The following is a 69689-nucleotide window of genomic DNA, read 5'->3' as shown; positions in this document are numbered from 1 at the left end:
GGGTGGGGAGGGAGAGGCGGGGGGCGGATAACATGACCTGGTTTGCTTTTAGTAGCATCACTCCGGCCACAATGGGAACGAACAGGGGTTAGAAGAAGGGAGGAGCAGGCCAGAGCAGAAGCTGGGAGACCAAGTACAGGCAGAGGCAGTCACCCAGCTGAGAGGACGGCAGCCGGATTAGGAGGACGGAGGGAACGCAGGAGTTGAGGTATTCTGAGCCCCGGCCAACAGGCTGTGCTGATGGGTTGGATGTGGGGTGAAGAATCAGGAAGAATCGAAGACAACTTTCAGGTGTTTGGCTTGAACAATGGGAGGACAGTAAGGACAAAGACAGGGAAGGCAGGGAGGGGGTGAAGAAGGCTGGAGAGAGGGGAGACAGGAGTCCGGAATGAGGGATATACATCTGGAGGGTGGAGAGGGAGATACTTGGGGCATATGAGGTTTGAGATGACAGTGGGGCAGCAAGTAGAGACAGCAGGAAGGTTATGGGTAAAAATGCAAGACTAGCATGAGAGAAAGGTCCAGGAGGGGGTCTAACCAAGGGAAGGGGGGGTAGCATCCAAAGGGTATTAAAGTCCTGGGAATGGATGAGATCATTTAGGGAGAGAATATGATGACAGAAGGGAGGTAGCCAAATGACAAAAGAGAAGAAATAATAAGAAACCAGGCTGGTGTGTGCCTGGATGGCTCAGTCAGTTAAACGTCTGCCTTTGGCTCAGGTCATGATCTCAGGGTCCTGGAAAAGAGCCCTGGATCGGGGGCCCTGCTCAGTCGGGGACTTTTCTTCTCCCTTTTCTGCTCCCCCTGCTTGTGCTCTTGCTCGGTCTGTCAAATAAATAAAATAAAAATCTTTTTTAAAAAATGAAAGAAAAGAAAGCAGGTTGGTAATCTAAAACTGAGCATGACTGCCAGTCAAGCAGCCCGCGCACAAACACACAGAACTGCCCCAACTCTGTGCTCGATAAAGGCCTAAGAAACAAGTAAAAATAAATTCTTAATGCGTTCCTTTTAGGCCATTAAAAGAAAACTTTCATTTAGAATTTTTCCCCAAGTTCTTGTATATTTGAGGCATAAGAAAAAAACATTTTTGAAGGTCTCTGGATTGTATACAAAGGAATCCTTTTCCTTATGAGCAAAAAACAAGGATTTTTTTTTTTCAAAAACTAGCCTAATTGAAATTCAAGCTTTTAAAAAGGCTTACATTCATGCCATTTCCTTTCTATAAAAATTCTATCCCAAGATACAATTTTCCCCATCCTTATAATGAAAATGCAATTGTGTTTTACTACAGATATCATTTCATACTGAAAGATAAAACTGTTACTTTCAAACCGTTCAAGAGTCACATGAGAGATGTAAAATGCTCAGAGATCAAGGATTTATTTTAAAATGATGAGGGGGAAAAGAAAAACTTAAGTATACCTGTGAGGCCATCCAAAAACTGATAAGGAGTTGAAAAGGATAGAACTGCCAGGAAAGTAAGTAAATATAACAGCTACTCCTCAAATGAAAACACATTAAAGCTGTAATTATATCTCTGGGTATCTGTTGACACAAAAAAACTCACTATGCTCTTGAGGCTTGTACTATCACTAAGAACTACCGAATTGAAATCACAGCTGTAAACATAACTGGATACTTTATACTTTTCCGAAGATTTCCAGTGTGACACAAGGGATAACGCATACAAAAAAGAGCCAGTAACAACTGCCAAAAATGTTTCTTCCCTCGATTGTTCAAGTTAGATCAAGACTATAATTCTAAGATTATAAGCCTCACTTGTAAAATTCTTCTCAGATACGTAAAGGAAAGGACTATCTTGACTTCTAACGGATTGTTGCCCCACTCCAGGATAGACCTATCTAAAAGCCTAGGAGGCTACAGGAAGGTGATAAGAATGGTCAGATAACGAGCATTCATACACTCACTCATTCAACAAATATTAAGCAGCTATAATGTGTCAGGTGCTGTTTTGAGCCCTGAGGACACATCAGTGGAAAAGTCTCACATTTCTGGGTGAATGGGGGAAAAGAGACATAAACCAACAAATAAATATGTACGCACCAGTGGGAGTAAGTGCTATGAAGAAAAGTAAGGTTAAGGAGGGTTAAGGAGAATAGGGGAATGGGGTGTATTTTACACAGAAGGGTCAGGAAAGCCTAATAAAGTTACATCTGAACAGAGACCTGAGCCAAGAACCATGATATCCAAGGAACAGAGTTCTAGGCAGAAGGAATAGAAAATGCAAAAGCACTGAGGCTGGCATATGCTTAAAGTTTTAAAGGAATAGGGGCGCCTGGGTGGCTCAGTGGGTTAGGCCGCTGCCTTCGGCTCGGGTCGTGGTCTTGGGGTCCTGGGATCGAGTCCTGCATCGGGCTCTCTGCTCGGCGGGGAGCCTGCTTCCCTCTCTCTCTCTCTCTCTCTGCCTGCCCGTCTACTTGTGGTCTCTCTCTGTCAAATAAATAAATAAAATCTTTAAAAAAAAAAAAAGTTTTAAAGGAATAGCAAAGAGATGTGTTTGGCAAAACTGGAAGTGAGAACAGGAAGGTAACCTAGTTAGCCAGGGCAAGGACTTCATATTTTACTTTAAAATGAGAAGCTACTGGAGCGCTCTAAGCAGAGGATCCAATTTATTTTTTTAAAGTATCACAAAGGGAACACAAGTTCTTACTCATACACAAGTTTTACGAGTAATAAATAGGTCCAATACATACCTACAGAAGAGGAGACAACACCTCCAGCTTCAGAGTATTTTAAATTTGCAAATCAGATATAGCAAAGAATTATGTATAATCACCACTGAATCCCTACATCCATCCTCCTCCTCTCGTGCCTTTATGTATGAGGCATAAATAATCTGTAAGATTATATATAATCTAATTATAAGTAGGAAAAAAGCATATGATAAAACAATCACCTAGTATAGTAGCATTTTTGTAAGAAAAAAATACTTATGCAGAGGAACAACAGACTAAAAGGATAAATACCTAACTGTGGTTTCCTATCCTTTATGGGATTACGATTTTTTTCCCAAGCTTTTTTTTTTTTCTAGTTTAATGCTTTAAACGTGAATTACTTTTGTAATTTTTAATGTTGTCTTAAAAAAAAAAAAAAAAAAAAACCTCGTACCAGGAGACTGCTCTAGTCTGAAACCGTACTTAAATATGAAAACAAAACACAAGAGAACATTTTCTGCAAAAATTACCCCATTTCCACGCAATGTTTGCCCGTTTACAAAGCAGTGCACAAATCAAGCGCTGCTCCGCGTATCAAGGTCACAAAACCAACTTGGTTAATATGTTTATCATTACATAGTAGCTCTGTCCTCTACAGCTACTTTGATACCATCTTTCCAAGGCAGCAATAGAAGGGCCCTTTCATTAATTTCCTAAGACTCTTTGATACTACTTTGCTGCTTCTGGATTTTTCCACTGTATGTCTCTTAGAAACAAATTAAGCCCGAATAAGTTGTTCCAGCTAATGAAGTGCGCGTTTGGCTCTTTCCCGGTGGTTGAGGACAATCCGGCAAAATACCAATTGTTTCAGGACGCGTTTTCTCTTGGTTTCTAAATACCGCGATGCCAAGTTTACTACAAATAAAGAACGTCAACACAACAACGCACAAGAACACGGATACATGGAAACTACTGTCGCCCCTTTTTAAACCGAAGATGTGTGGAGTCTCCTGAATAAATACTTTGTGTTCACATGACACAGATAAAAACAGAAAGGAGTGTGCCCTCCCCTCCTCCTCTACCTAACCTCTCCTCCCCACCACAGAACAGTTTCTCCCAGGGCACAAGCCCAGGGCAATCACTGCTCAGAAATGCAAACCACGCAACTCAAAGTGACTCAAGCTCTCAAACACTTTCCACCTAAGCTCCACATCCCACCCGCTCCTCAATCACTTCCGACAGGCTGCTCTGAATGAAAACCCCAAACTGCGCTCACACGCCACTCTCGGCATCCGGGCTCCCCGGGCCCAGGGTGAGTGTTTTCGCGTGGACAAACGGGGGTCCCGGGGTTCAGGGCTCTACTGTACCCCCAAACGGCTGGAGTCCCCGGCTCAGCTGCCTCCTCGGCGGAGCTGGCGCTCTCCACGCCAGGGGCAGGGGCTGCCCCACGCCCGCAGCGGCCCGCGGGAGCCGCAGCGAGGGGCTCCGGGCGGCCCGGAATCCCCGCCCCGCCGCGCGCGCCCCCCCCTCGGGGCTCCCGGGCGCCCACGCGGTCCCGCACCGCGCTGGGACACGCACCCTCGCGGGGTCGGCCGGGCATCTGCCGGCGCCCCCCTCCCCTCCGTGCCCCCTGGCGCTCCCGTCGCGGCTGCGGCCCGCGGGGTCTACACCGAGCTCCAGGACGCCCGAGCCCGGGGGCTGAGTTGGGGGGGTGCTGACAGATGGGGCGAAGGCGGGGCTTTGGGGGGAAGGGGCGGAGCCTGCGCGCATGGGGGTGCTGGCGGCTGACAGAAAGACCCGGGGCAGCGGGCGGGAGGGGCTGGCGGCCGCCGCGGGCAGAGCCGGGGGGTCAGGCGTGGCGGGAGGCAGCTGGCGCAGACACGGGGGGCTGACAGGCAGAGAGAGAGACACACACGGAGACTGACAGTCGCGGGGGCGCGCGGGGCCGGCGGGCCGCGGCGGGCGCTCACCTGGCAGCGGCGGCGGCAGCGGCGCCCGTGGCCGGGCCGCTCTCCCCGCGCTCCGGGCCTCCCTCCCGGCGGGCGGGCGGGCGGCCGGCGCAGGGCCCGCGGAGGCGGCGGCGACGCCGGAGCCTCGGACTGCTGGGCGGCGGGGACGCAGCTGCACCAACCGACTCCGGGCCGCTCGGCTCGGCTCGGCTCGGCCGCACTCGGGGCTGCTCGGCTCCGCTCGGCCCCGCTCGGCTCGGCTGGGGGCGGGGCCCAAGGCCCCCCGCCCAGGTCGCCTCTTGCGCCCGGGGGGGCGGGGCTTTAGTGCGGGCGCGAGCCCCCTGACGTCGCGGGGAGCGGACCTTGCCCCGGACGCATGCGCAGGCGTCGTCCCGCTTTTCCCCGCTAGGAGACTGAAGGGGGCGGAGAAGGAGGGCACAGGGGGCGGATGCTGCGGCCCCAGAGGTTCCCGGCTTTTGTGCTCCATATCCTGGTCTTTATGGAGGACCACCTAAGGAAGGTCACACAAGGCTACTCTTTCGAAAGGATGTAGGCAGCGCAGGGATCCTGGTCCCTGCCCGGCCCCTCTCCCTACGGTCCGGTGTTGCCCAACAAGCATCGCCTGGGAGTTGGTGTTTCTTTCTTCCCACCAATGCTCCACTGCAGTTTTTAGTCTCTTCTGTTTCTAAAGGACAACAACCTCTAATGGCTTTTTAACATTAAATCTTCGGGTACTTGAGAACTTGCAAGCATCAGTCCCCGCAGGTACAATGATGCCGTCCTTTCTTAACAGCTTCCATTGTGTCACCTGTAACACCCAGGGTGGGGTTGGGCCTTTCTGTGTTTTTTTTCGTCACACGTCGCAGATACCTGTGTTGTCATGGAGCCCAAGTCTATGGCAGATATGCTCAGAAAGTGATCCCCACCTTTAGAATCCAGTGATTAATACACAGCAAGAGCTCTGCAGCCTGACACATCTAGGTTGGCATCCCGGATCTCCATCGTACTGACAGATTAATAATTGGCTGGGTGACTTTGGACATGCCACTTAATCTTTAATCCAAAAAGAGCAATGAAAATATTAGTAATTAAGCTAGTAGAAGTGATTGAAAGATTTAAATGACAGCACCCATTAAGCTTTCTGCACAGTACCTGGTGTTCAATAAATAAAGCTGACTTGAACATCAGGTTGCATTTTAACCCTCAGATTCTGAAAAACAGTGAACGTATAAAGTATTGAGCAATGTGTCAAACTTGACATGTCCAAAGCCAAACTCTGGAACTGGCCCCTCAATTTGCTCCTTCCAGTCTTCCCCACCTCATTTAAGATCAGTTACATCTGTCTGGTGGCTCTGGCCAAACCTTGAAGTCATAGTTAACTCCTCTTTTCCTATCAACATATCCCACATGTAATCCAATAGCAAATACCTGTAAAATACCCTCCTTTGAGCCTTTGTCACCTTCTCCCTGGAATATTGCAGTAACCTTCTACCTGCTTTCCCTGATTCACTCTGCTCTCAGAGAGCTTGTTCTCAAGAAGCTAGAGGGATTCTGTTAAAACATAAGTCAAAGCATATTTCTGCCCTTCTCTAAAGCCTCCAATGCCTTCCCATCTCAGAGCAAAAATCAAACTCTTTTTGTCAAGGGCCTCCAAGAGCCTATTGTGACCTCCCCCCACCCCACACTCCTCCCCTTCTCTAACTGCCTCTCCTTGCACCCTACCCCTTTACTCCATTCCAGCCACACTAGCCTCCTTCCTATTTCTGAAACATGCAGGCTCACTCCTACCTCAAGACGTTTGCATTTGCTGTTTCATACCCCCAAGGTTTCAGAAAGGCATGTGCCTTTACTCCAAATATCAAAATTTTCAAAAGTAACTGCCTCAGACTCACCTAGACCACTCTACTAAAACATCAAGTCCCACCCTCCCCCATCATTCTCTCTCCCCTCATCCCGCTTTGCTTTTCCTTATAGCCCTTATGACCTTAATATCATCTGTAATGTTCTGAGGGCAGGGCTTGGTGTTGCTCATCTGCAGTATCTGGAAAATGGCCTGGTATGGTGAGGTCCTTGCTATATATTCCTTGAATGAATAAGAGTATATATGGAGGGACGCCTGGGTGGCTCAGTTGGTTAGGCCGCTACCTTCGGCTCGGGTCGTGATCCCAGGGTCCTCGGATTGAGTCCTGCATCGGGCTCCTTGCTCGGCGGGGAGCCTGCTTCTCTCTCTGCCTCTGCCTGCCTCTCTGCCTGCTTGTGTGTACTCTCTCTCTGGCAAATAAATAAAATCTTAAAAAAAAAAAGAGTATATATGGAACATGTTGCTCAGAGTTAACTTCATTTACTCAACAAACTTTTTGAGCATCTATTCCAATCCAGGTACTGTGGGATGTGGAGGTAAACAAGGCATTCTCCCAAGCACTAAGGAAATCAGAGTTTCAAATGAGAAAGACATATAAAGAAGTACTTTTGGAAGAAATATGGGGCACCTGAGTCGCTCAGCCCATTGAGCGTTTGCTTCAGCTCAGGTCATGATCCCAGCATCCTGGGATCGGCGGGGAGCCTGCTTCTCAGTCTCCTGCTCCCCTTGCTTGTGCACTCTCTCTCTGTCAAGTAAATAAAATCCTTAAAATCAATAACAACAACAACAACAACAAAAAACCCTTAAAAAATGGAATGGAATCTGTAACACTACATGTATGTGCTACCTGCTTTGGGAAGCAGAGAGAAGGACATAATTAATACAATATAGGAGAGTGTAGAAAGTCCTTCCACAGGAGCTGAGTCTGAAGAATTGAGGGAGGAGGAGAGGACTCCAGGCAGAGAAAACAGCATGTACTCAATAACCAGTTACTGAGTTAGGAATATAACCATTTGGGATCCATGTCACAAATAGTATTTACCCAAGAAGACAAATTATTTTTCTTTAAAAAAATAAATAAGCAGATTCCAGATGATCGCTATAATAATGTCATCTGAACCGACTCACATTCTGATGAGCTTTCTGAAGCAGGAAAGAAACTGCCAGAAGTATAGTTGATGCAACAGAATTGCCACCTGACTTCTGTTTTACTGGAATAGGCTACACCTGTGACCCTTTTGTATGTGTGTCAAGGTCCAGAGCCAAAGAACTTGTACCAGTTAGGAGTTTGCTGGCTGCAAGTACCAGTATTCTCCCAGGTCACTTAAAAAAAAGGAGGAGGGATTTACCTTACAGCTTTTTAGGGGTCAAAGGGATGGGTCTCTCAGGCCAGCAAGAACCCAGATGGACTTCTGGATGGATTGGAAGCAGAGGGTTACCAGTAAGACTCTCACCACAAGCTTGTTTTCTCTCCTTCCAGGTAATACAATGGAAAAATACATCTACCAACTACTCCCAAGTACATGATATAATTCCAGCTACGCTAATTTTTTAGTCTCTGTGGGATCTTTCCAAACCCAAGATCTCAGAGAAGAGGCTCTAATTGACCCAACTTGTGTCAGGTGTCCCTTCCCTCCCCCAGAACAATCATGACCAGCTTACAGGTCACGTAGTCCACGAGAAACTCACTTCTGTGGATCAAGACTACAAAAAAAGAGAATTGCTTTGAGTTGAGGAAATATCTTTTTTTTAAAAAGATTTTATTTATTTATTTGACAGACAGTGATCACAAGTAGGCAGAGAGGCAGGCAGAGAGAGGAGGAAGCAGGCTCCCCACGGAGCAGAGAGCCCGATGTGGGGCTCGATCCCAGAACCCCGGGATCATGACCTGAGCTGAAGGCAGAGGCTTTAAACCACTGAGCCACCCAGGCACCCCAAGTTGAGGAAATATCTTAAAAGAAGTCCCTCAAACAACCATGAATTCCACTTAATGGCAAAACACCTGGGAGGCATTTGATAGTCACACAGAAAGTGAGTACTGAGTTTTCCTGATTTCTGCAGAGTAGGGAGGCTTCTTTTTACATAGCAATCAAAACCATAAGCTATTCCTTTCCCAACAAAAAGTGGGCAAAAACTGGGGTGGTTTCCATAAGCCCTCTGTGGTGCATATTCTGCTGGCCTCCTGTGGTAGTGGACATTAATGCTAGCCACCAGAAATTTCTGGTGTGTTTTCCAGGCACGTGATAGCATTGTACTTCCTTAGAGTTTTGAGTCAGGGATGGCCGCGCCACTTCCTTTGGTCAAATAATGTGTGAGTAGATGTACTCCCAGGTCCAAACTTTAAGAGCTAGTAGGCAATTCTGTATACTCTCTTTCCCTCAGCAACAACAGACAATGCGGAAGATGGTGATAACTCCATCATTCTGGGTCCTGAAGGGAGGAGACATTAAATAGTGGTCCCCCAGGGGACTCACAGTACACATGTAGTAGGAGCAAGAAATAAACTTTGCTGTTATAAAGACTGGGGCTTGTTTGCTACCACAGCAAAACCTAGTCTATCCCGACAGATACACCTTCTAACATCCAGTCTATCCCACTGGCCATTGTACAGCACGGAGGCAATTTGAATGGGATAGACCCCATTCCCCACATGTGAGTGTGGATTCTCTGCTAAGTCAGTTGACTTAATCCCATCTACCTTGTACTGATTGCTTCAGGGGTAGATCTGTTACCGAGGCCTACATCTATCAGTATCCAATATTTTCCCCATCACAATAATTGAATAAAATCCTCACTATTTCCTTGGATGTCAGTGAAGGACTATTTGCTGCTGGCAACTATTTTGTGACCATGAAGACAGCCAGCCTAAAGATGAAGCCAACACATGAATAGGAAAAGTCAGAACAAAGAGAAACAGAGTTGGAGGGCTGATTAAGGCTTACCTGAACCAACAAAGTCAGGTAAATCAATAAATTTCCCATATTATTTGTTCTCATTTGAGTTGGGTTTTCTAGTCCCCAGAAACATTCCCGCTGGGGCTCTCCTACCATATTCACTGCGTAGTTCTGAGCAGTGGGTAGCACTACAGAATCACAAGGGGGAAAATGTCTGTACTTTAAACAATCACAGGAAGAGAAGCTGAAAATTCTGTGATTTACATGCCAGCTCCTTTTCTAGAACAAGGTATCACAATGCAGGCAGAGCACAGACAAGGAACCAGCTGAGAACCAAGGATTCGAAGGAGAAGGATCCTATAGAACCAGGAGAGTGACAGGCCTCCGGCTTAATCAATAGTACATAGTTGGTTTCATACAGAGTGTTCTGTCCCTCTCTAAACATTTCTGTTGCATTTATCAAGTCTGGAGTGAAAGAATCCAGGAGGCAGTTTCATGCAGTAGGTAAGGAGGATTTGACTTTGAAACTACTGGGCTTGAATCCTGTCTCCCCCACTTACTTGCTGTGTGAACTTGATAACTTTCTTAAATCCCTAATGTAGTTATGACAATCGAGTGAGATACTTCCTGTTACTATTAACATAGTATGTGATGCATTATAAGGACCCAGTGGGTAAAAAGGATGTCCCATCAATTTTTTTAAGAAAGATTCTGGGACACCTGGGTGGCTTAATCAGTTAAGCATCTGCCTCCAGCTCAGGTCATGATCCTGGGGTCCTGGGATCAAGCCTTGCATCAGGCTCCTTGCTCAGTGGGGAGGCTTCTTCTCCCTGTGCTCCTCTCCTCTGCTCATGCTCTCCCTCTTTCACACACACACACACACACACACACACACACATAAATAAATAAAATCTTTAAAAATAAATTTTAAAAAGAAAGACCTGAATCTAGTTTGCCAACTTGTTGCCTCTTGGCTCTAAAGCCTCCCTTCTTTGGCTTGCCCTGTGATCCTGGAGTTGAATTCTGTAAACATTTCCCTTCTGCCAGTGGCACAATGTTAGGCTCTGTCAGTAGAGAGAAGGTTGGAGAAATTTACAAAAAATAAATAAATAAAATAAAATAAAATAAAAAATCATAAGGGGCTTCCTGGTTCAGAACCTTCCTGATTCTTGCTCCTATGGTTGCCCGTGGTCTAGGGAGACCCAGTCATGCTCACCCTCTAGTGAGCTGTTCGGCCTGCTTCTGGTCTATAGCCTGTGGCCATCCATCAAATGTCTCCACCGTCCACTGGGCTAAATTCCTGCTCTAACAAGGCCCCAATCTCACCTTGGGGTTGGGGGACAGGCACTTGCTAGTTTGTCCTCTCCTTGGTCACTCTGCCTCAGCCCTAGAGATGGTAGGTCTATAGTTACTATGCCTACATTCTTTGGAGCTCTCTTTTGACCCTTTTAGTTACTGACTATCTTTCATTAGCTAAGAATTCTTCATATTAAAGGTCCCTTATTCAAATTACTGGTGTGGTTTCTGCACCCTGAGTGAGCCCTGTCTGATACACCAGTGGCCCCAACTGCCCATTAGACAAATTTCTGGTTTTAAAAACGAACTAATTTGTGGGAACAGGTAGGGGGAGTACAATTGTGTGTATAATATAGAATAGTAGTTACAAAGTCATGACTTCATCCTCAAGAGAACACTGTAAGAGACATATAATGGTGTCCTGATGTCAGAGCCAGTCTTCTGCCTGTCCTTATAAATGGGGTTCTGCTGGACCAGCCCAGCCCAGCCCAGCCCAGCTCAGCCCAGGACCTGAGCCAGACATGACGGGCAGGATCCTGAGGCTTATCACAGGATCCTAGAGTCACATCTTGATTATAAATATATAGTTTCTGTTGGGTCAGAGAGGGGTTTGAATGTCCATAAAACCTTCCCAGCTCAAGGCACTGTTTGTCCCCACCCACCTCCCTTCCCCCCTCCTCCCAAAGTGTATTGTGCCTTGCCTGGTATTAGGTTCTGAGTATGCAGCCCTGAATAAAACCAGAGACCTTCATGTACCTTACGGTCTAGTAAGTAAGGCAGACATTGGTCAAATAATCAAAAACATAAATCTTACACAGTACATGGCACCATGAGATCCACTAATAGGAGGCTTTGGTTCAAAGATGTTTAAGGAAATAGTTGGTATGAAACCTAAAGGAAAAATAGGGGTTAAATTAGATGTATTAGTCTGCTCAGGCTGCCATAACAAAACACTATAGACCAGGTGGCTTAAACAAGGGAAATAAATTTTCTCACAGTTCTTGAGGCTGGAAATCCAACATCAAAGCCCCAGCCAATTTGTTTTTGGTGAGAACAATCTTCCTGGCTTGTAGATGGCTGCTTTCTTGCTATGTCCTCATATGACCTTTCCTCAGTATTTGTGTGCAGGAAGAGAGGGAAAATGAGCTCTCTGGTGTCTCTTCCTCCAAGGACACTAATTCTAGTGGATCAGGTCCTGATCTAATGGATCAGGACCCTACCCTTATGACCTCAATTAATGACCCCCTTACTCCAAATACAGCCACACTGGGAGGTTAAGGCTTCAACATATGAATTTTGGGGGCATACATATATTTATTCCATAACAATAGGCAAATAGGGGCAAGAAGAGTACTTCCTATAGAGGGAACAGCACATGCATAGGCCCTGTGGTCATCAAGGATACGTGGTGCTTTAAAAAAAAGAAGAAGGAAAATCTATAATGAGGCAGATAATTGGAGGAGATAAGGCTGGAGAGGTGGCCAGTAGCCAGATCATGTACAGCCTTGAAGTTCTTGGTAATAACTTAAGTCCTATCCTAAGAGCAATGAGGCTTTACTGAAGTGAACTGAGTAGGGACATTATAGTGAGTGGAGACCAAAAAGGAGGGATCAGAATAAGCCCAGAGAGAACCATAATGAAGTTGTCCAGGGTTATCTAGGCTCAGCCAAGATCACACAAGTTGTCACTGGCTAGCCCGGAAGAGTCACTGGCCAGAAAGGTTTCCCAGGACCAGAGAAGAGAACCTGTTTCTGGCCCAAGCGAACCATGACCTACAGGTTCTCTGCGGTCTTGGCTTCTCTCAGCTATAGTCCACCTGGTAGACCCCATGCCTTATACCACATCAGCGAGGACAGACTAGCTCTCTGCCTGGTTCTGTATCCCTAGCCCACACTGGCCCAGCTTGCCTTCCTCCTTTTCCCATACTGGACCACAGAACTAAGATTCAACATGTTAGCCCCTGATAAAGCAGAATGACCAGTAACTGCCCATCCCCTCTCTAGACTCTTCAGTGTGACATTCAAGCCCTGAGCCAACAAAACTCTTTACACTTTACTTTAATCTAGGATCCTGAAGAGCTTTAATTTAAGAGAAGATGTGAACTGGAAGTGATCCATTCCCTTCACAGATGGTTTCAAGTCATCTGAGTGGACTAGATAATGTCAAGCTCTGAATACAGAGCAAAAGGATCCTAAAATGTTAGCCCTCCTAGGACTTAGGGGAGAAAAGTGTCTTTGGGGTGCCTGAGTGTCACAGTCCGTTAAGTGACCCACTCCTGGTTTTGGCTGAGGTCAAGGTCTCAGGGTTGTAAGATTGAACCCCATGTCAGGCTCCCCATTTAGTGCAGAATCTGCTTCAGATCTTCTCTCTCCCTCTTCCCTCCTGTTCTTGCTCTCATTCTCAAACAAATAAATACATTTTTTTAAAAAAGAGCATCTCTTTTGAAGAGGTTTATACCACTCTAACCTTTAAATAGTTTCTATAAACAATTTTTAAAAAGCACTACAATGCCTAATCCACAAATGCAGCCAGACACATAAGAAGACAAGGCACCCCAAGAGGAAACAAGTAAAACAACAAAGAAGCAGCCTTATGATGACCCCAAATACAAGAAATTATCAGAGACCAAAAAACAGCCAAACACATTACATTCATGGAGATAAAAGCCAAGCTTAGACAAATAAAAATCATGAGATACCACTTCACAATCATCAGGATGGTTATTATCCAAAAAAGAAAAGAAAAAGAAAAAAACAGATGTTGGCGTAGATGCAGAGAAATTGGAACACTTGTGTGTTATTTGTGGGGATGTAAAACAGTGCAGCTGCTGTGGAAAACAGTATGATGGTTCCTCAAAAAATTAAACATAGAACTACCATATGTACCAAAAATTCTACTTCTAGGTTTATATCAAAAAGAACTGAAAGCAGGAACTCGGAACAGACATTTGTACACCCTTGTTCATAACAGCAGCATTCACAATAGCCAAAAGGTAGAAGGAACCCAAATGTCCATTGACAGATTAATGGAAAAACAAAATGTGGTATATATACACACAATAGACTGTTATTCAGCCTTGAGGCTTGGGTGGTTCAGTCAGTGAAGCAGCTGGCTCTTGATTTCAGCTCAGGTCATCATTTCAGGATCGTGAGATTGAGCCTCACATCCTGGCTCTGCACTCAGCAGAAAGTTTACTTCTCTCCTTCTCCCTCTCCCTCTGCTCCTCCCCGAGCTCACACATGCCGGCTCTCTCTCCTAAAAAAATAAATCTTTAAAAATAATAAAGAATATCATTCAGGCTTAAAAAGGGAGAACATTCTCGGGATGCCTGCATGGCTCAGTGGGTTAAACACCAATTCTTGTTTTTGGCTCAAGTCGTGATCTCAGTGTTGTGAAATAGGGCCCCAGGTTGGGTTCTGTGGTGGGCGTGGAGCCTGCTTAAGATTCTGTTTCCCTCTCCCTTTTCTCCTCTTCCCACCACATGGGTGCTCTCTCTAAAAAAAGGGGAGGGGATCCTGACGCATGCTACAGTATAGATAACCCTTGAGGATATAATGCTACATGAAATAAGCCAGTCACGAAAGAATACTGTATGACCCCATTTACATGAAGCACCTAGAATAGTTAAATTTACAGAGACAGAAAGCAGAATGGTAATTGCCAGAGACTGGGAGGAGGAATGAATAGGAAATTATTGTTTAATTACATTTTTTTTAAAGTTTTCAGTGTTGCAAGAAGGAAAAAAAAATTCAGTGTTGCAAGATGAAAAGAGTTCTGGAAACTGGTTGCACAAAAATGTGAATATACTTAAGACTAGGAAACTACACTTAAAAATAGTTATGATGTCAAATGTTGTGTTTCTTTTACCACAATGTGGAAAAATCTAATAGGCAAGATAAAATAGAATAATAAAAAAAATACTTGATCCAAAAGAAGAAAAAAAAAAGAGGAAAATGGGAACAAAAACAAGGTAGGACAAAAAGCAGGCAACAGGACTTTAGATGTGAATGGTTTGTGACCCTATCTGTAACTATGTTAAATGTAGGTAGACTAAATAGTCTAACAAAAAGAAAAAGATCAACAGGGAAAATTTAAACAAAATACAAGATTCAACTATATGATGTTTATGACACATTTTAATATGAGGACATATAGATTAAAAGATAAAATACTCTAGCTAAAATTTTAAATAAGAAGTATTACCTATCTTATACAAATTCTCTTGGAAAATAAAGAGAACACTTCCCAACTTATTTTATAAGGTCAGCATCATTGTATCACCAAAACCTGACAAGAACATGTAAGAAAAAATATAGTCCACTATCACTCATGACCATCAATACAACAATCCTAAACAAAATGTTAGCAAATCAAATACAGAACAGATTAAGAGGATAAGGGGCGCCTGGGTGGCTCAGTGGGTTAAAGCCTCTACCTTCGGCTCAGGTCATGATCCCAGAGTTCTGGGATCGAGCCCCGCATGGGGCTGTCTGCTCGGCAGGGAGCCTACTTCCCTTCCCCTCTCTCTGTCTGCTTGTGATCTCTGTCTGTCAAATAAATAAATAAAATCTTAAAAAAAAATTAAGAGGATAAGAAGTCATAACCAAGTAGAGATTATCTCAGGAATGCAAATTGGTTTAACAGTTAAAAATCAACCAACCACATTAATAGACTAAAAGGGAAAAATAATTTGATTATCTGAATAGATGGTAAACAAAAGCATTTGACAAAATTCAACACTTATTCACAACAAAAATTCTCAACAACCTAAAGACAGAAGACAATCGGGACGCCTGGGTGGCTCAGTGGATTAAGGCCTCTGCCTTTGGCTCAAGTCAAGACCCAGCCAGGGTCCTGGGATAGAGCCCCACATCGGGCTCTCTGCTCAGCGGGGAGCCTGCTTCCCCCCTCTCTCTCTGCCTGCCTTTCTGCCTACTTGTGATCTCTGTCTGTCAAATAAATAAATACAATCTTTAAAAAAAAAATAAAGATAGAAGACAACTTCCTCAATCTGGTATAGGAGATATGGGGGGAAAACTAGAACCAACAGCATTCTTAATGGTAAAATAGTGAGCATTTTCCTCTCTAAAATCAGCAACAGAGGAGAATATTAGTTACTACCACCTCTAATCAACATTTTACAAGCTGTCCTAGCCAGGGCAATAAGGCAAGAAAAAGAAAAGAAAAAGTCATAAAGATAGGAAAGGAAAAAGTAAAACTGTCTTTCTTCAAAAATGATACAATTGTATAGGTAGAAAACCCTAAGAAATATCAAATAAATTTTTAGAACCAATAAATTATTGCCTTAGTGTAGCTGCTATAACAAAGTATCACAAACTGGGTAGTTTATAAACAACAAAAATTTGTTTTCTCCCATTTTGGAGGCTGGCAGGCTGAGATCAGGGTGACACCATGTTCAGGCAGGTTCTGATGAAAGCTCTTTTCCAGGTTTCAAAATCAATATACCAAACTCAACCTCACTTCTATATTCCAGCAAATGTCAGAAAATTGTTTTTTTTATATATTTTATTTATTTATTGGACAGAGAGAGATCACAAGTAGACAGAGAGGCAGGCAGAGAGAGAGGGAAGCAGGCTCCCTGCTGAGCAGAGAGCCCGATGCAGGACTCGATCCCAGGACCCCGAGATCATGACCCGAGCCGAAGGCAGCGGCTTAACCCACTGAGCCACCCAGGCGCCCCAGAAAATTGTTTTTTAAGAATAGTCAGAAGAGTTTTGAAATAGCAAAAGAAGAAAAAAATATAAAGTTCCAAAAATGGATCTAACAAAAGACATGTACGACCTCTATGGAGAAAACCTTGAACATTTTAACAGACATTAAAGAATAAATGAATAGTAGAGAGTAAACATGTTAATAGATGAGAAGACTCAATACTGTAAGGCTATCATTCTCTTCAATTGGTCTATAGATTCAAAGCAATTCCAGTTGATTTTCACATGACACTTGACAAGATCATTCTAATAAAAATTTATATGTAACTGCAGAAGGCTGAGAACAGCTAACCTTACTCCTGAAGAAGTATAAGGTGGAGAGGATTTATTCTATCCACTCACAAAATTTGCAATAAAGCTCTAATAATTAAGACAGTGTGGTATTGGCATAAGAGTAGGCAAAAACCAATGGACAAAAGAAAGACCCCTCCCCCACCAAAAAGACAGATTAATTTTAGATCACAGAACAGTGTGGGTAAATGAACTTTTGAATAAATAGTGTTGAGTCAATGGAATATCCATATGGGGAAAATGGCATTGAAATCCCATCACACACCACACTCAAAAGCCAAATTTCTATTAGATTATGGACTAAAATACAAAAGGTAAACCAATAGTGCTTTAAAAGATAACATACAGTATCTTTATGACATCAAGGGAGGGTAAGTTTTCTTAAACAAGACCAAAACAACACTAACCTCAAGTGAGAGACTGATATATTGGACTTCTTTACACTTAAGAACTTAGGGATGCCTGGGTGGCTCAGTTGGTTAAGGGACTGCCTTCAGCTCAGGTCATGATCCTGGAGTCCCGGGGTCGAGAACAGCATCCGGCTCCCTGCTTGGCAGGGAGTCTGCTTCTCCTGCTGACTTCTCTCCTCTCATGCTCTCTCTCTCTCTCTCACGCATAAATAAATAAAATCTTTACAGTTAAGAACTTTTGTTCATCAAGAAACACCATTAGCCACAGAGGAGAAAGATTAACAACGCACATAACTGGCAAAGGGTTTATATCCAGAATATACAAAAAACTACTATAAAGAAATAATGAAAAATACAGAGCAGTGGAAAAATGGGCAAGAACAGAGGTCTTGGCTTCACATAAAGAAAATCCAAATGGGGGGTCCCTGGGTGGCTCAGTGGATTAAAGCCTCTGCCTTCAGCTCAGGTCATAATCCCAGGGTCCTGGGATCGAGCCTCGCATCGGGCTCTCTGCTCAGCAGGGAGCCTGCTTCCTCCTCTCTCTCTGCCTGCTTCTTTGCCTGCTTGTGATCTCTGTCTGTCAAATAAATAAATAAAATCTTAAAAAAAAAAAGAAAATCCAAATGGCTAATAAATGTATGAAAGGTGCTGAGCCTCATTAGTCATCAGGGAAATGAAGCAGAGAGAACACCTACTACAAACCCAACAGATGGCTAAAATACAAAGTCTGATAGTACCAGTTCCCAGTGAAAACTGTTGGTGAATGCACAAGGGGAGCTCTCATATATTGCTGGGGGGAGTGTACTTTGGGCAACAATTGGGCATTATTTTTTTTAATTAAGCATAGGAATACCTATAACCCAGCAATTCTGCTCCAAAGTATATACCCAAGAGAGATACATGCCCAGGGAGACACGTAGACGTGTACAAGAGTGTTCACAGCAGCATTATTTAAAATAGCCCCAAAATGGAAACAACCCATATGGCAATTGGTAGAAAGGATAAATTGTGGTATATTCACTCAACGGAATGCTTTATACTGCACAAAAAACGAACCACACCTGCACACAACAACATGGGAGACTCATAAACAATGTGGAGTGGAAGAAGCCAGGAACAAAAGAACATCCACATTTAATGACTGCTTTTATATAAAACCCATAACCAGACAAATTAAACATGCCCCCTACCCCCACAATCTTTGCCCCTCCTGTACTTATGAGATATGTGAAGAATGGTAATAAAAAAATGGATTTGCGGGGCACCTGGGTGGCTCAGTCGATTAAGCCTCTGCCTTCAGCTCAGGTCATGATCTCAGGGTCCAGGGATCAAGCCCCACATCAGGCTCTCTGCTCTGCGAGGAGCCTGCTTCTCCCTCTCCCACTCCCCCTACTAGTGTTCCCTCTCTCTCTCTCTCTCTCTCTCTGTCTCTCTCTGTCAAATAAATAAATAAAATCTTTTTTTAAAAAAATGGATTTGCGGGTGCCTGGGTGGCTCAGTTGGTTGGGCATCTGCCTTCAGCTCAGGTTATAATCCCAGGGTCCTGAGATCAAATCCCAAATTAGGCTCACTGGTCAGCAGGGAGTCTGCTCCTCCCTCTCCTTCTGCCCCTCCCCCCACTGTGCTCTCTCTCTCTCTCTCTCTCACTCACTCTCTCTCAAATAAATAAAATCTTTAAAAAAATAAAAGACGCATTTGCAGGGTACCTGGCTGGCTCAGTCAGTGGTGCATGCAACTCTTGATCTCAGGGTCGTGAGTTCGAGCCCCACAATGGGCATAAAGATTACTTAAAAAAAAAAAAAAAGATTTGCAAACAAGTTGGGGAATCACTCTTTTGTCCCCAGCCACAACCACTCCTCTGCTGGAATATCTCCAGTCTGGAGGTATGATGACAGAAAATTGTCCTAGATGTGAGCTGAAGGAAGTTAGTGGGGGGAAGGAAGTCTGATGTGGGGATGGAGAACAAGAGTCAGGCACGCCTTACATTGGGGTTCATTATGAGGACCTCAGTGACATTTTAATAAAGTTACTCAAAGTTAGGGGACCATAATGATGAATTTCTAGTGTACTAAACCTTCACAGGAGACCTGGAAACCATAAAGTAGGGCAAGAGTCCTACTGAAATGCAAGATGCACTAGCCAAAGAGGGCTAGGCTATTTTCGCAAGACCCCAACAATGAACATAATTTTATGTGTGTTCTTCCAGATTTTTTTCAGGATATCTAATTATTTTTCATTAATGTAACTATGGGATTTTTTTAAAAGATTTTATTTATGTATTTATTTGACAGAGAGATCACATATAGGCAGAGATGTAGGCAGAGAGAGCGGGGGGAGGCAGGCTCCCTGCTGAACAGAGAGCCCGATGCGAAGTTCGATCCCAGAACGCTGGGATCATAACCTGAGCCGAAGGCGGAGGCTTTAATCCACTGAGCCACCCAGGCGCCCCATAACTATGGGATTATATTACACACCATTGAACTTTTTAAAAACTTAACCACAGGTGTTAGACCTCTGTCCATTTGAATCCATACTGATGTACTTCTTACTTGGAGGTGATCGATATATTCATTATCTTGATCATGGTGGTGGTTTCATGGGTAATTACACATGTCGAAACTCAAATCGTACACCTTAAATAAGTGTGGTTTACTGTACATCGGTCACATCTCAATAAAATGAGAAGCGCTGTGCTTTCAAGCTCTTGGACTGCTTTCCCCACTTAGCTCTCTGCAAGTCCATGCTCTTGCATGCAGACCTATTTCATTACTTCTCAGAGCTGTGTGGAATTCCGAGGTAGGCCTCCACCATGGTTTACTAGCTCCTTCCTTGAGCACGTCCCTTGCCTCCCGTTCACCCATGCCATGAATAATGCAATTCTAAATAACCTCCTCGTCTTATGTGTATCTGAGCAAACTTTCCCAATATATTACAAAGAGTGAAATGGCTAACCTCTGTGTCCTATGCATACGTAATGTTACTGAGAATTACCTGCTATTTTATGGAAGGGCTAAGCCATTTTCTATTCCTGCCAGCTGGGCACCAAGAGTCCCCAGTCTTCCTCTGGGTTTCTGTCTCTTCATGCGACACGAACATCCGTGCCTCATCCTTCCCTCTCCCTCATTTGGTACTGACTTCATGGTCGTGGACAAATAATTCTTCAGGCTGTGGCACATGGATGTGGCCATTCCCTCCTTCATGCTTAGCAGATGGAATTTCTCTCCATCTTTAGTCGGTTTTTAACCACGTTTTTTGGAGGGAAGGGTGCGGGTTCAAAAGGGGAGCTCCACAGCCCGTCTTTCTGGGCACCCCCTGCCTGCCTTGAGAGGTTCCGTCTACATGAAGGAACTGGGCCTTGATGCTGGGGCCAGTGTTTTAAGCTGCGAGGAATGTGGTGACTCAGCTGGTCGCTCAGGGACACCTCCGTGAACAAGGCTGAGGGAAGGAAGTCATTACACAGACAGCTGGGCTGTAAAAAACAAAAATACTCCACACACCAAACTCTACAAAGTAGTGTGGCTATGTGTCCCATGACTCAACAGGACTGCTTTGGCCACGTGGCACTCGGCTCAGGATACGTGGCACGCAGCCCTCACCCGCGCTGGCTGGCTGCTCCTGCGAACTGCTTGGAGGGAGGGCTGGGTGGGGGCCCCAAGGAGACCTGTGACGGTCCTCTCTCCACCCTCTCCACTCTGCCCTTTGCTTCCCTCATCATCTCCTTCCTCCTTCCTCCCTAATCCTCTTGCCCTTAAACAAAACACAAACAGGAATTTAGTGTCTCACGCCTGCTGGAGACGTGGCAGGAACATAGCGAGGTCAATACATGGGCGCCCCAGGAAGGCCCTCTGGAGTCCTGCAGACGCTGGTGACAAGTCATATCACCTAGGCAGGGGCTGGAGTCCTGGGCAGAGAGGCCAGAAGGAGATGGGCCAGCGGCAGGGGATGGAGACTTTGAGTTAGAGGCAAGACCATCAAAGATGTGGGACCCTCACCCACTGACCTTTACTGGAGACCTCCTCTGTGTGAGACACCATTCTTGGGATGTATCAGCAAAGACAGGTCTTGTCCTAATGGGGCCTACATTCTTGTGGAGAGGAAGACAAACAGCAAATATCATAAATCAGTAAAGTATGTAGCATATAAAAAGGTCACTCCATGGTCCTGGAAATGATTAGAACAACAGAGGTGGATGGGAGTGGTCAGGGTAGAAAAGTGGCATCTTGGGACGCCTGGGTGGCTCAGTTGGTTAAGCAGCTGCCTTCGGCTCAGGTCATGATCCCAGTGTCCTGGGATCGAGTCCCACATCGGGCTCCTTGCTCATCAGGGAGCCTGCTTCTCCCTCTGCCTCTGCCTGCCATTCTGTCTGCCTGTGCTTGCTCTCTCTCCCTCACTCTCTCTCTGACAAATAAATAAATAAAATCTTTAAAAAAAAAAAAAAAAAAAGAAAAGTGGCATCTTGAGAGAGGTGAAGGAGTGAGCCATGAGGGCGTCTGGGGAAAGAGCACTGTGGGAACTGCCAGGGCAAAGTGGGGAGTGTGCCTGGTGTGCTTGTGGATCCATGAGGTGGTAGATGGGCGGCTGTGGAGTGGGGGAGGGGGGCGGAGTGGAAGAGGAAGGTGGCAGTTGGAGGTGTGAGACTGGGAGCTGCAGGAGGCTTCTGAGCAGAGATCCAAGCAGATTGGATTTGGAGTTTAACAGTATCTGCAGTCAACAATCTGAAGTCAGATGGCTTTGACCCCTGGGAGTATGGCACATGGGGTGTACCAAGAAAAACCTGCAAATCTTGCCAGAGACGTAGAATTTATGAAATCAACGAGCATGATGTTGGCAAACAGCTGGAATCACATGGAGCGCTGGCCAATGAGGGCCTGTTTGTGTCAGGTCAGAAAAGGACAGTGACAGGGTGGGAGTTTCCAAAGAATGATTTAAGTCAGAGTTAAGTCTTTGGGAAAATCAAAGGCGCCGCAAAGTATTTTTGGATGGTCGCGCTTTTTAGAACACACAAAATACCATGAAGGATGTCATGCCATGCAATCTACCCCCTGCTTCTAAAGCATTTCTTCTGTAGTTACACTAAAAATTAGGATACGGTGGCATAGCTAAACCAAAATTTGTAGGTATAAGATAATAAGATTTTGTTTAGTATACCTTCAAGTATCTGGTAATAACTGGTTTCCTTTTCTTCATATGTAACAACGGTTCCCACTTAGCCAGCTTGTTGTAAAGATTAAATAAGAGCCTTGACTCACTAACACATGCAGCTAATACTTGTCGATTTTCTTCCGTGCGTCAGGCACCAAGAGGGAGTCTGGGGGCAAAGTGATGCGCACAATTGCCCTCACAAAGACACAGCGTTCATCAAATGGTGTATATATAAATAAATGGCCACAGGGGCACCCGGGTGGCTCCGTCGTTGAGCGTCTGCCTTCCGCTCAGGTCATGATCCCAGTGTCCTGGGATCAAGCCCCACATGGATCTCCCTGCTCAGTGGGAAGCCTGCTTCTCCCTCTCTCATTCCCCCTGCTTGTGTTCCCTCTCTCGCTGTGTCTCTTCCTGTCAAATAAATAAATTCTTAGAAAAAATATAAATAAATAAATAAATAGCCACAAAAAAGAGGAGGATGAAAAAGCACATTACAAAAAGAAAGAGGGGCGCCTGGGTGGCTCAGTGGGTTAAGCCTCTGCCTTCGGCTCAGGTCATGATCTCAGGATCCTGGGATCGAGTCCCACATCGGGGTCCCTGCTCAGCAGGGAGCCTGCTTCCCCCTCTCCCTCTGCTGCTCCCCCGACTTGTGCTCTTTCTCCTTCTCTCACTCTCTGTCAAATAAATAAATTCTTAAAAAAAAAAAGAAAGAAAGAAAGAAAAGGCATATGATGCTACGAGAGCCTACATCAAGGAGTTAACCTAGCCAGAAAGTGTATTAGTTAGTTACTGCTCTGTATCAAGTCACTACTGACTTAGAGACTTGGAACAACATACATTTATTATCTCAGTTTCTGAGTCAGGAGTCGGGACATGGCTTAGCTGGGTCTTCTACTCTGGGACTCTTCTAAGGCTACAATCTAGGTGACGGTGGGACTATATTCTCACTCAGGGGGCTCCAGCTCCCTCTGGTTGAGGGAGGTCATTTCCTGGTGGCTGCGGGACTGAGAACCCGGACTTCTTGCTGGCCATCTGCAGGAGGCCTATGTCCTAGAAACTGCACATAGCTGCTTGCCATGTGGGCTTCCTCAACATGGTGGTTTACTTCACCAGGTTACCGAGGAGAGTCTCCAGAGCGCCTCTGCTAGCAAGACTCTTACATAACACAGTCACGGGAGTGACATCCTAACACCTTTGCCGTAGTCTATTGGTTAAAAGCAAGTCACAATTCCCACTCACACTCAGGAGGAAGGAATTCCACAAAGGCATGAACATGAGGAGGTGGGGGTACGGGGGGTCAACTTAGGGTCTGTCTGCCACTGAAGGGTTTCCCCGAGGAAGTAACAGTGTAGCTGGGAACTAAAAAATGAGTTGGCAGGACGCCTGGGTGTCTCAGTTGGTTAAGCATCTGCTTTTGGCTCAGGTCATAATCCCAGGGTCCTGGGATTGGGTTCTGTATCGAGCTCTCTCTCAGCAGAGAGCCTGTTTCTCCCTCTGCCTGCCACTCCTCCTGCTAGTGCTTTTTCTCTCTTTCTCTCTGACAAGTAAATAAATACGATCTTTTAAAAATAAATAAAAATAAAAAATGAAAAAAGAGTCGCATTAACTACATAGATAGAGGGCGGAGGGAGTACTGTCTAGGTATAGAGAACAATAGGGTCTGGACAGTACAATAATATTCACAAAGGATCTAGTCCAATGACTAGCAGTGTTGTGCCTCTCATGCTTAACAACCATCCATGGCTCCTCAGCGCCCATGGTTTTGCCCCATATTCAAGGCTAGATGGGTCTTCTCCTCCATTCACTTTCTCTCTCCAGCATCTGTGCCTTTACTCACGACCCCACCCACTTAGAGGGCCCTTGCCCTACGATATATACTCCCATCTATATAGAACTCACAGCCCAGCAGGAATTGATCTTCCTTAATATTTTTGAACACCTATTTAAGTGGAGGGCACCCTGCTGGGCCCTCGTTGAATTGCAAAGCATGGTGAAACATGGTCCTGGATGCCAGGTACTGGGTGGGGGCAGAAGGTATACCCAAATAAAAAGAGGAAGAACAGGAGGTTCTCCCGCTGAAGGTCAAGCCCATGGGGCAACTGGTAAGTCCTAAGAGCTTTTAGACCTCAGAAAACTCCACTTCACACAGTGGTGAATGATCTTACAGTATTCTTCCCTAGGCTAGAAATTGCAAACGGATTCTAAGGTTCAGCCAAACTGACGTTTTTCCGGGAAGGACAGTTGGAATCGGGAACTGCCCAGTCTCAGTCCACACTGCCAGGCAACCTGGCCAGGCCGGGTCAGTCCTCGGCTGGCAACAAAGGCTTCATTGGCAAGAAGAGGGGATAGCTACGCAAGTGTCCTGCGCTCCAGCCCAGGAATCCCTGGCCACATCTAGGGCCTGTCCTTGAAAAGCTGGGAGAAGAGGCTCCAGGAGCCCCACGGCCTTTGCCACATCAGCAGGGAAAAGGGAACACGGGAGGCAAAAGCAACCGAGGCCAGTAGCCCAGCGCCCGGCTTCCTCTAGCCAGCGGTGAAGGGTGGAGCCGGAGGCAGGGGGCGGGGCCGGAAGCAGGCGGGGCTGGAGGGTGGGTGGGGCCAGCAGAGGGTGGGGCAGTGACCGGTCCTGCTTCCCCAGTCCCGCCTCTCAGTCCCGGAATGAGCGGGCTTCGAGCTCGGCGATGCAGGTCTTGGCACTGAGCCCCTGCCCTCTCCTGCGATTGGGGGCTGAGTGTCTGCAGATGCCTTGGAGGGCAGAAACAGCCTGAATCTAGGGGTGGGAGAAGGCCTGGCACCCCTGCATTTCACCCTCCACCCTCATCTTCCCTAGTGCCTGCTGCACCAGGAAGCCAGAGGGCTTTTCTCAATACCCATTAAAGCTGTTTCCTTTTCTCTGAGGGCAAAGAACCCTCTTCCCACAATCTGATACCTCCTCCGCCTCCCCCCCACCCCCACTTCATCTTCGAGACTGAACCACCCTCCAGTAGCTCTGAAGGGCCTTTGTGTAGTTCCCACACCTGGAACATCATATCCACCCTTTTTCATCTAACTAATTACAACTTATTTTTCAAGCTTGGGGATCTACTTGGGAAAGCCGTTCTTGACCCCTCCCATCCTGCTATGGGCTCCTGGGCTTGGCCCACCTAAGCCTAGTTATCTTGGGTAGCAATTGCCAGACTACCCGTCTGTCCTTTCTCTTCTCCCCATCCATCACAAGACTGTGGGGTCTCTGCGGCATCTCCAGTGACTGGCCCAGGTAAGGTGCTCAGTGAGATCATGAACACCCTGCCTGGCAGTCTTCTGCCATCCTCTAGACCTCTGCCTGGTGACAAACTGCTGCAGTCACTTCACTTCTTAGAACAGCAGGTCTCGGGGTGCCTGGGTGGCTCAGTGGGTTAAAGCCTCTGCCTCCGGCTCAGGTCACGATCCCAGGGTCCGGGGATCGAGCCCCACATCGGGCTCTCTGCTCAGCAGGGAGCCTGCTTCCTCCTATCTCTCTCCTGCCTGCCTCTCTGCCTACTTGTGATCTCTGTCAAATAAATTAAAAAAAAAAACAAAAAAAAAACAGTAGGTCTCAAACTAGAGTGCATCAGAAACACTGGTGGGGGTGGGGGTGGGGTGGAGGGTGTCTTATTAAAATACAGATGGGTGGGCCCCCACCCTCAGAGTTTCTGATTCATAGGTGTGGAACAGGGTCTGAGAGTTTGCATTTCTAAAAAGGTCCCAGGTGTTGCTGCTGCTGCTGCTGACGCAGGAACTCATTTTAAGAATCACTGGGTTGGGTCATGTTTCTTCATCAATAAAATAGGGTCACTTCTGTTCCCTGCCGTGTGAGGTTTTGTGAGAATCAAATGAGATTATGCAGATGAGGAACTAAGCATGGTGCCTGCACCCAGGAGGGGCTCAATAAGTGTTTGCAATTGCGTGTGGGAGTGGGCGGGCCACATGCCATAAGAGAAAACATGGGCGGTAGATGTGGGTCAGGGCTCAAGCACGTCAGCTGGGCTGGAGGAAGAGCAAGGCCCAGCAAGCAGCTAGGGAGCTCAGGTTGTGCTATGGAGGTGGATGGGAGCCATGCACAGTTCTGGAGCAGGGCAGTGACAGGTGGAAGCTAAATGTGGCAACACTGAGCAGGAGACACAGCAGCAAATTCCCTGTGCTGGGTTTTCCTTGGCTATTTGACCAGGCATAGGGCAGCCAGATTTAGCAAATAAAAATGAAGGATATCCAGTTAAATTTGATGTTCAGATAAAGAATGACATCGTTTTAGTATAAATATGTCCCAAATTGCATGAGACATACTTACAGTAAAACAAACAAACCACTTTTGTTATTTATCCGAACTTCAGATTTAACCGGGTGTCCTTTATTTTTATTTGCTAAATCTGATCATCCTAGCCAGACATCAACTGCCTGCCCCAATCCCATGTCTCCATACTGGAGGGAGTGAGCCACAGGTCCCTCTGCCTCTCTTCTCCCCTTTCAATGAGGCCACGAGGAGTGACTGAGGAGCTGCTCTCCGGCCCAGTCTTGCTGCCAAGACAAATGGTCACAGCTGCAGGTCTGGGTGAGCAGGTCCTCCCACTTCGTGCCAGGTTCGCCCAGCAAAGAAATGGTGAGGCACCGTAAATAATCACTGGGCTGTAATTTAATGAAGCACATAAAGTTACCAAGGCCCACAGAGAAGGAGGTATCACCTGTGCGTGTGGGTTATTCAGGAAACAAACAGTTGCCAATGGTACAGGCCCACCTGCTGAGAATACCCACAGAGGAGAAAATAGCTTCCTCCATCCTTAACCCCAGAAATGATCAACACAAGTGCTCAGGCTGCTGCGCTCGCAGGATGCCTTAGAAATGGTTACATAAATGGCAAGCTAGAATGGGGAGGGGGGTGCGCCTGCCTCCTTCAGCTCAGTTGGGCATTGAGATAAGTCATATTATCAGAGGCTGCCTCGGTCTCCCCCACCCCCATAATCACCAAATCCCAGATGATTCACAGTTCCGGAAACAAGCCTGTCGGAAATCCAATTTCTGCAACAACCTTTATACCAACTTTTTTTTCTCTAACGAGTAACAATGAAAACAATATGTGCTCCTTTCCTTAAAAAAAATTTTTTTAATGTGATAAACATTGCTGAATGCCTCGTGTGTGCCCTGTGCTGTGTTCAGCTTTTTATTTAGCTCAGTAGTTCTCAGCCTTGGCCACACGTTGCAGTCACCCCCAGATTTTCCAGGTGATCCCGGTGCGCGGTGATTTCAACACACACACAAGGTTGAGAACCACTGGTGTAGTTCAACCTGCTTAATCGTCACAATACGGTGGTAAGGCAGGTGTTCTCTCCGTTTTGCAGATGAGAAAATGGTTTCGAAGAGTGACTGCGGCCTGTGTAGCCATAATCTTGGACCTCTCCTTTCTTCCCAGGCCCGCTTGAGGGATTCCTGTATCCACGGTTAAAAATCATGGGTATACGGGCGCCTGGGTGGCTCAGTGGCTTGAGCCTCTGCCTTCGGCTCTGGGTCATGATCTCAGGGTTCTTGGATCGGCCTGGCATCGGGCTCTCTGCTCCGCGGGGAGCCTGCTTCCTTCTCTCTCTCTCTCTCTGCCTGCCTCTCTGCCTACTGTGATCTCTATCTGTCAAATAAATAAATAAAGTCTAAAAAAAAAAAAAAAATCATGGGTATATATCATACGTCCATAGGTCTGTTCCCAGCGTTGCTGCCCTGGGGCCACCTCGATATAGCTTGGCTCCCAACAGGGCTCTTCGGAGACACCAGCCAGACTCCGCCTGGGTTTAGGACTGCCACCACATGACTTTTGCTAGAGTGGGGACCCCTGAGTGTGTGACCCCTGGGTCACAGAACAATGGCGACTACCTCCCACTCCCGACCACCCAGGACCCTCTAAGCCGGGGTCTTTACAGTTGCGCCCCACCCCACCCCCAGCTTTTCCTCGGTGCCCTCCCCCTTCACAGCAAACTCCCTCACCTCCTGATTCTTCTCAGTGCATCTTTGCAGGATCCGTACATCCATACAGATTGGCAAAGGGGTCTCTGATCCAGGTCAGGCCGCGAGCTACAGATCCGAAGGGCAAGGTCGTGCCCTAGCCCGACGCCTCGGCCGTGGCTCGCGGGCCCACGGATTCTTCAGAAGTCGGCGCACCTAGGTTCACCTGTCCCCTCCCGTGGGGCCTGCGGGCGGAGAGGACGGTCAGCTGGGCCAGAAAGCTGGTCACCGCCTGCCCTCTGCTGGCCAGTTGCAGTACTGAGCCCGCTGCCGCTCCGCCCGTCGGTCGGACAGATGGAATGAAGGAGCGGGCATGTATTGAGCTCCTGCTGTATGTCAAGCACTGAACTGGAAGTGGGGGTGTAAGGATGAATGCGACCTGCTTTCACAAAGTTCAACTTCAAATGAGGAGGCAGACAATAATCAAATAGTCATTTAAGCAAATATGAAATTACAACTGTGGGCTGTGTGAGCGTATAACGCGAGGCTCCTGCCCAGTCTAAGGGGTGTAATGCGGCGGCGGGGGGGGGGGGGGGGTCAGGGACGGTCAAGAAAAGCTGCCCCTGAGGAGGGGACGTGTGAGTGCCAGGTGCCGCACAGTCATTTCATGTAATCTTGAAAATCCTACAAGGTGGCTAACCCAATGCAGAAAACAGGCTCGGGTTGGGGAAAACTTACCCTAGGTCACACAGCGAGGTGGAAGCAAAGCCAGGAGGGCCTAAATCGGCCCGATTCAAAAATCCATGTAGCAGGGCACCCGGACATCCCATCTAGCTGCTTTAGGGCGCGGGGCGGGGCCGGGGTGCAGCCTGCGCGGGGCGGGGCCTGAACTCCGGCTCCGCCCAGCCTCTCTAGGCGAAAGGGAGCCCTTGGGCGGAGGCCTGGGCGGAGGCGGGGTCTTTTCGAGGGGTGGAGCCTGGGCGGATTGGGGCCTGCAGACACCCGCCTTGGCTCGTGGAAGGGGCGGAGCCGGGATCTCACCCGGTCTTAGAGGAGACGGAAGCTCCGACTGAGTGCGGGGCGGACGATACTTACTGCTGACCCCGTGCTACTTGGGCGGCGGCTCCGGATCCCGGAGGTCCAGTGGGCAGCTCCCCAGGTAGGGCCTAACCCGGGCCTGAGAAGAGGTACCCCTTCCCTAGCCCTGCCCTGCCCCGCCCCGCCCATCTGTCTTGCCATATGACCCACGTTTCTTCCTGTCCGCGGGCCTGAGACCATCTCTAGACATCAGAAGGTAGCCAAGGGTAGAGGGGCCCGTCTCACTTCGACCCCCTCCCTGGCCCAGCCGCTGCGGGACCCCAGGCGTTCAGAATATGGGATCAGGAGACAAGATGCCAAAACCTCTCAGGGAAGGTTGGCCCAGCTTCACCCCAGGCTGTGTGACCTTTGGGAGGTCACCCACCCTTTCTGGTACTCCGTGTCCTGTGTAGCAAAACTAGGTCTGACCTTTGCTCACCCTGCGGAGATGGGGTGAGTCTCAGTAGGTGGGGCAGCTGCTGGGGAGCCCGGGATGACGCTTTCTCCTTTCCAGGGCTATAGGAATGCTTATCCTCCTGCTTCTTCTGATCCTAGGAGAAGCGCTGTACCTTCACACTTCCCCAGATCTGGGAACCCAGAAAGGCTGAGAGCCCAGACCCTGTGGTGGAGCTGTGTGCTGTCCTGGGAGGCCCGTGTGTGTTCCCAAAGTGGGCTCTGAGGCTTGGGCACCCCGTGAGGCCTGCCTGGAGTCTGCCTGCTCACTTTGCAAACAGCAGGCCACCATCGTGCAGAGAGCCTCGAATGATATGGAAAGACGTCTCTCAACAGTGGGCAGGGGCAGTGCAATGCTGCGTGAATTATCTCATTAATTACTCACACATGCCCTATCCCCATTTCAATCGAAGCTCAGAGAGACGAAGTGTTTGAGTTTAGACATGTTAGTTTGGGGTGAAGGGTGATAGGAGGGAGCCAAGCAGAGGTTTTGGAGAAGACCAAGGAGGCAGAGCTGGGTCCTGGGGGAGAGCAGATGTCTTCAAAGATGGGTACAGATAGAGAGGGGAGCCCAGGGCTTTGCTCGCTGGAATCCCCCCCAAATGCTGAGCAGGCAGGTGTGGAGGACATCCACTCATAGTGTGGGGGAAACGGGGAGGAATGAATTCTAGGCTGAGGAGGGTTTGAAAAACTGGGGCCTTGTTTCTTAAAGGGGAAACTGAGGCTAGCATGTGACTTGACCCATGGCTGGATCAGAGTAGGACCCAGTGCCCCCAGAGACGGTGCCATCTCTGCCACTCAGTGGCTCTCTACCAAGAGCAATTTTATTCCCTGGGGGACACCTGACAATGTTTGGAGACAGTTTGGTTGTCACAAGGCAGGGAGGGGTGTAATAGTCATATCCGTGGGTAGACACCAGGAATGCTGCTGAGCGTCCTACAGTGCCCGCAAAGCAAAGGATTGTCCAGCCTCAAATGGCAACGGTTCTGAAGTTGAGAAATTCTGTACAAGGTCAGGCTGAGCCTGTCACTGCCCAACCCAGCTCTTTTGTCCTCAGAAGGGTAGAGAGCTCACGTCTGAGCCTCCACCTGGGCAGACCTTTGCCCCCACTCGTGGTCTGCCCCTCCCATGCTTGCTCCCCTATTCCTGGAAGCTTCTGGAGTCTTCTCTGCTTTTCCTGGGTACAGTGATCTAAAGACCTGCACATCACGTGTCTGGCCTGGTCTGTCTTCTGAGACCTTTATTCACAGAATTTGGTGTGGTAGGAAAGAACCAAAGTGGAAGTGTTCACCTAACATGCAGAAGGTGCTTTGCAGATAAACTATATATTAACTTTGAATGCCATTTTCAGGGTCCAGAAAGCTTCGTTTTATCCCAAGTTTTCATTTGAGCAATTCTAGTTGTACCTTATGTTTGCGAAAGTCTAGGTTTCTAATGAGCTCCCAGGTGATGCTGACGCTGCTGGGCCACAGCCCACATCTTGAGTGGCAAGGCGTTGTAGGGTTGTGCAGAGGTGGGCTGGGGCGGTGCCCTCCCTGTAGACAACTGTGGTGTGGTTTGGGAACTGTGGGGTGGCAGGAACCATGATATGGGGTCAGGAAACCAGGATCCGAGTCATCACTGTCCCCGCCCCTCCCCATCTATGGCTTATAAGTCACTCAACTTCTTTGGGGAGTGGTCTTGGAGGGGTTCTGAGGCAAGGTCTGCAAAGTGGGAGTGCCATGAGGAGGTATAATGGCCTGGATCCCGGCAGCCAGAGGGACAGAAGGCCTTTGGCCTGGCTGGCAGGGAAGGGACCATGAGCTGCTGCTTGTGGTGTGGGCACCGTGCCAGCATGGAAGCAGCTCTCATTATGGCCCTGGCTCTTCTCCACTGGTGCCACGGCCTTCTGCTTCTGGCTTACCCAGCTCTGCCTGCTGTGGGAGAGCTAGAGAGACCGGTCTGACTGGGGGAAGGAGGGGCAGCTTCAATGCGGTAGGGGCCAGCCCAAAGCCTGAATGTGGGTCTCAGGTCCTGGCCAGCTGAGCCAGCGTCTCAGAAGTGGAGGTCAGGCCTGAGATCTGTGGCCTAAAGACACTGGGGTCAGGCTGTAGACCTTGGATAGGATTCCCACCTGCTCCAGGGAAACTGGGGAGGAGTTTGGTATTTGGGGCGGTAAACTGGGAGGTCACTCTACCCCCAGCCATAGGAGATGCCCTCCCTCAAGTATCTGACCCCAGAACTAGAGCTGGGCAGAGCCTTAGGTACCTGGGGCACCCTACCCCCAGTTCTCCCCAAATCAGCCATGATGGCGCAACAAGTCCCCTTCCAACTCCTAAGACCAGGAAGCAGCAAGACAGATGAACCCACTTCCCAACCGGAAGAACTGAGACTCCTCCCTACTTCCTGGGACGAGACCCGGCTTTAGGGTTGTCACCCATTACCCAGCGGGGCCCTGGGCCTAACAGATCATGAGGCTGCCACCCATCGCATCAGGGAGGGGTGCTGGCCTGCCCCTGTCCCCGCAGTTGGGCCAACCCAGTGGTTCACACTGAGGGGTCTGCAGCCACACAGGCCTGGGTCTGAGTCCTGGCTCCCGTCCTTACTAGTTGTGGTCCTGGGCCAGTCGCTCGGAGCCTCCGCTGGCTTGTCTGTAAACAGCAATAATGACACCCGCCCAGCCCAGCCTCACAGCTTGTTGTGAAGATGGAACGAGCCCTGCCGCTGAAACCATGGTCATTATCATTACTCATGGCATTTAGAGACGCAGGGCACCCCAGATCACCTTACCCAGGGCTCTCATTTGACAGATGTGGAGATCGGTGCTTGGAGAAGGAAGGCAGCTGCCCAAGGGCCCCACAACAGGTCAGTGGGTGAGCCAGGGCTAGAACCCACACCTGCAGGCACAGCTGCCACCTGTCTGTGAAGGCACTCCGAGGGCAACACACTGTAAGCCTGGGGAGACCTTTGCCTCACACTCCTGGTCTGCCCCTTCCATGCTTGGGGTCCTGGGGATCGGGTCGCAGAACCTCCCCACTGAGGGAGGTGAACCTGGCCTTGGTACCAGCACCTCCTCCATTTGCCAGCACCAGCCATGAACTACGTGGGGCAGCTGGCAGGTACAGTGTTGGGGACGATGAAGGACATATACCGAGGTCTGAACCCGGCCACGCTGAGTGGTGGCATTGACATCCTGGTGGTGGAGCAGGCGGACGGCTCCTTCCGATGCTCGCCCTTCCACGTGCGCTTTGGCAAGCTGGGCGTCCTGCGGTCTCGGGAGAAGGTGGTGAGTGCTGGCCAGCCGGGGACCACAGCAGGGTGGGCTCTGAAAGCCAGGGCAGTCCCAGGAGAGACCTAGACCTCCCTCAGGTAGGGATCTGCTTTCTGGACAAGCATCTGCTCCTTTGCATTTTCTCCAACAGTTTTGGGTTGGTTTGGGGGTTTGGGTCCAGGAGGGTTCCCATTTTCCTGTGGGGGCAGCACAGTGGGGCAGTCCTGGTCCCGGGGCCATCTGGCCTGGCTCCAGCTTCCTAAGACCTCCCCTGTGTGTTCTGGGTAAGTCTCGTCACCTGGGGAAATGGGCGCACACTCTCATCTACCTGGTGCTGGAGGGGAGATGCAGAAGAATGAGGTAGGAGCTGATATCAATGTCCCACGGCCAGGTACGTGGGAGGCACCCGACAGGTTAGCTTCCCTCCCTTTGGAAAACTGCGCTGTCTTCTCTGGGTTCGGGCAAACACGACAGCTGTTTGTTAGCACTGAGGTTTGGAGTGTGACAAGAGGTTTGGTGGGTCCAGATCCCCTTCACATTGGGGCTCTTGGAAACATGCCAGAATCCTAACAGGAAAGCATCAGCTTCTGGGGGACCGTATAGCTAGGTGGTGAAGAGCTGGGACAGACTTCATGGCTCTCAGCTGCGCTTGGCCACCTCCCAGTACGTTTCTTAACACCCCTGGGGTCTCTCTTTCCATGTCTGTAAAGCGGGTATGATCGGAACCACTACACATTGTTGCTGGGAGGTTAAAGGGGAGAGTCCAGCTCAAACTCCATTCGGTGCCCAGAAAATGGCCATTTGGACCACTGTTCATGTAGTCAGCAAGGACTCTGGGGGCTGGGGACACAGTGGCGACAAGATGGGTCATGTCTTGTTCTGATGGGGTGTGGCAGAAAGAACAGAAACCAAGGCAGACACAAGGATACTGAGACATGCCAGAAAGCCCAGAGAATGGGGAAATGGGGGGGGGGGGTGAGAACTCAGTCCAGCCTCTCTGCAAAGGGGTGCCTGAGCAGAGACCCTTGGGGTGGGGGCAGCCGGGCACACCAGCGGCTGGGGGGGCAGGAGTTCCAGCAAGCGTAGTCCTCCACAGGGGCGGGGGGCTGGTAGACTAGAGTGTGGGGGTGAGGGACAATGGTAGGGACTGTGCACCACCATGCCCCTTTACAGGTAGACATCGAGATCAACAGGGAGCCTGTGGACTTGCACATGAAGCTGGGGGACAGCGGGGAGGCCTTCTTCGTTCAGGAGCTGGAGAGTGATGAGGTAAGTGCCTTGTGGCACCAGCCCCCTTCTGGGCGGGATGTTGGGGCCTGTCACCGACCTACCCCTGGGAGCATCCAGGATCATCTAGGGCTGGCACTCCCAGCATGCTCTTGAAGCCTGAGTAGAATCAGGAGGGGACCAGCAAGAATGGATTTCCTTCCCAGGGAAAGTTGGGGAAGGTTTCTCAGAAGAGGGCACTGGAGCCAGCTCCCAGAGGGTGAAAAGGACACCTTCCCTGGGCAGCCTGAAAAGGAGGAGAGTGCTACGGCATGATTGAGGGGGGCATCAGGAAAGCATGAGACGGATTGTTCTGGATCTGGTGCTGGCTTGGTGCAGTTAGAACATGGAAGGATGAGGGATGAGGAGAGAGGTGTATCAGAAGGGAGGCAGAGCCCAACACAAGCCAGCAGAGCTGTTTCAACAGTTTGAGCTGCACAGACTTTAATGAAGCCCCTATTCCTATTCCCGACACCTTGCAGTGGACTCGGATGAGGGGTCACCCCTGTCTGCAAAGAAGGCTCGCAGACCAGCCTGGGAGACACACATATAAACAACAGATGATGGAGCTATATGGTTATGGCAATGAAGGGCTGGAACTGGGGCTGGGATTAGTCAGAGCAGGCTTCCTGGAGGAGGTGATGTCTGGCTGACTCTTAAAAGAAAAGTAGGTGTGGGCAGAAGAAATGAGTAGCCAAGGTCCAGGGTTCTACCTGGACAGTGTGGTTTGTGTGGCACCCTGGCCTGCCACGAACTTCCAGGGGTACGTGCTGTCCCCAGGACCCAGCTGCTGCATCTCTGAAAGGGAGCCGGGACGCCAGTGGCCCTTGTGAGCCCACGTTGGTGCTGCCTCCAGCCAGCCTCCATACCTGTTTTCCTGACCCCAGATGAGCTCATACCCGGGCCCTGGGGCTCGGGCAGGGCCCAGAATGATTGGGTGGCGAGGGTGGCCCCCCAGGCTATAGCCCCTGGTCTGTCCCGCAGGAACACGTGCCTCCCTGTCTGTGCACATCACCCATCCCTGGCGGGGACCTGTCCGGGTTCCCCTCAGACTCCCAGCTGAGCACAGCCAGTGAGCCCGAGGCCATCGCTGAGGGGGTGTCCTCCACGGGGCGGAAGAAGAGGCTTCGCAGGAGGAAACCCAGGCGGAAAGAGGACGCGGTCGCAGCCAGTTCTAGTTCGGAGGAGCTGGAGACTGGCGCTGAGAGTGAGCTGTCCCTGCTGGAAAAGCCAAGGCCAGAGCCCTCAGGGTGTGTGCGGACCAGGTGGGGGGCTAAGGGCGTGGGAATACCACCCAGGATTCGAGCACTGTTTCCTCTGCTGATGCTCTGTGACCCTGGACAAGGGCCTTGTCTTCTCTGGGCTTCACCTCCCCGAGCCCCTGACACCCAGGGGTGCCCAGGCCTGTACATGACCATTGATTTCCCTGTAGCCCCCTCAGCAGCACCCAGTCAGAAGGGGAGTCCTCACCGCAAGCCAGAGACTTCTACCCCTACTCTGATGGCGAGTGGGGCCCCCAGGCCAGGTGAGAGTCTAGGTGGCCCGCAGGAAAGAGACCCAAGGCCAAGGTCTCAGAGTGGTTTCCATTTATATTTTCCTGATGAGTAATGACACAGAACACATTTAGTTTGTTTACCAGCCATTTCTACATCTCCTATGCCAAGTGTTTATTCAAGTCTTTGCCCATTTTTTTTTTTTTTTACTAGCTTGTCTCATTATTGTTGGTTTGTAGCAGTTTTCCGTGTATTTATACATTCTGGATCCAGCAAAAGCATAAATATGTGTTACAAATATATTCTCCCCCCCCAGGCTGGGGTGGGGACCGGGGGGCGGGGGCAACAGGCTGACTCGAGGGCCTCTAAATTCTTGCTTCTCGTAGCCTCCCGCCGGGTGGGTGCACGTCCCCCAAGAGTGACTCGGAGCTGGAGCTGCGGACCCCTGAGCCCGGCCCCACAGGAGCTGAGTCCCACATACAGTGGGCCTGGGGGAGGCTGCCGAAGGTGAGTGTCTCCACGTCAGCCTCCCATCTCTGCCTTTCAGGGGCTCGGGGGTCTCCTGCAGGTCAGAAGTACAGTGACTGAGACCTGGACCCCCAAGGCCTTGTGGGGAGCGGAAGGCAGGCTCTGCACTGTTCACATCCCCTCCCCTCCTCCATTTGTTTGACTGAAGGTGGCCAAAGCAGAGTGGCCTGAGTCCTTGAAGGTCGCTGATGGCAGGGCCGGGCCAGCCTCTCCTCTTCAGGGAGAGCCCAGCGCTCCCACCACGTCTGTGGCTGGTGCGGACCCTTCGGGAACCCTGATCCTGCAAGTAGGGGCTGGTGCCGACCTTCCTCCTACAGACATGGACCCTCCTGCTCTGGTGGGCTCCCCTCTCCCTACTCCCAAGAGAAAGCAGACCAAGCCTCAGAGCCGCAGGGAGGCAAGCCTGCCCCCTCCCTTGAAATCCCGGAGCTGGGCCACCCTGGAGGGCCCCGTTGCCGCCAGGCAGCCAGAGGGGGGCTCCGGGGGCAAAGGTGAGTGATGGTTGGCCCTCTCCCAGGGCTTTTTCCCTGGCCTCGCATCACCCCCTGGCTGGACTCTGGTACTTCAAGCACATTTTGAGCACCTACTGTGTGCTTGGCACTATGCTTGGCACCAGCCCTCACAGGCTCACGGTGAGGGAGCTAGATGAAGCATGCGTGAGCGGGGAAGAGCATGTCATGGGTGACACAGGACAGAGTCGGTGGGCACAGAGGCTATTTAAGTCACGCAGCCGAGGAAGGCCTCTCCGAGTGGGGGAGGCATGAGCTGAGACGCGAACATTAAAGACCCAGCCAAGTGAGGATCAAGGGGAGAGAATTTGGGGCCGAGGGAAGAGCACGTGCCAAGGCCCTGAAGTGAGAGTGAGGTTGCTTGTCTAGGAAGGGAGGCAGCTGGTGTGTCTTGAGCGAGGCAGGGTTGGGGGAGGAAGCCGACGAGATGAGCAGATGCTAGACCATTCCTGGCGCAGGAGCTGGGGTTTATCTGAGGAGTGTGGGAAGGCTCTAGGACTGAAATCAGTAGCTGCTGGCTATATATGGTCATGTAAAGTGTAGTTAAAATTAATGGAAATTAAATAACATATACCATTCCGTGTCTCTGTCACGCTGCATTTCCAGTGTGCTCATAGTGGTGCGTGGCTAGCGGTACTGGGCAGGCAGACGGGGACATTTCTACCATCCCCCAAAGTTCTACCAGACCGTGCTGCTTTAGGGTGTTGAAAAACAAGGGGACACCTCGGGCTCATGCTACAGAGCGCGTGATGGGACTAGAGGTGTCCCCTCTGCCCTCAGGCCCCCTGAAGAGAAGCCAGCACCTGGGCCCCAGTGACATCTATCTGGATGACTTGCCCTCTCTGGATTCTGAGAATGCAGCCCTTTACTTCCCCCGCAGGTGTCTGGGTGCTGGGTGCCTGGGTGTCTTGGGGTGGGGGTCCGTGGGGCCAGGGTTTATCTACCACAGGGCTGAGAGCGGTGGGCCCCTCCTCTCAGACTCCCAGTAGTCACATCACTGTTGGCCCCTCTGCCCCCAGTGACTGTGGACTGGGGCCCAGGAGGTGGAGTGAACCCAACAGCCAGAAGCCCTTGGGCGACCCCAGCCCCGAACGGGAGCCAGAACCCACTCCGGACGTGGTGGCTATGATCGCGGTCTCCCTCTGTGGCGGGCTGGCTGACGGCCGGGACATCTCCCTGGGTATGTCCGACCGAGGCCTGAGCCCTTCCAAGGATTTGCACTGAGCCCAGGGACTGGGGGAGGGCGGGGAGGCCCCCAGAGTGGCGGGGACAGCTGAGGTGTGAGGCTAGGCTGGGGCTCCACGGGCTTGCTCTTCTCTGCCCGTGGAGCCCCGTGGAGCCAGCGAGGGCAGGGCATTCCCGAGGCCCCCGCCAAGCAGACACTTAATGCTAAGCTGTGATTTAGCCTGTGAATGCTGGACTGTGAGTACCTGGAGTGGACACAGCAGGTGCAAACACCGCAGGAAGGGAGGAGGCCTGCTGGGTCCCAGACCCAGCCTGCAGGAGGCCTGAGTGCTGGAGTGTGGGGGAGCCAGGAGGGGCTGGGGAAGCGGGTCCCGTCGGATATGTCGGCCTCACGCCTTACTCTCTGCCTCTGTGCCCAGAGAAGTTCAACCAGCACATCGTCTCCTACCAGGACCTCGTCCAAAACCCTGGCCTCCTTGAGCACCCAAACCTGGTGGTGAAAATCAATGAGAAGTGAGTACCAAGCCTGGGCCCCTGGTGGCCCCAGGGTCGCCCTGCCCTCCACTGCCCCATGGCTGCTGCAGCTCCGACTCTCTGTTCTTTCTCTGCAGGCATTATAACTGGGCTGTGGCTGCCCCCATGATCCTTTCCCTGCAAGCCTTCCAGAGGAACCTGCCCAAGGTAATGGTTACGGCACCACCAGGCCTGCTGAGAAAAGCAGACCCAGCCACGGGGTCCCTGGCCAAAAAGTGGAGAGTGGGCAGAGATGGGCCTGGGGCTGAGAGGGCAACCGGGGGCCTCTGGAGCCTCACCCCATGCCGTGTGGACAAAGCCCCATCCTGGCCTGGCTGAATCCTATCAGGGTTGGCGTTGACTTCGAAGGAGCTCAGGGCACACCGGGGGAGGATGATAACCTTCCACAGGAGGCTTTTAGATCTGAGAGATGAGGCCTGGAAGACAGAGGGCACTGCTTGCTTGATTGGCCTGCATTCGTTGAGTACCTTCTGTGTGCCAGGCCCAGGCTGGGCACAATCACGTCCTCCTAGAAAGACGGTTAATCGTAAGACTCAGCCAGATGAATATGAAATTCAACCATGAGTATCTGGCAGGAGGGGCTGGGTTGCTTCGAGAGGCTACATGGGGGTTTTCTGAGTACATGGCCCCTGCAGAGAGCTGGAGGATGAGTAATCTGTAAGCAGATGAGGGGCAGGGAACAGCATGTGCTGATCCTCAGAGGTGGGAAGGAACCTAGTCTTTTCAGTCCTTCCCAGAACTTCTACCTTCACGGACCTGCATCTGTCCCCCCTACCCTGATCTGTGCCCCCCAATCCCAATCTGGTCCATTGTTCTTCAGTTAGTTAGACTTGCCCAAGAACATCACCAACCAGATTTTGACAGCTGGCATCCCCCTCGGGTGACACCCAGCTCTGTCCTCTAGCTGGCTATAGGTCCCAGCTAGGACCAGAGCCTGGGGGAGGGAGGACGGTTACTCTCCTGCTTGGCTCTCCTCGCCTCCCCCAGACAGATCCAACCCCTGAGGCCCCTGGGAGACTCCCCCAGGCTGTTTCCAGCTCAAGGGGGTACTGTGGCTGACCCATCTCCAGGTCATGTCCTCCTAACTTGGGTTCACCTTTCCGTCTGTAGGATGCTGATATATCTCCTGGGTGGGCCCAGGCCTGGGCTCTCCGGGACTCCCCCTGGGGCTACCTAGCCTGAATCTAGTCAGCATCTTCCCCAGGTCACGTTGGCCCCACCAGATAGCAGTGGTAACTCGGAGAGAGGGAGGCTGAGCCTGGGATAGAGTCACTGACCTTGGGGGTTGAAGAGAGCGCTGGCGATAGACCATTCTTCCTGTTGTCACTTGGTGGCATCACACAGTAACTAGATTCTGAGAAGCTCCCAAAGCATGGCCTTCAGCTACTCTAGGAGCCATGACCGGCCCAAGGATCTGGAGGCCAGGCCAAGGCTGGGCTGGAGCTGGGGGTCAGGCTGGGGTAGAGAGGAGATTGGCGGGAATGGCCCTTGGTCTCCTGTGCTTAGCTCCATGAGTCGCTGCTTGGAGCCCCAGGATGGAGCTGGTGTGCTTCCTCAGCTTCCAGACGTCAGACAGTGCCTCGCTCTAGGGTCAGCCCCAGACTCTGGGTTTGTGGGGGCAACGGAAGGTAGGTTTTTGTGGTGCAGGGGAAAATGCCATGGCCTTTATCTGCCCATAGAGCACCGTGGACAAACTGGAGAAGGAGAAGATGCCCCGGAAGGGTGGGCGGTGGTGGTTTTCCTGGCGACGCCGGGACTTCCCAGCCGAGGAGGTGAGTGGCCGTGGTCAAAGGGTGTGGGCAGCATGGGCAGGAGGCGGGGCTCACTGGATGTCTGGTCCTCCCACAGCGTGGTGCCCAGACGGAGAAAACCACGGCCAGGGAGCAGCAGGGGTGAGCTGGATCTCTTGCCCGGAGCCCTGCGGCTGGAGCCGGGCCTCGGGGAGATGCCCGTGGGGGCAGGGGCGGCGACGGCACCTCTCCCCAGCTATGGTTCCTTGTCACTCCCCAATCACTTCTACACCCTTTCTTTGTCTTGAGGAATGTCCCCGTTTAACAGATGGGAAAACTGAGACCTAGAGCTACACTACAAGTCCCAGAGCTGGGAACCGGGTACCCAGACTCCTGGCCCAGACAAGGGCCTACTGCCTTACGGAGGGGCGGGGCCTCCCCTCTTTGCCAGGGGCAGGCTGACCGTGCCTTCTTCACCTCTCAAGTGACCAGAACACCCAGGCTTGGGTGGGGGATGACCAAGGGCAGGTCAGCTGAAGCCAAAGCAGGTGGGATGGGTAATAAACCCTAAGACGCACCCTAAGGTTTTACAGAAAAACATCTCCGAGGCTATCCTGGCTGTGTGCTGAGGGCCGGGAGCCCTGGGTCTCCCTGCTCCAGCTCTGTGGCCCTTTCTGGGTGCATACTGCAGGCCCCCCGTCCCCCCTCTCTGAATGCGGAGGCACCTTGGGGGTTTTCTGATCCTCTGGAGGGGCAGAGACCGGCACCAGGTTCCTTGTGGCCTGGGCTGAGGGGTGACGGTCTACCGGGTGTGTAGGGCCTTGGCTGGGGAGAGTGGCCTGAGAGCCGGGCTGCCCGCAGGGAGAAGACTGATGTCCTGAGTAGTGAGGATGAAGCCCCGGAGAGCCCTGTGATCCTGGAGGCCCCCTCTCTGCCTCCCTCGCTTCCCGCCTACACTCCCACCTACAAGAAGTCCCTCCGGCTCTCCTCCAATCAGATCGTGAGTGTGTGCGAGGCTGTGTTCCGGGCGGGGGCCCGGGGCTGAAATTACTCAGCTCCGAGGGACTTGAGTTTCCCAAAGCCCAGAATCTGTCCCCTTGGCAGTCTCCCTGGCAGCTTCCGCTTCAAAGCCTTGGGCCAAGGTCTCGCTTTACGCACGAGTCCATTTCTTTGCTGGATGTCTTATGGGGAAGGTCTTCTCTATGCCGTCTTAAAGGATCTACCTGCGGTGGGTTGCCAGCTCTGGGTCGGCTCTTGGAGGCCACTCTGAAGGAATCAAAGGCTGATGCAGCCCCTCGGATTTAGGCCATCCCTACCCCCAAGTCCTGTCCTTGAGCTTAGTCCCTGGATCCCAAGTGGGGCTCCATCAGGGAGGTACAGCCTGGTACAGAGCAGCCAGTGTCTCCTTGGTACCCCGGTGTGACACCCACCTTGGGGCCAGCCAGGGCCCAGTAGCCTTGGTCAGCAGCTGGGCTGAGAGCTGCCCTGATTCTTCTCTAAGGACCAAGGACAGGGCTAGGTGTCCCTTTGGAGGGATGTCACAAGTGCCCTAGCCTCAGGCAGGAGGTTTCCTGTGAGGATCTCCAGAAGGTCCCTTCTGTGGAGTGGGGTGTCTCCGTGCCAGGAGCAGTGCCAGACATAGGGCTGACCTGAGCAGCCTGGGCGGGAGTCATGGCCTGTGAGTTTCATCCCAACAGGGCAGGAAGGGAGGTGACACTCTTGTGTCTAGGCCTGAGCAGGCCATGACCGGCATGCCACATCCCCTCACTCCCCGAGGCCGCCCTCTACTCGTCCAGATGTGTCGGCGTGTAGCTGTCTCTGGTGAATTCAGGCAGGTTCTCTGAGTTGGGAGGAAGAGGGCAACGAGAAGCCTGTGGGGATCAGAGACCACGGTTTATGGGGGTGGGGGGTGGACATGCCAGGCTGTGGCAGATCACAGCTTCCCCCCAACTCTTTGCCCGCACCCAGCGGCGCCTGAACTTGCAAGAAGGTGCCAATGACGTGGTCTTCAGTGTGACCACCCAGTACCAGGGCACCTGCCGGTGCAGGGCCACCATCTATCTGTGGAAGTGGGACGACAAGGTGGTCATCTCGGACATCGACGGGACCATTACCAAGTGAGGCCTGGTTGGCCAGGGGAGAGAGGGAGGGCCTGGGACTGGCCTCCTCTATGCTGGGGGAAGGGGGACGTCAAGAAAGTCCCTCCTCCACGAGGGCTACGTGGGGCTGCCTCTGAGTGACCCCTCTTCTGTGGCTCTAGGTCGGATGCTCTGGGCCACATTCTGCCCCAGCTGGGGAAAGACTGGACACACCAGGGCATCACCAGTCTCTACCACAAAATCCACCTGTGAGTGCCTGGGCTGGGGCAGAGCCCCAGGGAGGGAATGACAGGATGTCTGAGGCCACCACGGCCCTTGCCCTGGAAGCCAGGCTTGGGGACCCACAGGGAAGAAACCCTGGGCATGTCCCTGGATGGCCTTCCGTTCTCCTGTGAAACACTTGTCTCCTGTTGTCTGGTCTCTGAGTCAACTGCTGGTCTTCATGGTGGAGGGGAGGCCTACAGACCTGCTCAAACCTTTGTCCGTGCTGGTCCACCTGGGCCTTGGGATGCTGTCCATACTCCTCCCTGGGACTGTGGCCACCTCTCCTTAATGTTTCCCCTAAGTCCCCTCCCTGCAAAGGCCTCTGGGTTTGAAGGCCAGAGCCTTGGGGTTGGGCCGAGCTGGCCGAAGCCAAGGGGGATGGGGGGGATGGGGAACGGCTGGTCTCTGACAGCTCTCGCCACTCCCACCCCCCGTCTCCAGAAACGGGTACAAGTTCCTGTACTGCTCGGCACGGGCCATTGGCATGGCTGACCTCACCAAGGCCTACCTGCAGTGGGTGAGCGAGCGGGGCTGCGGCCTCCCCAAGGGCCCCATCCTGCTGTCTCCCAGCAGCCTCTTCTCCGCCCTGCACAGGTACAAGCCCAGGGGCCCTTGCAGGGGGAGTGACAGGTTCGTTGTCTGTTCAGGCCAGGCCGGCATCAGGCCTTGCTTGGGTGTCAGTTAAGTCCAACCCCATGTCACCTGACCCTGCCTTCCTCTGATGGCTGCCCCTCCTTGGTTTCTGTTCCTGCCCATGGCCCCGGCTGCCCTAGGGAGGTGATTGAGAAGAAACCAGAGGTGTTCAAAATTGCCTGCCTGAGTGACATCCGGAAGCTGTTCCTGCCCAACGAGCAGCCCTTCTATGCTGCCTTTGGGAACAGGCCCAACGTGAGTGTGTCCCCTCCCCCCCGGGCTAAGCCGCCTTCCTGTCCCCCAGCCCACCAGCCCCTTCGTGTCCCCCACAGGATGTCACTGCCTACCGGCAGGTGGGACTCCCTGAATCTCGCATCTTCACAGTCAACCCCCGGGGAGAGCTCATCCAGGAGCTCATGAAGAACCACAAATCCACGTGAGGCCTAACCCTATCATGGGTCCCCCAACGCCCTCCCACATCCCCATGCCCCAGCCTCTCCTTGGGTCTCAGTTCCATCCAGGGCTCCTGGTGCTGGGGGCTGGGGGTGGGGGACACACAATCTCTGCCTTCTGTGATAGGGGCGGGGGCCCGGCGGCTGCTCAGGTTCTTGGTGCTGACCCTGTTCTGCCCACAGGTATGAGCGGCTGGGCGAGGTGGTTGAGCTCCTCTTCCCACCTGTGGCCCGTGGCCCCAGCACAGACCTGGCCCATCCTGAATACAGCAGCTTCTGCTACTGGCGGGAGCCCCTGATGACTGTGGACCTCGATGCCCTGCCCTGAACCGGCCCCCGCTGCCCCCTCCTCCCTGGCCAGACCCAGAACTGACTGGGAGTCCCGGGGAGTGGGAGGTTGGAAGCTGGCTGCCACAGGGCCCGTCCACTGAAGGGCGGGGGAGGGGCTGAGGGCTTGTTGGCAGACACAGAGGCCCTCTCTCCTCACTGTCCTATCTCCTGCCTTCCCCAGCTGATCTGTGGGAGGCGGGCTGGCTGCTCCAGGCTCTTAACTGCCCTGTGGCAATTAAATGATGGTGACCTGGGCCCTTGCGGGATTCTCCATGCCCTTGACATCCCTGTCCCTGTCACTCCAGCACACTGCCTTGACCCCTGATAGGACAGGGAGAAGACAAAGGCCTGTGAGGCTCAAGACCCATCTGCACAGGAAGGGGCTGGCGGCAGTGGTGGGGCATGGCCAAGCAGCGTCTGGACGGCATGGACCATACCCTCTGAAGCCAGACCCTTGCACAACCCCGGGCCCTTCCCACAGCTCTTGAGCTGGACCTCACTGCTCTCCCTTGTCCTCCAGGATCTCAGCACACCCCAACCCTGGGAGCTCAGACATCAAGGAACGGGGATTCCAGAGCAGTGGGAGGGCTGAAGGTGTGTGGCTCCCCACAGGCCTCGCCCATACCCAGCTGCTATTCCCGCTCCTCTGAGCACCTCCCCGAGGACATGGCCCCAAACCCTGCCAGGGCGGGGGGGGGGGGGGCGGTGACCTGCCCTCCCGCCCTAGACTTAGCCAGTCCATCCAGCGCCCACACAGCTGCTGAGCGAGCTCCTGCCTGAAGGGCTGTAGAAAGCCGGGCTGGCAGCCCACTGCAGCCTTCCAGCCTAGTGTCCTTGGGGAAGAAAATACCTTTAGACGGGCTAAAAGCTTTAATCCAGGCCTGCCCTCCCCCAACAGCACCACAGTGGAGGGAAGAAACCAGAAGGCAGGGGTATAGAGACCTGGAACATAGCACAGGAAGGCCTGTGTGGCTGTGGGGAAACTGAGGCCAGGAGCCTCAGCAGAGATGGGCATCAGGGTCTCTGGGAGCTCTGCAGGCCACATGAACACTGTTTTCAGGTTGTCTCTTGACGGTGTCGGACCTGAGTTTTTCACCACTTAGTGAACACCCAGGTGGGACTGGGGTTCTGCTCAGATGCTGCAAACTGAGGCCTGGAGCCCTTTTCCTCCCCTGGCTTTCTGTTCAGAGTCTGGCCTCGTTTTAGACCATGACATCTACTCTCTGGAGAAAGGCCCTAACCTGGGGGGGAGGGTGGGCAGGATTCCCACCCCCCCAAATGGAAAGGAGAGGAGGCTATGGGGACCAGAGGCCCTGAAGCATCTCTGGGAAAGAGAAGGAAAAGGATAAATTGATGTGGGTCTCGAAACAGATGGTCTGGGGCCGGTCCTTTTCTCAGGGAATGTACAGCTGCCTAAGAAAGCCCTCACCTGAGAGGAGGGTCAAAAGGAATAACAAGAACTCTCAGCTGAGTCTTTGTGTTTCTGCTCTGTCCAGAAGGACCAGAGGACGGGGAGAGCTGGAAACCTCTGGTCCTTGGTTCAGAAACTGTATCCACAAAGCTGCCAGGTATGAGGACAGTGCCAGTGGGTGCCACCTTGCTGCAGAAACTGAGCCCAGACGGCTAGGGAGAGAAGTTAAGGAGGCAAGAGAACCAGAAGCCTCCACAGGGTGGGGGCTGTTGCCAGGACCAGGGGAGATGTGGACAGGTGGCTGGGCCTGTGGGTATTTGTCCAGGTGCTTCCCCTGGTGTTTTTGCAGAAGAGCAATGTGCACATTGGATTGTGAGGTCACTCAGGTCCGCCCTGGCCTTCAGGCGTGACGTCTTTGCCTTGACCACGATCCTGATTTGTCCAGTTGGTATGGCACTGAGTGTTGATTTTTGTGGCTGGGACAGTCCCTATGGAGCTGGACCACAGCTATTCCTTCCACGGCCTCTGAAGTGGCATCCATGCTGGCCCAGGGAGGCTGGGAGTCACTGCTAGACGAGGCTGGGCTCGAGAGGTATCCCCAGGGTTGGTGGGATCCAGGGTTGGGTTCTGTCTGGCCTGCCTAGTCAGCTGGCCGGGGCCGTGCCTGCTCGGCCAGCTGGGCCCGGCAGTCCAGGAGGTCATCCTGGAGGCGGGCGATGTCCTGCGTGTGCTGAGCCATCGTGCGATTCAGCTGGTCCACGTAGCCCCACAGGCCCTCCGTGGGCCAGAGCGACTTGGTAGGCAAGCGGTCCAGGCCTGCTGCCAGTCGGCCCAGCCTCCCACACGCACCCTCCACTTGAGCCACCCTCCGGTCGAAGTGGCCCAGCATGTGCTGTAGTTCCTGCGCTGTGTCCTGGCAGCGGCTTAGCCCGCCGGCCACATTGGCCACGCCGGCCTTGAGTCGCTCCAGCTCCCCGCTCAGGCTCAGGACCTGCCTGTGGCCAGCCTGAAGCCGAGAGCCTTGGCTGCTGACCTGTTCCTGGATGGCGTGGACCTCAGCCTCCACCTTGCGCTCGCGCTCGTCCAGGGAGGAGTTGGCGGCCAGGAAGGCCTCCGAGTACTGGCTGACGGAGTCGCTGAGCCCCGTGAGGGACTTGCTTACGGAGTTTAGGTTGACTTTGAGCAGGGTGATCTCGCCTTGAAGGGAACGGCCGGTTGCTTCTGCCAGCTGCTCCTGGACCTCGGCCACGGAGCCGTTGAGCTGCCGGAGCAGGGTGGCGTGGCTGGCCACCTGGTGGAGGAGGGCCTCGCTCCGGCTCTGCCAGGCCTTCACCTCTGCCTCGAGCTTGTCCAGGACGGCTGAGGTGGTGCCGGGGGTGCACGAGGTCTCCAGGGAGACGAGCCGTTGTTCCAACACGGCCAGCTCTGTCTGCACCAGGGGCCGGGCTGACCTGCCTGGGGCGGCGCTCTTGGGGCTCAGCTCCTCTGCCAGGGTCACCAGGCGCTCCTCTAGGTTCTGCACTCGCTCTTCCAGTGACGTTCTGAAGCCGCCCGCCTCCCAGCCCCCCTCCTCCGTCCCCAGGCAGCAGCCTCGCACTCCGCCCTCTGTCCCGTTGAGGGTCTCCAGGCCCTCCAGCAGCCCATCCACATGGCCATCGAGCATGGCGGCCGAGAGCCGCTCGAGCTCGTCCCTGGTGAGGGGGCCGTGGCCCCTCTGGGCCTCGGTGACCGCCTGCAGGTTCCTCTCAAGGTTGTCCACGCGGGCGCTGATCAAGGCCAGCCGGCCACAGCAGCTGCTCCTGCCTGCTGCGCTCAGACCCTGCAGCCTGGTCCCGAGCTGCGACAGCTCCCGGCGCAGGGCCATCTCGCGGCCGTCCAGGCTCTGGTGCAGCCGCCGGCTGGCCGCCTGGCCCTCCTCACACCGCTGCCGCACCTCCTGCACCCGCAGGTCGCAGGTGCTCTGGACGCCCTGGAGCTTCTGCTCGAAGCCGTCCAGGAGGCTCCCCCAGAGCCGGTGTAGCCGTCGGTCCACGTACTCGTCCAGCAGTGCCAGCGACGTGAGCGGAGATGGTCGGGCGTCTCGCAGCCGCTGCAGGTGAGCCTCGTGGCCGAGAGCCAGCCCGTGCACCTCGTCCAGCAGCTGCACTTTGGTCCGCAGCGTGTTGCTCACCTCTGTCACCTTGCTCAGGATCTCGTCCAGGGGGGGCGGAAGTGGCCCTCCGGCTCTGTCTCTGGGCTTCACGAGGCCCTCGGAGATGACCCCAAAGCCCACGGGGGCGGCAGGAAGCCCTGGACTACCAGTCATCCTGTTGGGGTCCTCGTGGCCGTCCACCAGGCCACTGAGGGTACCGTACGCTTGGGTCAGGCGCTGGATGTCACCCTCCAGGCGCTCCAGCCGCTCACCAAACAGCCCGGGGCCTTTCCTTCCTGGGAAAGAGGAGGAGAGAACCCTAGGGCCATCACTGGCCCGCCTCCCTCTGGCTGTCCTGTTGCCAGGCCATCCGAGAGAGCTTCTGTTCTAAGCTGACCTCCCACTGAGCATACAGCTCTCTTAGCTTTGGAGGGGAGGGGATGCTCTGTGAGTTCTGTGAGCTCTGCCTCAAGCCCAGTGTAAGATGCACCCTCCCCAGCCCTGCCAGAGCTCAGCCTGCCTGGGTCAGCCCCCCTCCCCACCAGCCCCAAGAAACCTATTCACCTGGCAGGGCCTCTGTGGGTCGACTCACCATAGGGGCTGGGGGCTGCTGGGCCAGAAGAAGGCAGCCGGGGCCCTGGGCCCAGCTGCCCTGAGGGAATCTGGGGCTCAGGCTCTGGCTGGGCTGGGGTGGCCCCGTGGTCGGTCAGGTGCTCGGGGCAGCCTTCTCCCGTGAGGCCAGGGCAGCAGCGCCAGGCGAGGTCTGTCACAGTCTTGTAGCCGACCTTGTATCTGGGTCTGAGCACCGTGCGGTACCTGGGCCAGGGAGGGGGATGGGGCAGGACCCTGTACTTGGGGGCTGAGGCTCCGGGCTCCCAGGAGAAGTTCTGGATTCCCCGCCCCCCTCCACACTGCTGCGAGTTTTTCCTTTTTCTGCGCATGACGTGACAGGATGGTGGGATGGAGGTGGGCTTTGTAGAGAGAGTCAGAGAAGGGTTAAGGAGCAGGTGCAGGTGAAGCCCCACCCCATCCTGTTTGCCTCTGGAGAACACTAGCAGGGATTTAGCCCCAGTGTCCCCAAGGCCCATTTGGACCCCGTTTAGCTCACGTTGCCATCAGAAATCCCACTCTGGCTTTGGCTTTTACCTAGAGGAATCCTGACACGAACTCGGCTCCTTCCCTATGGGTGTGCAAGGGGGTGCTGCCCGGGAGTTGGGGTGAGCAGCCCTTCTCAGGGTGCTGGGGCCACTCTTGGCTCCCATCAGTCCCCTTCATTCTCTCTACCCCTTCCTAGTCTACTCTGGGAACTCAGCTCTGGCCACCCAGGCCAGTACAGGGCGCCTCTGATTCTGAGCACAGAAGGGAGGCCCAGGGGTGTGGGTCAGGGCTGGCCAGGGTCACTCCTCACCCCCCCAGCCACGTACCTGTTCTACCCACTGACACACTGGAGCAAATGGGATTGTTTTCAGACATGCACTTGAACGTCTCCAAGTACAGACCTGGGCATCACACCTGTGCACCATCCCACATGCCCTCACACAGCCCCGGCAACTTGCCTTCTGGCCCCTCACCCTTGGCCTGCCTTCTCCACCGTCCCCTCAGCCTTCCCTGGGTCTTCCCAGGGCCCCTTTGGCACCACGGTTGTCGGTGTGACCCTCTGCCCTCTCTGATCACCTCCAACCCTCATTGCTTCTACTGCTTCTTCCTTGCCTTGTCCTATGTGTCTTCTGGGAACCCCTCCTGTGCCCCACGCTGAGGGCCCTGACCTGAACCTGCCATGTGTCCTCCCCAGCCCTCTCCAGCCATCCTGCATGGGAGTCCAAGGAGCTACACCCTCTTGTGGTGCTGGCTGCCACTCTGGGAGGAAGGCAGGCCTGGGGCTCTTGCCCAGCAGCCCTGAGTGGGCCAGATAGGGGTGCACTCACGTGACTGTCCCGGGGCACTTGGGCCCCCATCCACACTGTCGGTACTCGGCCTTCACGTAGCTGTCTGCTCCCTCCTGTAGGACACAGGTCACGTTCCTGTGCAGCACGTAGGCGCAGAGGGCCCTGCAAGGGGGAACAGCCGGCATCCTTGGACTACCTGGCCTTGGCGGGGCCTATTGAGGATCCTATACCTGCCTTCCTCATCTGGGGCCTCCCCAGGGGACCAGATCCCCATCTCTCTTCTCTCCCTTCTCCTTGTTCCTAGGAGACCACACTTCTCATCCTTACTCCCCTGACTCCTTGGGAAATGGTGCCATCTTGTAGGTTCCAGCCCACCCACACACACCACCTTTCCATCTTTTGCTCCTGGTTCTTGCTCTCTGATCATTTCTTTTACTGCCTTTTCCAGGACGCCTGCTCTGATGCACCAGGCCAGCTGAATGTCATCTATGGGCTTAGCACTCTCCTGCGGTCCAATTCAGCCAGCACTCCAGCTAGAGCCCCCAACTCACCTGACTGGGACCAGTTCCCAAGCCACTGGCTACTAAAGACAAGAAACTGAGGTCCCCAGAGAGTCAAGAGCCACCTTCACAAGCTACAAGGGCTGGGGCGGTAGTGGCCTGGCAAAAGCCAGCCGCCAACGGGCTGCTATTGGGCTCTGGGGCCACAGGTGGGCCCAGGACCCAGGAGCCACCATCAATTCTATGGCGCCAACACGCTGGAGTTCCCCAAGGGGTGGCTGGGGTCAGGCTAACGGCTGGTGGGGGCGGGCTGTAGGGCGCTGGGCTCCCATCTCCTACCTGGAGGGGCAGAGGAGAGAAGGTGGGGCCCCCGCGCGGGGGAATGCATGGGGGAGTCCCGCGTGTGCCTCGCGCGGGCGGCCCTCCCTCCTCTCCCTCCTCTCCCTCCACCTGGTCCGCTGCGCCGGGAGTTTGCACAGAGCGCAGCTGGAAAATGTTACTTCGCTGGAAAGGTTTCCGCGGGCACTGCCAGGTCCCAGCCGCCGCGCCAGGCCCCTTCGGCTTATTTTTCTTCGCCGGTCCCGCAGCCTCCCGGAGCGTGGGGCGCCCGCCCCGGCCGGAGCTCAGCCTCGGTGCCCGGCGCCCCCGTCTCCCGCGCGCTCGCGGTCCGCGCAGGTGGGAACGCCGCACGGGCCCCATCCCGCCCGCTTCCCGCCCGGGCGCGGCCCGCGCTTACTTGTGCGGCCCCGGGCGCAGCCGCGGGCGCCATCCCGTCGTGTAGAGGCTGTAGCGGGGGGCACCGGGCGGCGCGGGCCGCGTGACCAGCGGGGTGCCCTTGGCCTGCGTTCCCGAGAGCAGCGCCGCGACGGCGCACAGCCACACCGGCAGGCGGCGGTCCATCGCGGCCCGCGGCTCTCCACCTGGCCCCGCGCGGGGCCCCCGCCCGGCGTCCCCCCGCCGCGCCGCCCCGCCGCCCCGCCGCCCCGCCGCTCGCCCTCCCGCCCGGGTCCCGCCGCCGCTCGCGGCCCCCGGAGCTCGCTGGCCTGGCCGCCTGGCGCTTCGCAGCGGCTGCGTCCCGCCGAGTGGCCGGCGCTGCTCGCGGCTGGGGCCGCGGAGGGGAGGCGGGAGGCGGGCTCTGCGCGGATTAGCATAAACTTGGGGCCGCGTCGCTCGCCTTCGCCGGCCCCCTCTTGGGCGCCAGCCCCCCGCCCCAGCCCCGAGCCGACGCCCGAGGGGCCGCCTGCAAGCGAGAGGTGAAGGAGGGAGCAGCCCCGGGGTGGCAGGAGCGCAGGCCGTTGCGCCCTGGGAGGCCCCGAAACACACCCATCCACCACGGTCGCCCGCGTGCGCAGCGGAGAATCGCGGCCAGACCCCCCCACCCCGGGCTCCAGGAGAACGCCCCCCTCCCCACCCTGCGGGGCGCAGGGCTCTTCAAAGCCCTGGCGTGCGGACAGAGCTAGGCCCAGGCTCTGCAGCTGAGATGACCCTGTTTGGGGGCGCCCCAGCAACACCTCCGCAGCCACCGCCTTGGAACAGGCCCCAGAAGGTCCCCGTTGGTTAGCTGTGCCTCCTCACAGCGTCATTGCCTGGAGGTGCCCAGGACAACTGATAACTAACTCTGGGGCGACCCCTCCCCGTGGCATCTTCAACTAACCCTCTGCTGCCCAGTCGGGGGCCAGGCCGTCCCTCTGGTTCCCTGCTGGAGTCCGTGTTTCCCCTGTTTCTCTTAGGTGTGGGCTGCCGGGAGCCCCAGAACCCCATGTCTCTCCAGCCAAGCAGCAGCTGCTCTGCTTCTCTCCCGGCAATCAAAGCTCTTAGCCAGCTGGACCACAGCACTGGCTCCTTATCAGCCCCCAGGCAAAGGCAACCTTTAGTTCTCTCTCACAAGGAGCTCCTGCTAAGGCAGGCTTCAGCCATATTTCCCTTGCGAGACTGACTCTTGGAACCCAAGAGTTGGCCTTCACCCTCATTTTCATTCAACATCATCGCATGGTGTTGACTTTCTAACTTGCAAAGAGCTTCTTGAATCCTGATTCTGTCATCCCACAGGGGTGCGATTCTTTCTGGCTTTGTCCCATCGATCGGCGCAGGTGACGGCAGCCTTCTGTCTTCACCTAAGTAGCTGATTGATGTGTGGAAGTCACAGAACTCCCAGGCATACCTGGAGAGACTCTTTCCTCCAACCCAAAATGTGAATCCACACCCTCCGGGTAAAGCGACGATATGAGGGTGTAAATGGGGAAAGCTCTGAGACTCACATCTGTGCCCCCTGCCCATTCTTAGCTCCAGTGGCTCGTGGGTCCCTGGTGGGGGAAGTAGACACCTGACCAAAGTGGGCCGACTGTTCCCGTCCTCGGCTTTGGAACACATGCGGAGGGGATCCAGCTCCCAGGCGGGGAATTTCCTGGCTTATTTGTTTCCTAGGGCTGCCGTAACAAACGATCACAAACGTGGTGGCTTGAAACAACAGAAATTTACTCTCCCGTGATCCTGGAGTCTAGAAGTCTGAAATCAAGGGGTCAGCAGGGGCACTCTCCCTCCAGGCGCTCAGGAGGAATCCTTTGCCTCTTCCAGCTTCTGCTGGCCGCAGGTGCTCCTTGGCTAGGAGCTGCTCACTGCATTGTCTGCTCTGTCTTTAGGTGGCCCTCTGACTTGTGTGTCTACAGGCCCTTTGTCTCTGTGTCTCTGTGTCCTCTCCTCTTCTTATAAGGATACCGATCATTGAACTTAGGGCCCAATCTAAGCCAGTCTGACCTCATTTTAACTCATTACATCTGCAAAGACCCTTTCTCCAAGTAAGGTCATGTTCTAAGGTTCAAGGTGGATGTGAATTTGGGGGGAATACTATTCAGTCCACGACAGGGTCCCTGAAAGCTGGTGAAGGGACAGACCCTGGTGTGCTGTAGCATAGCTATGCAGGACTTACAGAAAGATTAAGCAAGAGAGTTTGGCAGAGGAGAGTAGGGTCTGTCCAGAGGGTATGGTGCTCTGGGATAGGTGTGGGAGGAGCCAATTGGTAATTGGCTTCCCCTGTCTGCTTCTGGTGACCCACCTCACTTTAGCTACCTCAAATGGGTTTCTGATGCCAATCAATGATGTCTAAGACAACTTTGGTCCTTTGCCACAATTCCACTGAATGTGCTTTTATATTCTCCAGCCTTTAACAGAGATGTCCTTCTGCTGGGGGCAGGATACACGGTATCTATAACATGCTCTTGACCTTGTAACCACCGGACTTTCCCTGCACTCACAGTGAGAGACATCTGGGTGGGACATAACAGAGCCAGACTCCTCACTCCGGGGCTAGGTTCTGATTGCCTGGCAGCACCTCCCAGGAAGTTCTAGAAGAACCCGCCCCCGCCTCCCCCTCCTCCATACTACAGAAGCTGTGATCCTTTTCCAAGGGGCCCCAGCCCTGCCTCTCACTCCCTACCCGGCCCAGATGTGGGACCCACAACTCAGACAGAGGAAGCTGGACCCTGTCTGAACTTGGAAAAGTCCACATAACAGGGGGCTAAAAGGACAGTTGGACCCCACTTCCCCCTTCCCAGGTGGCTGACCTCAAACAACCTCTTCAACTGGAACGGTTTCGGGAGCCAGCCCTGGGGCCGCATCCTGGGGGAGGCGGGTTGAGCGGAGGACATCGGCAGAGGAGATACTCAGGGTCTTGGCGGGATGCAGTCCTGACAGAGGCTGGGGTCTCCTCCGCATCTGCCAGACAGGAGACCTAGGGAAGGCAGAGACAGGGGAGGGAGGCATTCGTGTTCCCGCCCCCTGCACTGCCTCCCCCCCCACCCCCACCCCCCCGACTCAGCCTGGATGGAGCCAGGCTGAGGGGCCACACATAGGATCCCAGTTTCTGTTCACAGGGACACGCACATCCATTTGCAGACACATTCTGTCTGTCTGTCTCTCTCACACACACACCCAACTTCCATACACACACACAGGAACATACTTTCCCAACCCTCACTAGCCCTTGGTAACAGATAAGCCACCTCTCTCTCCAGGGATGATGGAGGAGGCCATCAGGAAGGCAAGAGAACCTTGGACAGGGATAGTGGAGCCTCGCACTTGGGGTCCATCAGGGAGTGGCCCAGTGGGCGAACATGAGGGGGAGCCTCTGCCAGACACTGCAGCCTCCCTCCTGCCTCCGTGGGCTGTCTAGGGCAGAGGGGAAGAACTGGTGTCTGGGGATCGAGAAGATGGGAAACTGGGTCCCTGGCAGCTGCAGAGATGCCGGCTCTGCATCTGGGTGGCTCAGACGGTTGGGCGTCTGCCTTCAGCTCAGTTGCGATTTCCAGTTCCTGGGTTTGAGCCCCGCGGCAGGCTCCCTGCTCGGTGAGGAGTCCGCTTCTCCCTCTCCCTCTGCCCACCCCCGCCCCGCTTGTGCTGTGTCTCTCTCTCAAATGAATGAATAAATAAAGTCTTTAGAAAAAAAAAAGAGAGAGAGAGAGAGATGCAGGCTTGCCTGGTGGTAAGGTCATCCTGGCATCCTGCCCACCTGGAACAGCTCCTCCTTACCTCCATGCCCTTCTCGGGGGCCAAGGAGTTTCCTCTCCCCTCTCCAGGCTCCTTCCACCCCACCCAGGATGCCCTCCCTGCTTTATCCAGGCCCTCTGCATCTTTTAATTCCCCTAAAAGAGACAGGAATAGAAAGCTCTGGAACAACCAGTTTTGTGGCACAAGCCCTTCTCACCACAGATGAGCCCCCCGTGACAGGGAGAGGCAGGCGCCCCCACCGGTTGCCTGGTGGGTGGGACAACCAGTGGGGGTGCCAGCCCTAGGATACAGGCTCCTGACTCCATCAGCCCTTTGTCCCTACCCACAACCCCACCCCGTCTCCTTTCTTCTGAGTGTGCACAGCCTCCCTCCCTACAAGGGGCCACCTTTGGAACAGCGAGGATCTTTCCCCGGGGCTCGCTCTCTCCCCAACATAAACACCAGCATGCTCAAAGCCCAGTCGGTGTTTTGGTTACACCCACACCATAAAAAACAGTCCCTGTCAAGTCCATACGTGTTTCTGGGGCAGGGGTTTGGAGTGACCCTTTCTAGTGAGGAAGAAGCAGGGCTTCTCCAGGGCCCCAGGGGGTGGGTAGAGGTGCGTCCTCCAGGTGGAGGCCCCGGGAGAGAGGCCAGAGTCATGGAAATTGGACTCTATAAACCCCGGGGGGACTTCTACTGAGTGAGAGCTGCTTAGAAGCAACTTAAAAATTGTACTGATGGGGCCCCAACGTCGACACATGCAAACCAGATGCAAATCGTTATGCAAATATATGCAAAATACATGCGTGGGCCTCCCAACTATTGCAAATACCAGATGCAGGCCTTAGGGACCCTACTTTAGCTGAGCCCTGCCGTGGGGCATGGAGATGGCCCTGGACGTGCCAGTCTCTTATGGTGGGCAGGGAGGCCTGAGCTCCAAGGCGATTCACATACGGCAGGGAAGGAACCAGGCAGATCTGGGTTCACTCAGGTCCAGCTCTTCCACTCACGAGTTGCTCAACCTTCATGGAGTCACTTCACCCCTTTGAGCCTCTGTCTTCCCATCTGTAAAATGGTAACTATGAGGACTAAATGAGAACATTGGCTAAAGCTCCCATCTGCAAGGATGGGCATCTACAGGAGCCTTAGTGAGGGGGTAGGACTCAGAGTCCCTCCCTGGGTAGGGGGTGGATGGGTGTCTGGACTTCTTTCCACTCACTGAAATGGAGGCTGCCATGGGCAGTTACCTCCTCCAAGGTCAGCAGTGCCGCTGTGACCTTGGGGTAGGTCAGTGCCCACATAGCCAAGAACCCACATAGTCTTCATTTCCTTAGAAATCTTTCTGAGGTCCTACTTGACCAGGGGGCAGGGCAGATGCTGTTGGTACCCCCGCCAATCCCCCTTTCCCCAGCTGGTGCCTCCATCATCTCCCCACCGTGGGAGTGATGACTGCAAATGCTCAGGGCCACCCCTACGGCAAATTGCCCCTAGCAGATGACAGCCATCTCCCCAGGAAGTTCACACCCTGTCCCTCTTCATAGTGAATGACAGGCTGCTACAGGGATACAGAAGGCTGGTCTCCTGGCCTCAGGGGGACAGCTCAGCAATGCAGGCAGGCTCTAGAGTCCCCTGGCTCAGACCACATCTAGATGCCACCTGAGATCCCATTTTATTCTGGCCCTCCCCTCCCCTCCCCTTCCCTCCTCTCCCTCTTGTGTGTGTCTCTCTCTAGTAAACTGCATAGTCCTGAATCCCGTCTCCAGCTCTGCTGCTGGGGAACCTGACCTGAGACAGGGAACAGACCTGCAAACAGAGAAGGACGGAGCACGTGATACTGTTATGGTCCAGGACCCTCAGGAGGCATGGGGTCTTAAGCCCAGGGAGCTGGGTCTGGGGTGGGCAGAATCCCCCCAACCAAGCAACACTGCAGCTCACCTGTGAAGAGAAAACCTCCCAAGTGGTAGGCACGGCCTGCACAGGGCATGGAGGCAGGAGACGGCCTGGTGTGTCTGGGAAATACCACGAGCTCTGGGTGGGGACGGGGCAGGTCCCCTGAAAGGTTAGCCGGGGCCAGACAAGAGGAGCCTCGGCTACTTCAGGGAAGGGTCTGGACTTAACCCCAAGGTAACAGCGCACAACAAATAGTCTTGAAAAATGTCCCCCGGCTGCTGCAACACAGACTAGGCACTGGAGGCGCTGCGCGGCCGCGACCGTCAGCCACAAGGGCACAAGGGTCCAGTAGGGGTGACGGGGGTGATTCCAGAAGCTTTCAGGACAGAAGGCTGACAGGCCCTGGTGGCTGATGTGGGGGCTGTGCAGTATGGGAAGGGTTTACAAGGTGCCAGGCAGAGGGAAGACAAAACATCAGGCCTGGGGCAGGGGTGACTGTATGTGACCAAGTGTGGGGAGAGAGGAGGACTTAATGAGCTGTCCAGGACAGGAGTCTGCCTCCCCCTGTGCTGCTCCAAGGCAGTCACGGCCGGCCAGAACCTTGACCGGGAGGCCTCTGGTACGGCAGGTGCTGACGTGAGGGGTGTCACAGCCAGGGGGATCCCGGGGAGGCTGGGAGCCGCTCCCAGCAAGGTGGGAGACCCACAGGGCCCCTGGAGTGGTTCACCCCACTCTCCTCTAGCTCTTCTATTCATGAGCACAGGAGTAAAAACCACACTGGATTACTAGCTGGTAACACAGGAGGCAGGCACGCGATGGGCCCGGGGAAGGGGGTTACCCTCCACTGGGGCGGGGGCCGGGGGTGGGGAGGTAGGTCATTGCCATGGCAAACTCATGCCTGGATAGGCAGAACCTGACCTCCACACAGACAATGCCCTTATCTCAGACCTGCTTTGTCTTAATTTCCTTAATTCTCTAGGACATTGCTGGGCACCCGCTAGGTGCTAGAAGCACAGGCAGGTGGGCCCCAGGCTGAGCTCGAGGCACTGGAGACTGGGGGCATGCAGAGGTGGCTGTGAGTTGGTAGGAGTCCCAGGAGGGGTCAGGAAAGGGGCCTGGGGAGGAGAGGGGGCAAAGAGAGTGAGGGGTGTTTGTGGGGTGGAGGGGGCAGTGTGTAGGCTGAGGACTGAGGGTGCACGATGCTTGGACTTCAGCCCCGGTGAGCTCACTCACCCGCCAGCTCCTACACGGCCCGTCACTGTCTCTGCACAGAGCCCCCCCTCCAGGCTGACAGTCGCTGATGCAGGGGATGCCTCCTGTCTGTGTTTGCTGGATGGTGAACTGGAGGCTTTGATCACTCTGGAGCCACGAGGAGGATACCCTGGGGAGGCTGGTGTGGGACACAGGCAGGAGATGCTGGCGACGAGAGGGTACTGCCAGGCATTCATGCGCTGGCTGGAAAGATGGGTCAGGGCCAAGGTCACGGTGTGGACCCACACCCTGGCAGGGACCCACCCCTGTCTCCCTGCCCATCTCACACTTGGTGCTTGGCCATATATTGGGCATTTCTTCAGAGGGCTCCCTGCCGTGGCTTGACTACTCCAATTCCCCAGAGCAGCCCACCCACCAGCTCTTGCCTCCCACCAGGGGACCCATGGGGTCTTTTCCCCGAGCTTCTGCAGCCAGGGACTCCCACATTCCTGGCTACACTGGCGTTGGCCTCAGTTCTTTGGGAAAGGGGCAGGCAGGAGGCTCCCACGGTGGGACTTTATCCCTCCCTCCCCTCCCCCGCCCCAGGGCTGTGCTGGGAGGAGGGGAAGGCCACCTCCACTCCACCCTCCCCACCCCTGCTGTGTCCTCCCAGCGCCTCTCACCGGCCAGGCCACTGAATGCTTCGGAATTCCCAGCTCCTCTTGCCCTCACCTCCTCCTCCTGTGTCTCTGTCTGGCCAAGGACCCCACTGTATGTTCAGCCACCTCGTGGACTGCCTGGCTGGGTGAAGGGGAGGGCGGGGGCCAAGGAAAGGGATCCTAGTGCTAGGTTAGGTTAGGAGGTTAGGTTAGTGCTAGATCCTAGGTTAGGAGGCGATGCTGGTGGTGCAGGTCAGGACTCGTGTGTGGAGGTGAAGAGCGAAGGGAGTGGAACATATCTGGAAACATTAGGAGGACGGGGAAACCCTGGTGGGTTCTGAAGGGCTACAGGATGCCTCTAGGTTTCCAGTGTGGGGTCCTTTTTGCCGAGACAAAGAAAGAGGGGAAGCACAAGCTTGGAGGGAGGCCTGCAGATACCCTAGAGGAGAAGGGTGTCCATGATATGCACGTACTTGGGGTGTTTCATTTGTCCGCTGCCCCTTCCCAGCTTGGGGGGCTGGGGTGTCCTCGGCAGGCCCTCTAGTGCAAGGTCAGGAGGTCTGCCCAAGACATACCACTCCACTGCGGTTTAGGGTTCTTCCCAGAGCCATGGGGAAGGGGCCGGCTCATCGTCCTGGTTGCCTCCTTCCTCCCAGAGGCCCAGTTCTGTCTGGGCAGCTGGCAGAGGTCCTACATGGCCCTGCTGTCCCTCGTTTCCTGGCCTGGCACCTCCCAGGCAGCTGCACCACCACCAACCCCCGCTTTGAGCTGTGTGGCGTGTCTTCATCCTTCCTCTTCTCTCCCTGGTCTCTGCAGGCTTCCTGCCCCGCTGCCCTCCCCCTCTCCTCCCCCAAACCTCCTCCTCCTCCTTTTCCATAATTAGGAAAAGCCTTGATAGGGCCCACTGTATCCGGGACTTAAACCGTCAACAAGAGAAAAAGTTATTTCTCCCACCTTGAGGGCTTATGACTTCGATATTCCAGGGCCAGGTACATGGCACTCCCAGGAAGAGGTGGGAGATGTCTACATTGTGCCCTGGGGAGGGTGACTCCCCTTCCCAAATGGGCTGAGTGACTTTTAATTCAGGAGGAAATAAAGACCCAAAAAAGAAGTTTTTGTGCCAAAAACAAATGGAAGTTTCAAAAAACTGCCCTGCCTGGTTTATCTGAATTTACAAGTTAATTCATTGACCAAAGCTAAGGTCATGGGAATGAAGAGGTATCCCAAGGAGTTCGTGTGGTGTAAAAAGGAAGCTGGGGACATTTAGGGCGAGAACCAAGGAAGAAGAGGCAGCAACAGGGCTGGATTGGCAGAGGGGGTTGGGGGGAGGTGGCAGGGGGCAGGGGAGTGGAAGAGAGAGATGCCAGCCTAGACAAGGGAAGGGAAGTCTCCAAGAGACTCAGGGAAGCCATAGGGGAGGACTTGATTTTCCTGACCGGGAGAGAAGGCAGGACGCCCCTTTACTAGGGCCAACAAGGCTGGGCTGAAACGGGGTGTGGGGAGTAGGGGGTCTGTGGTGGTGGGGAGGGGAGGATACTTAGAGAAGGCCAAGGGGAAATGCAGAGGCTTGACCATGGCGTCTGTGGCAGAGACACCGTAGTTTGAAGGTGGGGGCAAAACCGTGGCTCACAGGGCTTATCCAGGGCTATAAGCATGGGTTGGGGGAGGGAGGGGACACCAGGCAGAGTAGGGATTGGGTGCTCCTGGACCCAGCTTCCTGGATGAAAAGAAATTTAGGATCAGCGGAAGCACGACAGTACCTTCCCAAGTTACCTCACCTGGTTACATATATTACAAAGCGTGGCTTCTCCTCTTCGTCTTGCAGCAATGGAAAAAAGAAAGAGAAAATCACCCATTTTCAATGAGGAAGAAAAGAAACAATGGAGGAAAACGTGAATGTTTGGGAGCAACCCAACCGGCGTTTCCCTGGGCCCTTCCCACCCGGTGTCACCAGCCCGCCCCCCGCCTGGCTTGTTTCTCACGGTGCTGGCAAACATCTCCTACTCTTCAGTTTCCAACGTGTTGACCCAAGTCGGCTGTGGGTTCCTTCTTAGTAGTTGTGATCAGTTAAATACAGCCTGTTGTCATTTCCCCCCAGGAGTCTCGAGGCTGCCCAGCTGATGAAGTGATGGTATGCACTTTTCCAGAATCATTGACACCTGGCGCCCAAGTCCAAGGGCGTGAGGGCGTGCGGCTGTTCTGAACCAGGTGCCTCTTCCTGAGTGAACGCTGGCCGATCTAACCCAGCAAAAAACACAAGTTCTGTGCAAATGATAGGATTTTTTCAGAGTCTTGGTAATGAGAGAGATTTTGCGTTTTGACTTTTGCCAGCTTATCGACCATAACAAGAATGAGCGGTGGGAAAGCTGGGAAGGTTACCGGAAAGAGAGGGTGCCTCGTCAATCTTTTTGTGAAGGCGGCATTAGGGGGTTGCCAGAGATCAGAAAAAGGACTTAGGAAGAAGACGTCTTTTCATCGGTAAGGACGAGTGCTGGGATCTACAAGAGTGTGCCAATTCTAAGTAAATTGCTAGGAAAAATAAAAACAAATGTCACAGTTTTGAGACAATCAAGGTTTTCTTGGCTTTTTGGGGGGAAAAAATGAGTAACGAACCTCAGATTTGGATCCATAGAGATTCCTTGTGCTGTTCCCTCTCTTACCGTGTGTGTTTAGAAGTTTCCGTAATAAAATATATATTTTTTTTAATTAAAAAAAAAAGAGAGAAAGAAAGGATGGAACGAGTGACAATAGACGCTGGTCATTCCTCTTTTCCCTTCCCATTTTGGAAGCTCCACTCTAGGTCATCCTCCGCTTTTGCTGACCTTCCCCTTTTCTGTTTTTTTCTGGAATTCCAAAAAGTTCTATTTTGCGCTTTTAGCTGCAAGCTAGTAGGCAGTGTTACTACATCTCTCTTCTGTGTTTTTTTCTTTTTTTCATTAAAGCTTGTTTGGTGCTTATGCTGCAAACTCCATCGCTAACTACACATGAATTGGCAGGCTCTCAGCTCGCTGTTGGGTGACAGTCCCCTCTTTTCTTCATCTCCCTTGCCTGCAATCGGATTCAATTATTGCCCAATTAGGTTCCTTTATCTGGTGTTTCCCTCTGTCCAGGGAGCCTTGCTCGGGGCAGGGCATCTTTTGTGTCCCCATGAGGCAAACCTTGGCTGGCTATAGGCTGCTTTACTCTTTTCTCGCTTTGTCAAGGAGATGTGTGGCTTCTGTCTGATTCTCTTTTCCTCCCTGGAACGTGTTCCCTCCTTCGAGAAGCTTGTAAGAGTTTTCCCTTTAATCATGGAATTCAGGACTCTTCCCAGGCCGTGCCTAGATGTCTGCTTTTTTCCATCATTCCTGCCTGGAACTCAATGAGCCCTTGCAAACCAGAGTCTTCCTTTGAACCACGGAAAATCTTCTTTCTTGTTTTAAAGTTATTGCTTCTCCTCCGTTTCCTGGGTTTTCTCTCCCCTTGTAGGCTTTTTCAGGCTTTGCATATCATGTCTCCTGGATCTCTCCCCTCCTAGGCTCTGGTTTTCCTCCACATGTGTTCTGTCTTCTACCTTTTTCTTTTTTAAACATTTTTTTTTTAAAGATCTTATTTATTTATTTCACAGAGAGAGAGAGAGAGAGATCACAAGTAGGCAGGCAGAGAGAGAGAGGGGAGGGAAGCAGGCTCGCCGCTGAGCAGAGAGCCCAATGCGGGGCTCGATCCCAGGACCCTGAGACCAGGACCTGAGCTGAAGGCAGAGGCTTTACCCCACTGAGCCACCCAGGCGCCCCATGTCTTCTTCCATTTTTTGCTTGGGTTTTGTTTGATCTCTTTCACCTGCTCCCAGCTCTCCTTCAGTTCGTGCTAAATTTAAAATCATGCTTTCCTGTTCGGAAAGTATTTTCTTTTGCATCTGATTTTTAAAAAATAAATAAATAAAAAGCCCTGATTGTTTCCTTTGTGTCATTGTGTGCAGGCTGTGGTCTGTCTCCTCCCGTGGCTCTGACGGGGTCGCGGGCTTTCTCCAGACGGCTGGTTCTCTCTGGCGCTCACTCTCTTCTCTGCATCTTTTCTCCCCCCCAGGATGTCCATATGCATCTTACTAAGTTCCCACGTTTCCCCAGCTTTATTGGGGTATAATTGACAGGTAAGACTGGTACAAATGTAAGTGCATGAGGTGATGTTCTGGTCATGGCAGAGGGATCGTCGTGATCAGGCTGATGGACGCGTCCGTCTCTTCACAGGTGTTTGTGGGTTCTTTGTGGAGAGCACTCGGGATCGACCCTCTCAGCCAAGGTCAAGTATACAATACAGGGTTGTTAACTGTGGTGGCCGCGCTGTGCGTCGGGTCTGCAGCGCTCATCCGTGCTGTATAACCGAAACTTTGTACTCTTTTTTTTTTTTTTAAAGATTTTATTTATTTATTTGACAGACAGAGATCACAAGTAGACAGAGAGACAGGCAGAGAGAGAGAGGGAAGCAGGCTCCCCGCTGAGCAGAGAGCCCGATGCGGGACTCGATCCCAGGACCCTGAGATCATGACCTGAGCCGAAGGCAGCGACTTAACCCACTGAGCCACCCAGGCGCCCGAAACTTTGTACTCTTTGACCAGCCTCTCCCCTTGCCCCCCAGCCCCTGGCAAGCCCTGCTCTCCTCTCAGCTTTGAGGAGTTCGACTCTTTTTAGATTCCATGTACACGTGAAATCGTGCTGCGTTTGTCTTTCTGTGTCTGGCTTATTTCCCTTCGCGCGACGCTCTTGGGGCTCATCCATGTTGTTGCAAGTGGCAGGATCTCCTCCTTTCTCGTGGCTGAGTGATACTCCACGGTACGTATATATACACCACATTTTCTTTGTCCGCTCATCTGACATCATTCCAAGTATCTTTTCCAAGCACAGTGAAATGGAGCTAGAAATCATTAACAGTAGGAAAATGAGAAAATTCACAAGTAGGTGGGGGACCAGCTAGTACGCTTATGAAAGACCACTGGGTCAAACAGGAAAGTGGAACAGAATTTGAAGAACACCCTGAGACAAATGATAATAAGAACACAGCGTCCCAAAACTTAGGGGACGCAGCCAAAGCTGTCCCAAGAGGGAAGTCTGTCCCTATGCATTCTTGAAGCTCGAACTGGCTGGAGGCTCAGGTCGAGCAGACAGGCTGGCTGTGCCTGCAGGTGCCCCAGGAGGGTGGGCTCTGTGTCCCCATCTCCTGGGGACAGGGAAGGATTCTGCAGGTCCTTCCAGACCGCCCGTGGCTGCTGGCCCCAGCTCTCTGGTGGCTCCTTGCACCAGGTTCTACCCTGGATTTGGGCAGATCTGAATCTCACCCAAGTCGCTCTCTGCTGCCGGCCCCTCCTGTCTGGCTGGGGTGGCAGGGGGGACCAGCGCCCTCAGTCTAGGGCCCTTCCCCCTCCCCCCACCCCCGCCGCAGGGAGCCTTGCTGTAGGAGCACACTTGTAGTTGGGAAGCAGGGAGGGCAGTTCTCCGGGAGGTTTCATTAAAAAAGAGGTTCTTGGGTCTCATGGATGCTGATGGGCTGACTGGGATCAATGGTCTCCTGCAGGGTCATAAAAATATACCTGCAAAAAAAAAAAAAAAAAAAAGGCAGCAAAGTGGAATTGAGTTGAACGTGCTACCAGGTCTCTGACTGCATCTGGAAGGTACCAGCACGCTGAGTGGTACTGAAGGCGGTTTGAGGAGGTAGGCATCTTTTGGTTCAGGTCATAGCAAAGCTCCGTAAGGAGAAGGACGACCTCAAATGGCCTCCGTTATGTTCTTGGCACAACACAGTGCACCTCCTGAAGGAATTTCCCTGGGCTCTGGAAGTGGGGTGCAGAGGAAGTGTGCGGGAGCTGAGATGACTTCTCTAGAACCCCCATGGCTGGGAGGAAGAATGTTCTGAGGCCAGGAGGCCACAGCCTATCGTTGTAAAAGGCCCTCCTCACCCTGTGGCTCTCGGTGGGTCCGGTGGATGGCCCTGGTCCCGAATTTGAACTTACCTCGTGTTTTAAATTTCTTTACCGCATGGTAAGTGTCCCAGGAATTTTTTTCTGAAGAGCTTCAAAGTGAAACTATAGATGCTTTCTTTGTCTCTAAAATCCAAAAAAGATCATCATCTGAGAGAAATTAGGAACATTTCAAAGTCGCTTGGGACAGAGTGGATAGATTATGCCAAAAAACAATTCCTAAGGACTTCAAAGTTTTAAAGTACTTCTTTCAGAAGGAAGGAACTCGGAAAGAAAGTGAATGGTGGTGATTCAGATGGTGCATTTGTTTGGCTTCCTTAGAAGAACAGTATTAAATCAGTATCTGTTATAAAGGAGGGGTTCCTGGATTATGAGAGTGAAATGTAGCCTTTCCTAGAAGTGTTTGTGACAAAGTGAAAGAAACTTCTGAACTTCCCTACTCAGATGGAACAAAACAACAAACAGAAGTGGTCAAACATGGGCGCGACTTGTGTAGCCTGGGAGCACTTAGGGTCCCTCTGTTCAGGGTGGGTTTTCTAAACCCCCCAAAGCACCCATTCTTCTGGGATGGCATTGGGCTGATTGATCTCAGTGGCCCCGTCTCTTGGTCTCCGAGATCATGCCGGGCAGGGCAGAAAGCTCATTTTCTACTCTCTGTGGCCTAGAAACCCACTTCTGCTGCCCTATCACGAGAGAAGCTCTGGCTTTTGATGGCGGCCCTGTGGGACAAATGCTTCCTAAGTCCTCACTTTTTCCAGCCACTGGAAACACGCTGAACTCACGAGTTCATTCCATCTTCAAGCAACACTTACAGAAGGGATTATCAGCCTTGCTTCCTGAGTGAAGAAAACAATCCTTCCCGGGTGAAGGAAATGAGGCCCGGAGAGCTCCAGGGACTTGCCCAAGATCACACAGCAAGTAAGACTCGAATTCAGAGCCCTTCGCAGCAAAGCCACTATGATCACTACGTAATTTGTAACCAAAAGGTTGAGATCCCTCTGACGTCCTGGATTTGCCTGCATCCGCTGAGATAAAAATAATGTGCTACTACTTTAATCTCCTAGGTAAGAACTCATCTTGGGAAGTACAATGCATCTTATATACATTTTAGGATGATTAGACGTTCAAGTGTAGTTCTGGAGCTACCCGTTGAGTGGGGCTGGCAGTCCGCTCTGTCACTGGGATGACACAAAAGACTGACAGTAGAGGGAAATGTTTTGTTTTGTTTTAAAGATTTTATTTATTTGACACACAAAGAGAGAGATCACAAGTAGGCAGAAAGGCAGGCAGAGAGAGGGGGAAGCAGGCTCCCGCCTGAGCAGAGAGCCCGATGTGGGGCTCGATCCCAGGACCCTGAGATCATGACCTGAGCTGAAGGCAGAGGCTTAACCCTCTGAGCCACCCAGGCACCCCTAGAGGGAAATGTTCTGAAACAATTCTGTTAAAAAATAAACTGCCTTGGCTAAACCAACTGTGGGATACTTATATCACAGAACACTACTTGGGTATGAAAAAGGAACACAGTCCTGATTCATGCAGCAACATAGATGGATGCTGGGCCAACTAAGCCACACACAAGGAATACCTAGTGTACGATTTTATTTATATGAAATTCTAGAAAAGGTAAACCTGGCCTATTCGTTTGCTCCAGGGGCCACAGACGAAGCGGCTTGAACAACAGAAACTTACTACTTTCTCATAGCCCTGGAGACCAGAATTCTGAGCTCGAGGACCCAGCAGCGGTCTCTCTCCTTGGCTTGTAGAAGGCTGTCTTCTGCCGTGTCTTCACGTGGTCTTTCCTCCCGTGTGTGTGCACATCTGTGTCCCACTCTCTTCTTAGGAGGACACCAGTCATACTGCATTAGGGCCCACCCATACAGCCTCATTCTTCCCTCTTCAAGGAAACCGTCTCCAAATACAGCCGCATTCTGTGGTCCTGGGGTCAGGACTTCAACATATGAATTTTGGGAGAACACTCGTCAGTCCGAACTACCTAGTGTACGGTGAAAATAGCCAGCGTGGTGGCTGCCTCTGGGACGATCGGGTGGTGGGGGATGACTAGGAAGGAGTGTGGTGGACTTTCTGGGGTTGATGGTAAATTGTACCCACCGATGGGGGTATGGGTCCCAGAGGTACCAGCCTTACGGGAATAGTACACTTAAAACTTCCACGATTCATCGTATGTCAATATCACCTGAAAGAAAATCAGAAACAAACATTGAATTCTAGTTAGTTGTTTGCATGCCCAGTGTTTAGGGGTGAAATATAGTGATGTCTGCATCAGGGGTGAATAGAAGGATAGATTCAGCAGCGTGCTGACAACTGCAGGATCGAGGTGGTGGGTTTACATGAGTGTTCACCGTACAATTCTTGCAACTTTCCATATGCTTGAAATTTTTCATCACAAAATGTTGGGGAGAATTTTGTATGTGTGTGTGTGTGTGTGTGTGTGTGTGTGTGTGTTTGTGTGTGTGTGTATTTATTTAATTTCCATTTCAAAATGTTCACCAGACATTTCTCATAAAGCCTCTTCAGTGTTAGATCAAGGCCCATCTATAGAACCACCACGACCCCAAGCCAAAGTCATTGGTACCTAAGTGACCTCTGGAGTTTTGGTCTGGGGGGGAAGGGTAGAAAGACAATTCACAGACAGAGGTCTGAAGATCCTAGGGAGTTCCAGGGACTGGCTAAGGTGTCAGAGGAAACTGAGGGACAGGATTGTTCAAGCATTGCTGTTTGGAATCCAGGACATACCGCAATCTGTTTTTTTAAGCCATGACAAGGTAATTAAGGCATGAAGGGTTGGGGGTGGGCATATAACAGTAAGGACTTGGCAGTGGACAGTAGGTGCACAAGGGCTGAATAAATATTTGAATGACATGGAGAGGGGCCTCCTGAGCACGTGGCCCTCAGGAGCCAGTGAAGTATCCAGTCTGGTAAAGGGAGTCTGTCTCTGCCTCTGCCCTGGCCCACCACTGGTCTGGCCCGAATCACCTCGACAAATGGGCCCAGGAGAGGTGGCCTGGGCTCTGGGTTCCTGGACAGCCAGAGTGAGGGCGCTTTGCCACATTCTTAGGAGAGAGCACATCCAAAACAATTTCTTTTTCTAAAAACTCAGTGCTAACGGGTTCCAGATGTCCATTTGTTATATAATGGGGTTTGTTTTAATAGCGTCAACTTCCAGATGTGCAGCCTGGAATCAAGAAGCCCATTGGCCCCCTGAGGACACCATGAGCCAAGCCGAGAGCTGCCCGGGGGGGAGAGGCAGACGTACGTGCAGAACCGGGCACGGGAAGAGGAGCTGGTGGTCCCAGCCCACCGCCTCCTGGGCCGTTCACCTGCCTAGCGCTGGCCCCTGACCAGGGAGTGGAGAGGGCGGTCCCTCCAGCTGCGTGATGGCCAGCCCTGTCCCTGAACAGGGGCTCCTAGGGACAATCACGGCAATCTGAGGGGTGTGTGCCTTGGGATTTGAGGTGCCCCGATGCTACTGGGTGACCCTGATTGGGTCCCTTGGCTTTGCTGAGCTGCACGTCCTCCCACCTGAAGTGGGTCAGCACCTTTCCACCCTCAGGGTCATGGGAGAGGCGGGATGGGGAAAGCGCACAGAGGAGATGCCGGGAAGCCTTGGGCATTTTCCTTTGGTTACAGCACAGGGACCAGGCCCTCGTAACCCACCACTCCCCCACTCTCCCATCAAGCTGGGGAACCCCTGGCCAGCCCCAGCAACATGTTCCCCCCGGAACACTGGAAAAGTACCACTGCAGGGCTCTCACCACCTCCCCCTGAGGCTGGGTTTGTGGCCCTGTGGCTATTCTCCCTTGAGGTGAGATTTCGGCTCTCTGGCGCCTTGCTGAGCACAGCACTCCCCGTGTACCTGAGGAAGACAGGGCCTCAGACCCCCAGGCCCTCTCCTGCCGGGTGGCTGCCCCTGTAACAGAGATGGATGCAGGTTTAGGTGCCCTGAGGAGGGGTGTCCAAGATCCCGGACAAGAAAGATCACACAACCTGGAGGTAGTCACAAGACACACACACACACACACACACACACACACACACACACACACACACAAACACGCCCCTTTATCCCCAGAAGAAAACTTCACTACCGTGAAGAAGATAATCATCCCCAAATTAATCCATAAAAATAATGTGAGTCCAACAAAATTCCAATCAAACTGGGGGGGGAGGGGCCTACGATATCAATGGAAATTGTTGAAAATGAAATGGAAAATTGATTTATTGAAATTGCAAATTATTGAAAATGAAAAAATGAAAAATTGAAATGGAAAATAAATACAGTTACTAATTGCTAGGGACTGAATGTTTGTGTCCACCCCCCCCCCAATTCATATGCTGGAATCCTAAACCCCAAAGGGGATGGTATCAGGAGGTGAGGCCTTTGGGAGGTGATGAAGACCGAAGGCAGAGCCTGCATACATGGGATTCGAGCCCTCATGGAAGGTCCCACAGAACACTCTGGCCCCTCTTCTGTGGCCTGAGGACACAGCGGGAAGCCAGCAGCCTGTGACCTGGAGGAGGGCCCCATCCAGAGCCCAGGGGTGCGGGCTCCCTGATCTCAGACTTCAGCCTCCAGAACCGTGAGAAACACACTGCCCAGTCTGTGGCGCGTGGTCCAGTGGCCTGAATGGAGACCCAAGAGCAGTGAGGTAGGACTGCCCCCAGCAAGCCGTCACAACACGGGCTCACACTCTAATACTTTGTGCAGGACCGGCCTCGTACTGATGGGACCAGCACCAGCATGGCAGGCAGAGAAATGGCACAGCAAACCGGAAGCCCAGAAATGGGCCCATCTACAGCGCAAGAGGTAGAACGTGGTGAGGAAATGCATTTCAGGGGCGCCTGGTGGCTCAGTGGGTTGAAGCCTCTGCCTTCGGCTCAGGTCATGATCCCAGGGTCCTGGGATCGAGCCCCGCATTGGGCTCTCTGCTCAGCGGGGAGCCTGCTTCCTCCTCTCTCTCTGCCTGCCTCTCTGTCTCCTTGTGATCTCTTTCTGTCAAATAAATAAAGCTTTTAGGAAAAAAAAAAAAAAAAAGAAATGCATTTCAGACCGAAGTCAGTGGGAAGGGTCGACCAGTTCCCTTTGGGGAGAAGGACTTGGGCAGTAAGAGAGGAGGGCTTGTTTTTGTTTGTTTGTTTGTTTGTTTTTTAAAGATTTTTATTTATTTATTTGACAGACAGAGATTACAAGTAGGCAGAGAAGCAGTCAGAGGGAGAAGGAAGCAGGCTCCCTGCTGAGCAGACAGCCCGATGTGGGGCTCGATCCCAGGACCCTGGGGTCATGACCTGAGCTGAAGGCAGAGGCTTTAACCCATTGAGCCACCCAGGCACCCCTAGGGCTTGGTTTTCATGTTGTCTCTTTCAGGACTGTTGACTTTTCTGACACTGGATATGTAGTACTTCTCTCTCTCTCTCTCTCTCTCTGTGTGTGTGTGTGTGTGTGAAGATATTTTTATATCCGTGATGTGTTCTCTGGAGATCTTTGTTCCTTTTAGGTTTTTCCCCTTTGTATATCTCTGTATTTAAGAGAAACCTAATAAACATTGTGACGCTAACGATAAAAGGTCATAGA

At 52.8% G+C, this 69689-nt stretch overlaps 2 protein-coding genes across 3 annotated transcripts; one reads left to right on the top strand and one right to left on the bottom strand.

Moving 5' to 3' along the window:
* The first annotated feature begins 30541 nt into the window (after nt 1-30541).
* LOC111141402 (lipin 3) lies at nt 30542-44668 on the top strand. Of its 2 annotated transcripts, none has more exons than XM_022493923.1 (19): nt 30542-32988; nt 34147-34242; nt 35224-35489; nt 35681-35764; nt 36119-36239; nt 36409-36751; nt 37550-37649; nt 37789-37949; nt 38374-38467; nt 38566-38635; nt 40168-40260; nt 40337-40380; nt 41080-41218; nt 42187-42335; nt 42479-42565; nt 43023-43175; nt 43355-43469; nt 43547-43650; nt 43850-44668. In XM_022493923.1, exons 1-19 carry the CDS (start codon nt 32797-32799, stop codon nt 43992-43994), a joined length of 2556 nt encoding a protein of 851 aa, XP_022349631.1. In that variant the 5' UTR covers nt 30542-32796; the 3' UTR covers nt 43995-44668. The 2 variants fall into 2 exon arrangements, with proteins under 2 accessions (XP_022349631.1, XP_022349630.1); XM_022493922.1 differs by having other exon boundaries at nt 35672-35764.
* A 1379-nt stretch (nt 44669-46047) lies between these two features.
* Nucleotides 46048-50824, bottom strand: LOC111141318 (elastin microfibril interfacer 3). The gene is made up of 4 exons (XM_022493777.1): nt 50661-50824; nt 49464-49586; nt 48131-48354; nt 46048-47834 (listed from the first exon to the last, which is right to left on the bottom strand). The coding sequence occupies exons 1-4, from the start codon at nt 50822-50824 to the stop codon at nt 46048-46050; spliced, it is 2298 nt and encodes a 765-aa protein (XP_022349485.1).
* Nucleotides 50825-69689: the final 18865 nt, after the last annotated feature.

The sequence above is a fragment of the Enhydra lutris genome, unplaced genomic scaffold, assembly GCF_002288905.1.
Source record: "Enhydra lutris kenyoni isolate GAN:26980312 unplaced genomic scaffold, ASM228890v2 scaffoldscaffold6, whole genome shotgun sequence".
In the NCBI taxonomy this organism is placed as follows: domain Eukaryota; kingdom Metazoa; phylum Chordata; class Mammalia; order Carnivora; family Mustelidae; genus Enhydra; species Enhydra lutris.
This window is presented reverse-complemented; position numbering and strand designations above follow the sequence as displayed.

Bases quoted from the DNA above. Each gene is read 5' to 3' on its own strand.
- LOC111141318 (XM_022493777.1), bottom strand. From the start codon at position 50,824: ATGGACCGCCGCCTGCCGGTGTGGCTGTGCGCCGTCGCGGCGCTGCTC. The intron at 49,587-50,660 runs GTAAGCGCGGGC...TCCCCCTTGCAG, and splicing joins CTGCGCCCGGGGCCGCACAA to GGCCCTCTGCGCCTACGTGC. The intron at 48,355-49,463 runs GTGAGTGCACCC...TCCCTGGCCCAG, and splicing joins AAGTGCCCCGGGACAGTCAC to GTACCGCACGGTGCTCAGAC.
- LOC111141402 (XM_022493922.1), top strand. From the start codon at position 32,797: ATGAACTACGTGGGGCAGCTGGCAGGTACAGTGTTGGGGACGATGAAG. The intron at 43,176-43,354 runs GTACAAGCCCAG...CGGCTGCCCTAG, and splicing joins CTCTTCTCCGCCCTGCACAG to GGAGGTGATTGAGAAGAAAC. The intron at 43,651-43,849 runs GTGAGGCCTAAC...TTCTGCCCACAG, and splicing joins ATGAAGAACCACAAATCCAC to GTATGAGCGGCTGGGCGAGG.